Raw genomic sequence first — 72,089 nt, 5'->3', positions numbered from 1 at the left:
GGTGAGCCGAACCTCAATAGCCCGAGACACCGGCAGGCAAGCGGAGAGAGGAGACTAGAGGGAACGACCCCCGGGGGGGGGGGGGGAGTTCACAAGGCTAACTGGAAGAGAGAGAGAGAGAGAAAAAAGGGTGACTAGTACGGACACGGGTTTCTCTCTCTCCGCTCACCTCTCAAGGGCGAGCAAAACAAAGAGCAGGCGCCATCTTGGACATACGTCATAAGCAGAGCGACCTCAGGTCTGCACCGGCCCTGAGCCTAGCAGAAAAACCTGACTCTGGACGGGGCGAATTAACAGGAGATTAGGATCTAGTAAATTTGTGGTGCTACTGAACTGAGACTGTGAAAAAAGAGACGGTGGGGGAGAGAACTCACGGAATTCACGTGAGCACTCTCCAGAGACGCTACAATTCCGTAACTTTGGCAACCCAGTGGGAGGCTGAAGGAGAATTTGAGCCCACTCTGAGGGCCGAACAGCTTCCCTGTGGGGATCTTGGGAAAGAGCTTCCGATCTCTGGCTCCTGTGGGTATATCATTTGCCTGCTAACTACCTCCAACTTCGTTCAGCTGTGCGGAATTACTTCCCTTTTGAATCAAAAAAAAAAAGAGAGAGAGAGAGAGATTTACCACGCCTAACCTGGGAGTGTCACCTTTGGCACACCAAACAGAGCTCTCAGGCCACACCCATCTCAAGCCCTAAGGCTCCATCAAAAACAGATAGTCCACTTAATCTAGAGTCATAGTATAACAAGAAAAAGCACCACAGTGAAGAAACCAAATATCTCCAATATGCCAAATAACAAACGCAAAAATCCGACCTTTTGATGATAGGAAAGGGGGCAACGATGAGTCTCTCTGGCTACTTCCTGCTGACTGGGGACGTCGTCTACAGGGGCCCGTTGGGGGTATCTTGGGGCTCCGCAGGGACAGGCATGTATGGATGGAGAAGCATCTGATTGACTGCCTGGTTGCTGAAGGCCGTGGTTCATTCCATTATCACCTGCTGTAAACACTTAAACAGACACTATAGTGTACAAGTCAGGGTGAGAATAGCAACCAATGATGCTAAGAGTGGCATTAACCAGGTAATGAGAGGATTTCATAGAGGAGAGGAAATGAGGGGGGGGTCTCTGGACTCTTGTGAGGATGGTTTGATGGACGTGGTTTAAATCTGATCCCATCCAAGACCGGGAGAAAGGCCACTCAACTTTTGCAGGTAGTGGGGTTTGCCTGTAGAGAAATTCTGAATAATCATACAAATTAGGTGGAGGAGAGGACCATCAATACACACAGGTTGGGAATAGAGTCCACTAAGTTTTCTGATTGAGAGGCAAATAGAACCTGATAGAAGGGGCTTGATAATAATCTGGTGGGCTTTAGGCCTTGTAATTTAAGAGGCCCAGATCTAACTGTCTCTCCACATGGGGTACATTTCAAGGGAGGTGTGAAACCTCCTTGGAGAAGGCACTCTGTTGACTTCCATTACCCAGCTGGCCGGCCTGGGAGGAGAGCTGGCCAGGTGAAGGCAGGTGGCATCTCTAACAGGAAATTTACAGTTCTGCCTGCAGTGTTGCTGACCCTACTTGGCCGTCTCCTCTCCGCAGCAGTGGTCACCTTGGAAGCTGGGCTGAGTGAAGGGCTTTTCAGCTTAGAACCAATAAGATCTGCGGCTCTGACCTGGGCGTCCTTCGACCCCAGGGCAGGTCCATTTCCAGTGATCCAACTCTTGGCTGGCAGAGCTGCCAGGGCTCATCACAAGCTGATTTCTGCTGAAGCTCAGGCTTGCCACACTGAAAGCCACTGTCGTGGACGGGCCTGTTGGGTCTCCTTGAGGGCATATCACTGTACAGAACAGCCATTAATAGGCCTGCCACCTATCATCACATTTCTGATGCCTGGCATTCTCTTCCTCCTGGTTTTTGTTAAAGCAGATCAATTAGCAGTTGAAAATTCTTCTCTAACTCTGTAGGAAATGGAACAGTTTAATCTGGACTTCTTGGCTTTACAAAAGGCAGAGGGAAATTTCATTAGCCTGGCAGCTTCCTCTCTGTATTGTGATGACTGTCACTGGTGTCTGCAAACGCATTCAGCAGGGAGACTGGGGATGAGTTTATTTGATGAGGTGGTTGATGGTCAACTTTCAAGAGGAAAGGAAGGTCAGAGCGGGGGAGCAGAGGGGAGAGCCAGGCAGACCTGCTCGCACTTGATGGGTTGGCTGCACACGTAGCAGCCATGGTAGATGGCAACCTTGATCTTAGCTTGTTGGTCCCTGGAACAGAACAGGTGCTTCTTCCAAATATCACTCAGCTCAGCTCCTTTTCCTAACCTGCTCCAATGCTAGAAGTAAAACACAGAGATTAATGTGTCATTAAAGAATGAATACTAGCTAAGAACTTAACCAGACACAACCAAAACAGAGAGTACGGAAGAACCAAAAGGTTAGAATATCATGTAGGATGGGGGGGATTAAGGCAATGAGCAGTACTGTAGCCAGTGGCCTAAGCATCTTTCGGTGACTTAAGTCCTCAAAATATGTACTTCCTTATGATTGTGTGTGTTTAACATGACATGTCCTAGATAAATTCCTTGAATTCCATATCCTAAATTCTGTTTTCTCTTGTGTTCTTTTTTTTCTGATTAACTAAGTTTAAAAAAAAGTTTAAGGTATACAAGCTACATGAATTTCATATGTATAAATTTAGTAACCTAGTGATTCTTCCCACCCAACCCTCCTTCCTGCCCTCACTCTATCCTTCATCCTCCTCCCTCTCCTAATCCCATTCTTATTTTTTTTAACCAAGATCTATTTTCAGTTAACTTTATACTCGTAAGATTAACCCTACACTAAGTAAAGAGTTCAACAAATAGTATGAAGAAAACAAAACTGCTCCTTAACAGTAGAGACAAGGGCTATAAACAATCATCACATCTCAGAGTGTCAATTTCACTCCTACAGATTACTTTTTAGGTACTCTATTAGTTCTCGGAGATCAGTGAGAACATATGGTATTTGTCTTTTTTGTACTACCTTATTTCACTAAGTATAATGGAAGTATAACTTGCTCCATTTTGTTGCAAACGACAGGATTTCATTTATTTTTTTACCATTGTGTAGTATTTCATATATGTGGTATATATACCATAATTTCTTTATCCAGTCATCAGTTGATGGACATCTGGATTGATTCCATATCTTAGCTGTTGTGAATTGAGTTGCAGTAAACATGGGGTTACAGATCACTCTTTCATACGCTGATTTCTTTTCCTTTGGATAAATTCCCTGGAGTGGAATGGCTGGATTCCTTTGTATTCTTGATCTGATTGTCATAATAAATCACCTTAGACTGGGCAACTTGAACAATAGGAATTTATTTCAGAACCTCTGGAGGCTAGCAGAAGTTTTAAGATGAAGTCATCAGGAGGTGCAGTTTCTGATGAAGTCTTTCTCCTTGCTTTCCAGATGGTTGCCTTCTTGCTGTGTCTACCTGTGAGGATTCTGCTGCACACGTTTATCCCCAGTGTCTGTGTGTTCAAATGACCTTTACCTATAATGAACCATGTAGTTTGCTTCATGTTCTCCTTAAGAGCCTCATTTTAAATCAATCTCCTCGATACAGGCCCTGTTTCCTAAGGAAGTCATATTTTGAGTTGCTGCATGTCTAGGGTTGAACGTAAGAGTTTGAGGAAGTTGTGGTTTAACCCATCAAAACTTTTCATCTTTTCTCAGTTAATGAGAATTCTTCTACGCACTTGTTCAGAGATTGAAGTCACTTTTCACTGCTCCCTCCCCGAAACCACTGCTCGTTGGCAAATCCAATTGACTTCAACTTGAAGTGTATCCCGGATATGACCACTAGCATAATCTCTACTGCAAGGATGAGATTCAGAGTATGACTGTCTCTCCTAGAGCACTTGAACAGCTTCCCAGCTGGTTCATAGACCTGAGCACTCTTCAAGAAAGGAGGACACAAGTGGCTCTTGAGGGAGCTGTGGCATGCAATTTGGGTCTGCCACAAATGCAGTGGGGACACCCTATGGGATGTTAAGCGAGAAAATGTGTGATTTAATTTCTACTTTTTAAAGATCATTCTGGCTGTTGTGAAGAGAACTGCTAAGGGATGTGATAGAGGCAGGAAAGTTATCCAGTGTAGCAGGGAAACTGCTTTGAGGGAGAGAACAGTGAAAAGTAACTCTCTGTTTCTGAGGTGTGAGAAGCAGCTTTGAATATCTCCAAACTGTGTTAGTTGTGCAGGCCTGCTGCACCAATCGAACAGAACCTGAAGGAGGGAGTGGGAATGAAAAGAGGGACAAGGGTGCAGAGAATGGAGCCGAGACAAAGGGCTGATCAAGGCTCATTTATTCCTGTGTCTCAGCGATATTTATACATAAGCAGCTCAGCTCAAAGAAGCACAAAAGATAACAACATATGCAAGCAGCTTATTGGGCCTCCTGTAACACAGATAATTTTAACAGAATGTTCTTGATCCACATGCTCCTTCAACATGGGAGTGTGTGACTTTCTTATCCCAGGAATTCCACAAGCTGAGATTGGCCTTGACTTGTCCATAGGCTGCCTACATTAGTGGTTATCCTGCCATTGTGATGGATAGCATCTGGCTTTCTTCTATAGAGACTGATCTCCTAATCAAACATTCCCGTGGCCCTGTGGTAGGTACTTTCTCCTAAACAGCTTTTTCATTCCTTATACCTGACAGGGTTGAGAATTTCCCACATCTTTAATTTCTGCTTCTCTTTTAATTATAAATTCTGCGATTTGTCTCTCCTTCCATTTTACTATAAGAAGTCAAGATAAGCCATGCTGCTTTTCCACTGCTTTGCTGAGATGTTTCAACCACTAGACAGCCTAGTCAATCACTCTTAACTTCTACTCTCCGTGAAAACTTAGCACAGGAGCACAATTCAACCAAATTTAGCTAAGAAGCAGCTTTGTAACAAAGAAGGCCTTTACTCAAGCTTCCAATAACATGTCCCTCATTCTTTCCCCCTGAGACTGCATCAGAATGGCCTTTCCTGTTCCTCTGCTTACGGACACACTTCTCCAGGCCCTGAAGTGATCTTCAAGTCCGCTGAAGCCTCAACTGCAGATTTGTTCTTTTTCTGAGTCCTCATGGGAATCCCTGCTTGTGCTCTTGAATGACAGTTTGACTTTTTCTAGCCTTCACTTCCAAACTCTTCCAACCTCCATCCTTGTCCAAGTTCCAAGCTGCTTCTACACTTCTAGCTTTTTATTTCAAGAACATCACGTTTCATGGTATCAATTTTTTTTATCAGTTAAGGCTGAAAAAATCACACACTTTAGCTCTAGTAATTTTTGAAAAATTTAGTTATTTGAAATGCAGAGTAACAGTGACAGAGATAGAGATAGAGATAGAGAGAGAGAGAGAGAAAGAGAGAGAGAAATATATCTGCTGATTCACTCCCTCAAACATCTTCCGCAGTTAGGCTTGAGTCAGACTGAAGCCAGGAACCTGGAATTCCATCAATGTCTGTGGATGTCAGTGGCCCAGGTATTTGAGCCATCATGTGTTGCCTTTATAGGCTCATTAGTAGGGAGCTAGATTGGAAGCAGAGAAGCTGTGGTGGAACTCGAACTGGCATTGCAGTATGGAATTCTCACAGTTGCAAATGGCAGCTTAACCTGCTATACCAAAATGCTGGCCACTCCAGTAATTTTTTTAGTGTTAGAAATTTTTTTCTCACTTTTCTAGGGCCTAAAGAATCAGAGATCAAGCTACTGGCTGACTCAGAGTCTGGTGAGAGAATGTTTCTCAACTTTTCTGGCATCATCATTTAGGGAATTGTAGGGCTGAGTAGGGGAAATGCTGAACTCACTCACATTGAGGAAGAGATGGAAGGGCCAGGCATCTTACCAAAACCTTTTATAAACTCAAGAACTCCATTCACAATGGTGGAGCCATTGGCTCCCTGAAGGTGGGACTGTGGTTTTGTATTCATCCCTGAAATTTTAATTTGCAGTAAGATTCCTGGCATAGACAAGGCACTTACTAAATTTCTTATTTAACAGATGGGATGGATATTGTGGTACAGTGGTTAGGGTGCCACTTAGGATCCCTACGTGCCATATTGGAGTGCTGGGGTTCAAGTTCCAGCTCTACTTCTGGTCCAGCTTCCTGCTAGTGCTTGGCCTAGGAGGGGGTGGGTGATGGCTCAAGGTTTTGCAGCCTTGCTACCTACTTGGCAAATCCAGATGAAGTTACTGACTCTTGACCCAACCATGGCTGCCTTTCAATAAATTAATAAATCAAACTTTTACTAATTTAACAAATGAAAGAAATAATGAGTGTAGCGAGAATATAATTACAATGTAAACAAATAATGTACAGTATCGTGTAACAAGAGGAATAGAATATCGCACTTGGGGCAGATTGGAAACACTGTCATCACTGCTGAGAAGCAAGGTAAGAGAAGACTGGGCAATGTCCAGTGATTGAAGTCTTTGGTGACCCCAGGGTCTAGTGAGCTGTTTAAATGGAATGACAGTGTCAGTATTCTTGACTTATAAGCTTTGACAAGACTTGGTTTTATTCCTTAGCATATTGGATAGACTGCTTGTGGCCTAGTGGTATGCCAATCATGAATCACTGGATGCCCACATAATTTCTTTAAAATTTTAATCTCTCTTAGTTTATTCTTGAACAACAACAGGAACAACAACAACAACAGCAAAAACATCAGAAAGAACAGGATCTATAGGAGAAATTATGAACACCAGGAACACCCAGCAAATGGGCGTGGGCAGTTCCCATGCAAAGCTCTCTCTGCTCACTACTTCATGCTCTTCTTTGGGGATCATCCCTGATAAGTCTGTGTCAGACATGATTCCCCCAACTTGTGCTGGGGTCCCCAAGTTTGTTTGAGCACTTTCAGTTCTTCCTAGGTCCAGAAGTCAGGCTGTTTTTTGAATCAAGTGTTATAACAGAAAATGAACTAAGTCCAGTAAAGCGACTTGTCAGAAAAGTTCCAGGAAGAAAGGTTAACAATGAGTTCATAAAAATCCAAGGAGTCTGGAATTCTTTGATTGCAGAAACTCTTACTTCTCCCCGCCCCCCTTTATCCTTCCTTCCCTCCCTCCCTTTCTTTGTTCCTTCTTTCCTTGCATTTTAAGATTTATTTATTTATTTTAAAGATTTATTTTTTATTAATGTGAAAGGGAGAGGAGGGTGGGGAGAGGAGGACCGGGCCAGGCTGAAGCTGTGGACTATCTTCTGCTGCTTTCCCAGGCACATTAGCACATTGGGAGCTGGATGGAAAGTGGAGCTGGAAGGGAAGTGGTGCAATTAGGTCTCTAAGCAGCACCCACATTGGCTGTGTTGTCGCACAACACCGTCCCCCAACACTGGCCCCTATTTATTTATTTTTAAAGGCAGAGTTACAAAGGGGGGGGGGAGAGGGACAGAGGGAGGGAGGGAGGGAGAGAAAGAGAGAGAGAGAGAGAGAAACAGACTTCCATTTCTTCTATCTGCTGGTTTACTTCCCAAATGGCTGCAATGGCCAGGGCTAGGCCAGGCTGAAATGAGGAACCAGGAGCTTTCTCTGGGTTTCCTAAATTGGTTGCAGGAGCTGAAGTACCTGGGCCATCTTCTTGCTGCTTTCCCCAGGCACGTTAGCAAGGAGCTGGGTCGGAAGTGGAGCACCTGGTACATGAGCTGTTGCCATATGGGATGCTGGCATTGCAGATGGTGACTTAACCTGCAATGTTGCAATACCAGTCAGTCCTGGAAACTTTCCTTTTCTAAAGAAAGGGATAAATTTAGCAAAGGGAAGTTAGAATTTTGTGGCCCTGGTGAGGAAGATGCCACCTAACCATAATTGGCACCTATAGATTTTATTAGTAAATAAAAGGGGAAGTATAAACATTTCAGAAAAATGGAATGTATTATTAATTGCTAACACATATTTCTTAAGGTTATTTTTATTTACAAGTTTTGAACAATGTACATTTTTTACATGGGTTACTTGTGCAAAGTTAGATTTAGAAAAGCAATAAATGCATAAAAGATAACAATGGAACATCAGACAAAAGATTTACAAGCCTTGTCCCACACTGCTACTTAAAGGTACTATATCTAAAAGTGTAAATATTGAAACAAAGATTGCAGACATTGGCTTTAAGTTTGTCATCACATTGAAAAGGAGGAAGAAACTAAATCATGCAACAGTAACTCAGAATTTGAGTGGAAAATACTTTGCCACAGATATGCTTCCTTCTTTGATTTATGTCAAACTAAACAACAAAAAGATGGAGGATTGTAAGTTTATCTAGGGCAACTGCACTCCTTTAGAAAGACTAAAGGATCTCCAACTTTTCCCTAGCTCCAAAATTGATGGGTTTCCATTCCTCTGCTCCCACACCTCTTTAAAAGCAAAACCCTAGAAAACCGGTGTTCTGAAACTTAGCATGGATGTAGCTAACCACTGTCTTGCAAGGAGAGGATGTGTCAGGTACTACAATGGCTGTACTACTTTGGCTGCATCCTTCAACATTCTCCCTACCAGGAAACATCATCTTATAATTCATAAGATTGTATCGGAATTTTTGGCCTCCATTCCCCTTTCAAAACTAATGTTTTTTTTTTTTTCAAAACTAATGTTTGGATGGCTTATTTCCTTGCTCTCTAGGCCACAGTCTAAACACTTTTAAACCCAATACAAGTGAAGGACCAGCCAGGATGAAACAGCTCAGCCATCACTTTGTTTAGAGTAGTATCTTCATCATAAAGCTATGCATAAGAAACCACTTGTTAACAATTCATCTAAAAACCTTACTGCAAAGTACAGTAACAAATAATTGCCAAAGACTGGAAATGAGATACAACAGAAAAGGAATTAAGCATTAGTAATTGTTTTAAGTAACCCAAGTACAGTACATTTGATGTCACAGAGGGTGTTGCCTGGTGTTCAAGGAGAGGGGAGGAGGGCTAGGAACAGTTCAGCAAGGGAAGATGGAAACAGCACAGCAGCTTTTTGCTTTAATAAAGTAAATTAATGACAACAAGGAATAAGAAGGTGACAAATACATCAATATTTTTTTTTGTTGTGGTTACTTTCTTTTGCTCCCTCTGGGGTCAACAATCACACCAGCTCTGTTCTACTATGGCAGAAACACGCTTTTCATATTCCCGCTTGTTCTCCTGGTACAGCTGAGCAGCCTGGCTGTTTGCTGGACTATTGGGATTTGGTTCATCCAATAGAGACTGTATGGATGTTAAAATGGAAGATACATCGTAGGTCGGACTCCAGCGGTTCTGAAGTATGTCTAGACATATACTACCATCTGCATAGACATTTGGATGAAACATCTTAGAGACAAATCTAACTGTGGGTGGCTTGTTTGGGTATTCTTCAGTGAATTCTATTGTAAGTTTGAATGTTCCATCCTCAAATGGGGTCCCCTCAGGCCCCAAAATGACCGCATTCCAAACCATTATGTTGTTCTCAGACGGAGCCCCGCTGACTGCAGCTGGAGGATCCTCCTGCAACCTTCAGAGAGACAGACAGGAGCCCCCAGCATCAGCCACTGGCGCTGGCTGCCGGCTGTGGGCCCCCTTCCCTGATATACACAGATTTCTAACCTACTAAATGAAAACTCTAAGATTTACTTCTTTCTATAGATATTCAAATGTATGCTATTTAGGTGAGATATCATTCAACTATGGGTGGTATTGATAAAATTAATTTATAAGAGTCATATTCGGTGGGATTGAAGATTACTTATGTGAATTAAATAGTCTCTCCAGGATGTTTAAAATTGATCCAAAGCCTTTTCAGGTTCATATGACTTGGGTAAATTTTGGGTAAATTTAAGTCACTCAATGTTTTTGGTTTAATGAAAGAAGATTTAACTACCGAGTTTTTGATTTTAAGTATGATATTAGCAGACTATTTTTATTCTTCCTGGCATTTCACAGCCCTAATGAATTCTAACTTTTAGAATGATGAGTTCCACATAAGAACAAATGTGTGAATGGAAAAAAAGAGATAGAAATTCCACATGAAATATGTCTTTCCAGAATTATAAAATATTACGTTCTTGTTCTCACAGAGGTGATAGTGAGGGAGATCTCTTCAAACAGAATTTGATTCTCAAACAAAACAAGGGTTGTATTTTGAATAACTTTACTTCAGAATAGTTTTAAATGTATAAAGCAAAATATGCGAGATGGTAATACAGAGTTTCTATGTACACCTCACCTCATATCCCCTATTATGACCATCTCATAGTATTATATTTTACACAATTAATGAATCACACCTAATTTCCCCAATTTTTTAAATTCAAACTCTTTTTGTCTCCCCTGTCTTTAGCATTTTCAAAAGTCTTACTATGATGATGACTGCCTAACATGTACTTGCTGGAGAAATATTTAACAAGGAAATAACTTCAGAGGGCTGTTCACTGTAATATCATGAAGTGTTCATGAGTAATTCAAGCAAAATGAAGTATAAATAGTTGAATAATGCTGAAGAAGGAAGAAAGTTTAAAATGAACTTTCCAATCATCATTATCTTGCATATATCATCTGCTAAAATGTTTGCAGTCTCTCTTAGATCTGTACCTTTTGAGTTTTGCTAATTTGTTAAATAACCCATATTTAACCAATATCTAGGTAATATAATATATAATAATAGCAATATATAAATTCATACAAAAATGGCTACTAAACTCACATTTGTCCACTTTTGACTTCTTTTTTTAACTTTTATATATAAATATAAATTTCCAAAGTACAACTTTTGGATTATAGTGGCTTTTTCCCCCCATAACCTCCCTCCCACCTGCAACCATCCCATCTCCCATCCCATCCACTTCAAGATTCATTTTCAATTATCTTTATATACAGAACATCAACTTAGTGTATATTAAGTAAAGATTTCAACACTTTGCACCCACACAGAAACACAAAGTATAAAGTTCTGTTTGAGTACTAGTTATATCTATAATTCACATAGTACAACACATTAAGGACCGAGATCCTACATGGTGAGTAAGTGCACAGTGACTCATGTTGTTGATTTAACAATTGACACTCTTGTTTATGGCATCAGTAATCATCCGAGGCTCTTGTCATGAGCTGCCAAGGCTATGGAAACCTCTTGAGTTCGCCAACTCCGATCTTACTTAGACAGGGCCATAGTCAAAGTGGAAGTTCTCTCCTCCCTTCAGAGAAAGGTACCTCCTTCTTTGATGGCCCGTTCTTTCCGCTGGGATCTCACTCACAGAGATCTTTCACTAGGCCATTTTTTTTTTCCAGAGTATCTTGGCTTTCTATGCCTGAAATACTCTCATGGGCTTTTTAGCCAGATCCGAATGCCTTAAGAGCTGATTCTGAGGCCAGAGCGCTGTTTAGGACATCTGCACTTTTGGCTTCTTAATTACAGAAGAATGCAAGACTTTTCTATAGCAACAACATGTCCTGTATCAAATTAACGAAATTGTACAAAACATCCCATGCTTCTAATAGTTAAATTTCCTAAGAATTAATTATTCTAATTAATATCTAGTTCTGAAAAGTAGAAGTAGCCATGGAACCAGTTCTGTAAATGAAAAACTTAAGGTATGTTTTTGCTAAGTAAAGTCATGATGTGTATGTTTCATTAAGAAAAAATTAATTTTCGTTCAAACAGAAGTATTGGTCGTTTCACAAAGAGAAAGAGGAAAAATATATAACAAAATCTAAATAGATTCAAGAAAATTATAGAAGAATTTTCTTTTTTTAAAGCTTAAATGCATTGTTTTAAAAAATTGTGACTGCCATTACCACACATAGAAAACTGATGACGCTGGCCATACTAGAAAGTAACCATGAAAACAAAGCAATGCTAGTAAATTCTAGCTAGATTTTGTTGCTTGCCACAGTGTTAAGCCTAATGTATCCTTCCCTTTTATTGAAAAGAAAGATGGGAAACTGCTAGGGAGATACAAATAGGACTTTTTTCACTTATTTTAAAAGACTGAGAGTTAATTGAAAAGGTTAACTATTCCTAAGTAGTACACTATTTTTTTTTTTAAGATTTTATTTATTTATTTGACAGGTAGAGTTACAGACGATGAGAGAGAAAGACAGAGATAAAGGTCTTCCCTCGGTTGGTTCTCTCCTCAAATGGCCACAACGGCGGAATTGCGCCATTCTGAAACCAGGAGCCGAGAGCTTCCTCCAGGTCTCCCAAGTGGGTGCAGAGGCCCAAGCACTTGGCCATCCTCCACTGCTACCCCAGGCCATAGCAGAGAGCTGGACTGGAGGAGGAGCAACCGGGACTAGAACCGGCACCCATATGGGATGCTGGCAATTCAGGCCAGGGTGTTAACCAGCTGTGCCACAGCGCCGGCCCCAACAAATAACACTCTTCAGTATGACATTAATGATCACCCAAGGCTTTTGACAAGAGCTTACTTCAGCTGTGGAAGCCTTTTGGAGCTACTGGCTCGACAAGGCCATAATAAAGTTCTCTTCTCCCTTCAGAGGAAAGTGCATCCTTCTTTAGTAGCCATTTCTTTCCACTGAGGTCACCCACAGGGGTCCTTTATGTAAGACATTTTTTTTTTTCCAGAGAAGGCCTGCTGTGTAATTCTCTTTTTAAATTTTTAAAAGTTATTTGTCTTAATTTATTTGAAAGGCAGAAAGAGACATGCAGAGACAGGTATATACATCGAGAGATCTCCCATCTGCTGGTTCATTTTCCAAATGCCTGTGAGAATGAGGGCTAGGCCCTGATGTCAGGTACTCAGTCTTTGTCTCCAACATGGGTAGCAGGGAACCAAGTATTTCAGCCATCACCTGCTGCCTCCTAGAGTGCACATTAACAGGAGCTGAAATATGAAGCAGAGCCAGAACTCAACCCAGGCACTCTAGTATGGGATGCAGACATCTCAGGTGAAGTCTTGACCAATGTATCAACACCCACCCCTATGCTTTCTTGAGTTCTATAGTTACATGTTATTTACATGTGTCCACAAAATTGTACAGTTCTTGGATATTTAAAAGGTATTGTTAAAATACCATCAGCCTAAATTTTATTTATTTTTATTTAATAAATGTAAATTTGCACAGTGCAACTTTTGCATTGTTGTGGCTTTTCCCCTCATAACCTCCCTCCCACCCACAGCCATCCCATCTCCCACTCCTTCTCCCATCCACTCTTCATCAAGATTCCTTTTCTTTCTTTCTTTTTTTTTTTTTTTTTTTTTTTTTTTTGACAGGCAGAGTGGACAGTGAGAGAGAGAGAGAGACAGAGAGAAAGGTCTTCCTTTGCTGTTGGTTCACCCTCCAATGGCCGCCGTGGCTGACATGCTGCGGCCGGCGCACAGCACCTATCCAAAGGCAGGAGCCAGGTGCTTCTCCTGGTCTCCCCTGTGGTGCAGGGCGCAAGCACTTGGGCCATCCTCCACTGCACTCCCGGGCCACAGCAGAGAGCTGGCCTGGAAGAGGGGCAACCGGGACAGAATCCGGCACCCCGACCGGGATTAGAACCTGGTGTGCTGGTGCCACTAGGCGGAGGATTAGCCTATTGAGCCGCGGTGCCGGTCCTTTTGTTTTTTTTTTTTTGTTTTTGTTTTTGTTTTTTGTTTTGAAGATTCCTTTTCAATCATCTTTATATACAGAAGATCAACTTAGTATATACTAAGCAAAGATTTCAACGGACTGCATCCACAAAACTGCACAAGATATAGAGTACTGTTCAAAGACTAGTAGTTTTACTGGTAATTCTCATAATAAAATACATTAAGGACAGAGATCCTACATGGGGAGTAGGTGCACAGTGACTTCCGTTGTTGATATTACAGTTGACACTCTTATTTATGATGTCAGTAATCACACGAGGCTCTTGCCATGAGCTGTCAAGGCTATGGAAGCCTCTTGAGTTCACCAACTCTGAACTTGTTTAGTGAAGGCCATATCACAGTGGAGGTTCCTTCCTCCCTTCAGAGAAAGGGGCCTCCTTCTTTGATGGCTCGTTCTTTCTGCTGGGATCTTGTTCACCCAGATCTTTCATTCAGGTCATTTTTGCCACAGTGTCTTGGCTTTCCATGCCTGCGAGACCTTCATGGCCTTTTAGCCAGATCCGAATGCCCCAAGGGGTTGATTCTGAGGGTGGAGTGCTGTTTAGGGCATTTGCCATTCTATGAGTCTTCTCTGTATCCTGCTTTCTCTGCAGGATCATTCTGTCCCTTTTAATTCTATCCTTCATTATTTGCAGACATTGCTCTTATTTGTGAAATCGCTTTGACACTTAACCTATCTTTTTGATCAATTATGTACTTAAACTTACCACTTTAACAAGTGAGATGGAATTGGTACATGCCTCCTTGATAAGATTGAATTGGAATCCCCTGGCACATTTCTAGGTCTACCTTGGAGGTAAGTCCAAGAGAGCATGTGCCGACCTGTATGTCTCCTTCCTCTCTTATTCCCACTCTTATATTTAATAGAGAGCACTTTTCTGTTAATTTTAAATGCCTAAGAATAATTGTGTATTAATTACAGAGTCCAACTGATGGTATTAAGTAGAACAAATAAACAACAGCAACAAAAAATAGTAAAAGGAATAAAATAGTAAGTTGTTCCTCAATAGTCAAGACGAGGGCTGATCAAGTAATTGTTTCACTTCAGTGGGTTTCCTTTTAGGTGCTCAGTTAGTTGTGATTGATTAGGGAGAGCATATGATATTTGTCCCTTTTAGTCTGGCTTATTTCACTCAGCATTATATTTTCCAGATTCCTCCATTTTGTGCAAATGCCCGGATTACATTGTTTTTTTAACTGCTGTATAGTATTGTATAGAGTACATGTCCCATAATTTCTTTATCCAGTCTTCAACAGATGGGCATTTAGGTTGATTCCATGTCATAGCTATTGTGATTTAAAGTGCAATAAACATTAAGATGCAAATAGCTTTTTTTTTTTTTTTTTTTTTTTTTTTTTGCAATTTAATTCCCTTTGGGTAAATTCCAAGGAGTGGGATGGCTGGGTCCTGTGGTAGGACTATATTCAGGTTTCTGAGGACTCTCCAAACCGTCTTCCATAGGGGCTTTACCAGTTTGCATTCCCACCAACAGTGGATTAGTGTCCCTTTTTCCCCACATCCTCGCCAGCATCTGTTGTTAGTTGATTTCTGTATGCTAGTCATTCTACCGGGGTGAGGTGAAACGTCATTGTGAGCATTTTTTCATGTGTCTGTTGGCCATTTGGAGTTCTGTTTTGAAAAATGTCTGTTAAGGTCCTTGGCCCATCTTTTTATTGGGTTGTTTGTTTTGTTGCTGTGGAGTTTCTTGATCATTTTATGTATTCTAGTTTTAATCCTTTATCAGTTGTGTAGTTTGCAAATAATATCTCCCATTCTGTCCATTGCCTCTTCACTTTCCTGACTTTCTTTTGCAGTACAGAAACTTCTCAGTTTGAGGTAATCCCATTTGTTTATTTTATCTTTGATTACCCATGCCTCTGGGGTCTTTTCCAGGAATTCTTTGCCTGTTCCAATGTCTTGAAGGGTTTCCCCTATGCTCTCAATTGATGGTGTCACAGTGTAGATTTAGATCTTTAATCCATGTTGAATGAATTTTTGTATATGGTGTAAGATAGGGGTCTTGTTTCATAATTCGACATGTGGACATCCAGTTTTCCCAGCACCATTTGTTGAAGAGGCTGTCCCTGTTCCAGAGGTTGGTCTTAGCTCCTTTGATGAATATGAGTTGGTTATAGATGTGTGGATTACTTTCCGGTGTTTCTATTCTGTTCCATTGGTCTATCCATCTGTTTTTGTACCAGTACCAGGCTGTTTTGATTATAACTGCCTTGTAGTATGTCTTGAAGTCTGGAATTGTGATGCTTCTGGCTTTGTTTTTATTATATAGGATTGCTTAGCTATTCACGGTCTCCTGGTCCTCCATATTGTGGGGAGCAACCGAGACTAGACTAAATTACTGGAACTGCTAGGACTAATTCTACGCATCTGATCTCCCTCAATATGGCGCTGAGCGACAGCAAACAACTTCTACACAGCTGCCTCACCAATTTGACTGATAAGCTGCAGGAGCTGATCCTGCTCCTGATTGGAGGAGAGCAGCGTGCTCGTCGTGTGGGCAGCAGAGCATGGATTGGTGGAAGAGGACGATAAAGGAAGAGAGAGACAATATGCACCGGGCAACATCTGAGGAACATCTGAGCAGCCCCTGAGAGAGCCGGCCGGTGGTGTGCCGCTCCTCCGCGGAAGCGGGGAAAGTGGCGGGGGTGCCGCCCCTCCACGGAGGCGGGGGGGCTGGCAGCTAATCCGGGACGGCGTCATTCCTCCGCGAGTGGGGAGCTGGCAGCTAACCTGGGAAGAGCCGGGGAAAGAGAACAGCGCAGGGCCCAGTGTCGTCCCTCCGCGAATGGGGGAGTGACACATATGAATTTCAGTATCATTTTTTCTAGGTCTGTGAAGAATGTCTTTGGTATTTTGATTGGTATGGTGTTTAACATGTGTATTCTTGGGTTGTTGATTTGGAGTTTCACTGCACTATGGTCTGAGAAGGTGCATGATATAGCTTCAATTTTCTTCAATTTGTTGAGGCTCCCTTTATGGCCTAGCATATGGTCAGTCCTAGAGTATGTTGCATGTACTGGGGAGAAATATGTGAACTCTGTGGCTGTGGGCTGGAAGGCTCTGTGGATATCTACTAGGTCTATTTGGTCTATAGCATCAATTAGCTCTGTTCTTTCCTTGTTGATTTTCTGTCTGATTGATTTATCCATTAGAGAGTGGGGTGTTGAAGTCCCCTGTTACTATTGTATTTGAATCTATATCTCCCTTTAAGTCCTTTAGTAATTATTTCAAGTAGTCAGGTGCCCTGTAATTAAGTGCATATGTGTTTATAATAGTAATGTCTTAATGTTGGATTGATCCTTTGATAATTATAGAATGCCCTTCTTTGTCTCTTTTAATAGTTTTTATGTTAAAATCTATTTTATCTGTTACTAGGATGGCCACACCAGCCCTTTTTTGATTTCTGTTAGCTTGGAATATCTTTTCCCATCCTTTCACTCTCAGTGTGTGTGCAACTTTGCTGGTAAGGTGTGTTTCCTGAAGGCAGCATATAGATGGATTCTCTTTTTTGATCCAGTCAGGTAGTCTGTGTCTCTTGGTAGTAGAGTTAAGGCCATTCACATTCAGTGTGACTACTGTTAAGTACTATCTTTTTTCAGTCATGTTTCCTAAAATGAGCTGTTTATGTATTTTGAGATCTGTTTGTAGCTTAGTTGGGTCATTTTCTACATTCGCTTTTTTTTTTTTTTTTTTTGTAATGAAGTTCTTGTTTTTGTATTTCTGTGTGCAGCACGTCTTTGAGCCAGTGTTGTAGGGTTGGATGTGAGGATACAAATTCTTTCAGTTTCTGTTTGTCATGGAAGATCTTTATTTTACCTTCATTCATAAATGATAGTTTTGCAGGGTATAGTATTCTAGGTTGGCATTGTTTGTCTTTTAAAACTGGAATATATCATGCCATTGTCTCCTTGCCTGTAGTGTTTGCGATGAGAAGTCTGGGGTGAGTCTGATTAACTTACCCCTGAATGTGATTTGTCATTTCTCTCTGGCACATTTTAGGATTTGTTCTTTGTGTTTTACTGAACTGAATGTTGCCACATGTGTCATGGTGAATTTCTCTTGTTGTCTAACTTGTTGGGGCTCCTGAGTATTTGTTGCATTTGGTTGTTATTGTCAATTTGCCTCTGTTGGAAATTTTCTGATATTATTTCATTGAAAACACCTTCCAATCCATTCTCCCTTTCCACACCCTCAGGGACTCCTATTATCTGAACATCACTATACTTGATTGAATCTGTAGGTCTCCAACCATATTTTTTAATTTTCTAATTTCTTCTTCCTGTGTTTGATCTGACTGTATTATTTTTGGACGTTTGTCTTCGAGTTCCGATATTTGCTCTTCTATTTCATCTGTGCGATTTCTGAGGGATTCCACGGTGTTTTTTATATGGTCATTTGAGTTTTTCATTTCTAGTATTTCATTCTGGCTTCTCTTTAGGATCTCTAATATGTGGGCGTTCCTTTCGTTCAGATCTTGAATATGTTTCTAATTCTTTTTTTTTTTTTTTGACAGGCAGATTGGACAGTGAGAGAGAGAGAGAGACAGAGAGAAAGGTCTTCCTTTGCCATTGGATCACCCTCCAATGGCCGCTGTGGCCAGCATACTAAGCCAGCACACTGTGCTGATCCGAAAGCAGGAGCCAGGTGTTTATCCTGGTCTCCCATGGGGTGCAGGGCCCAAGCACTTGGGCCATCCTCCACTGTACTCCCTGGCCATAGCAGAGAGCTGGCCTGGAAGAGGGGCAACTGGGACAGAATCTGGTGCCTCCACCGGGAGTAGAATCCAGTGTGCTGGCGCCGCTAGGCAGAGGATTAGCCTGTTGAGCCGCGGCACTGGCCTTGTTTCTCATTATTTCTAAGTAATCAGATTATTAATTTTCTGAATTCTTTTTCTGGCATGATTTCAAATTCTACTTCTTCAGCCTCTATTATGGATGGTTTAGCCTGCTCCATTGGTAAGTTAATAGGTTTTTCTATATTCTTATTCTGGATTTTTCCTTTGTTCTTAGACATTTCTGTTTGGCTTAATTTTCAGGTTGATTTCCCTCTTTTATGGGCTGCTGTGAGTCTGTACCAATAGCCAGTATAAGCAGGCAGCTCTACCTTCTGGAGTTTGATTCTTTCTTTCTTTCTTTCTTTCTTTCTTTCTTTCTTTCTTTCTTTCTTTTTTGGTAACTTGAGTAGGCTGGTGTCAGGTCTTTGAGGTGCCAAGCTTCGCCTCTTGGGGCCGGTTTCCCTGTATCTTTGTTTGCACCAAAGTGCCTGGGCCTCATTGATCAGCATCCGCCCACTCACTGCGGCCCCTGCGCGAGGTGTGGGGAGTAGCTCCAAACCAACCTGGTCCCGCTACTAAAAGTTCCTCCTTCAGAGGGTGAAAGCAGAGGCCGCCCTCCTTTATGCCTGAATGTAAACTAACAAGATGGCTGCTCTCTGCCCGCTGCAGCTCTGATTGTGGGGGCGGGAGTGGAGACACCAAGGGATCCTGGCATGTTCAATCCCTCAGCTCATCCCCCTGGATTGAGCCCTCTTCCCGCAGGTGCTATTCACTTTGTTTTGATTTTGATTTCCTTCCTCACTGAATCATGCGTGTCTCACCTGTCCATCCCCGGGTGGGTCGGGGGTGGCGGCAGTGGCCACTGCGGTGGCGGCCCAGCCTTAATTTTAATGATTAGGTTAGTTTTCTGGAAATCCAGTCCTCGTATGAACAAAAATGGTAGACCAGAGTCTGCTTATCTCTGAAGTGCTCTAAATTCCTTATACCTTAATAGATGATGCTGCCTCTTTTATGAAATTCACTCAGGTTATCATAAAGAACAGTAGAAGAATAGAAAGACATAAAATTGAGCAATGGTAAGGTATGGGGGAAAGTGTGAATTCTTGTGAAAAGAGACTTGAGGATACATTTATTTCCTTAGAAACCTGAATAAATTATTTAGGATATTTTAGGGATTATTCTGTAACTTCCCACATTTATTATATTTTTTTTTTCTTTTTTGACAGGCAGAGTGGACAGTGAGAGAGAGAGAGACAGGGAGAAAGGTCTTCCTTTACCATTGGTTCACCCTCCAATGGCCACTGTGGTCAGCGCGCTGCAGCCAGTGCACCGCGCTGATCCGAAGTCAGGAGCCAGGTGCTTCTCCTGACTCCCATGGGGTGCAGGGCCCAAGGACTTGGGCCATCCTCCACTGCCTTTCCAGGCCACAGCAGAGAGCTGGACTGGAAGAGGGGCAACCAGGACAGAACCTGCGGCGCCCAGAATGGGACTAGAACCCTGGGTGCCAGCGCCACAGGCGGAGGATTAGCCAACTGAGAAGCCACGCCGGTCTATTCTATATTCTTTATCCCACCAGAATTACAAGAATATCAAGAAGAAATCTGAAACTAATTTTAAACATTTCATTTTGGTGGGCCAGTTTTTGGGGTGCCTGTGTTTCATATGGGAGTGCTTCGGTTTGAGTTTTATCTCCTGTCCCAATTCCAGCTTCCTGCTAATTCACACAGTAGGAGGTAAAAAGTGATGGCTTAAGAGGTTGAGGCCCTGACACTCATGTGGGAGACCTGCATTCTGGGCTCCTGGATACAGCCCTCGCTTCTCTATCCATATGGCATTTGGGGAATAAACAGGATGATGAGATTCCTCTCTCTCTCTCTCTCTCTCTCTCTCTCTCTGTGTGTGTGTGTGTGTGTGAAGTAAATAAATATATAACTTAGAATTGTGTTTGAGTTGTAGAATTCAGGCAAGGTGGGGAAAAATGGGACTCTTTTCACCTAGATGTTGCCTTGTGGATGAATGAGGAACAAAATGTGCTGGAATAATCAATGCAAAGGTTATGTGGATGTTCTTGCCTTGTATTTATTACCCTCACATTTCAGATTCACTAACAAAACCAAATGCCAATCAGAAGTTGTATGCTATTGTATTAGATGTTGAAGACAATGTTACTGTTTCAACGTTATGTTTCCTGAAGGACATTATGTACTTATTCAGAAACAAATAGAGAAGTTTATAGGGAAGACTTGCCAGAGTAGGAAACTTCTAATCCCTTGCAGTACTACTGAAGTGATATAGGTGAGAGCCCACCTTCTCTCCCTCTCCCACTTCTTCTCCTATTTCCTTCATAATTTCACTCTATTTGCTCTTTATATACACCTAGAAGATCACGTGACCTTAACTGTGCTTACAACATGAAAACATGGAGAACTAAAGAGTTTTCTTAGGTTGTTTGTCTTTGGTTGCACTGAAAATGTCCAAAGATATATTTACAAAGATGCTCACTGTAGTGTGCACCAGTAACAGCAAAAACTGAAACCAGCCGAAATGTCCATTGCTTGGGTATTGGTTAAAGAAGTCATGGTACAATCATAGAATGGTATAACATACCTTTTTACAAAGTAAAACAAAGTTCAAACCAAAGAAAAAATAACTATAAAAACAGCCAGCAACAAAATCCCTACAAAATTGATATATCTCTTTGAGTTGATGTGTAAGTTTCCTAAGAAATATGTTGTTTGAAATGAGAATACTGATATGTTGATAAAATATTGTTCTGTTTGTATTAGGGATTATATGTATTTATGTGCACATAAATATTTGCAAGAGCATGTTCAAAACAGTGAATGGTTTTGGCTTCTGTGAAGGTCATTGGGAGGTATTCTGAGATATGCTTTTAACATTTGGATTCATACTTTTTTGTCCATATAGATTTTTTAGCTATCCTCAGATATTAATGTAAAAGCAAATATTTGCCAGGCTAGATAACATTTGGTAGCCTTTATATTAGGTATCATATACAATCAGCACAAGTATGTACCCTTGCATTAGACTAAAGGAGAGCTTTTAGATACCTTTGAATTCACAGAGGATGTGTCCAAGGAAAGAAAGAAAGCAAATTTGAGTTATGTTGCCAGTTACATTTTGAGGCACAACTAAATCTTGCTACATCCGAGTTTCTGAAACCTAAGTTAAAAGTAGAGCTGCCTCTCCAGTCTCAATATGCAAGTAGAGAAATACAGAGATGAGACTGACAAAATGATAGGCCACAAGGATCCACTGAATAGTTATAGAAATGTTTATCATTCTCAGGGACAGAGCTGTGCATAGAATCATAGAGAAAAGGGGCCCAAACTCAAATGTCTTTGAGTATCTCCCCAAATTACATAAGTCCAGAGAGGAATTCTGGGGAAAAAATTAAGCAGTTGAGGGGCTCTTAGTACGGTGGAGGAGTGAGAATCCAGACAGAATCTGCCAGAGCTTACAATTATTCTTTGGGGAAAGGAGTACCTCTAGTCATAGCCTGAAACTCTTTTTTTAAAGAAAGCTTTTATTTAATAAATATAAATTTCATAGGTACAGCTTTTGGATTATAGTGGTTCTTCCCCCCATACCTGCCCTCCCACCCCAACTCCCATCTCATCTCCTACTCCCTCTCTGATCCCATTCTTCATTAAGATTCATTATTAATTATCATTATATACAGAAGATCAACTCTATACTAAGTAGATTTCAATAGTTTGCATCCACACACACAAAGAATTAAGTACTGTTTGAAGACTAGTTTTGCCATTAGTTCCCATGGTACAACTCATTAAGGACAGAGGTCCTACATGGGGAGCATGTGCACAGTGACTCCTGTTGTTGATTTAACAATTGACACTCTTATTTATGGCGGTAGTGATCACCTGAGGCTCTTGTGAAGAGCTGCCAAGGATATGGAAGCCTCTGGAGTTCACACTCAGTCAGTATTTAGACAAGGCCATAGTCAAAGTGCAAGTTCTCTCCTCCCTTCAGAGAAAGGTACCTCCTTCTTTGATGGCCCCTTTTCCACTGGGATCTCACTCACAAAGATCTTTCGTGTTGGTCATTTTTTGAGCCTGGATTTCTTTAAGGTACCTCATTGGCCGCTCTGCGAACTCCTTCAGAAAGGGAAGTGGGAGTGTCAGGGATGCAGCAACCATGAACTCAATGTACACAAGCCTGTTTTTGTCCTCTTTAGGATCCCTCAAATTTCCTGGTAAAATTAAGTGCTCTGGGTATTTCAAGGTCCTATTTTGCTATTCTTCTGCTGTTTGTCTTCTTTTTTTTGAACTGTTTGTCTTAAGTGCTTTGCTTCTGCTAATATGCTTTCTCAACAGGGGAAATCAGAGGTGAGTTTTGGGAGCAATCCTGAACATACTGCTCAGAGCACATTGAAATAGTCAACATTAGCAGGTGAAATATGAGAAATTGGATCCCTGGTATTTCTTTATCTCTATGAGAGAGAGACAATTTGATGCCATGAGTCTTTAAGTCTGAAATATGCCTGATGTGTGTTTGCCTCCTTTATCTGAACTGCACTCAGCCTGTCAGCATGACAGCAGTCATGCCCTATTTGGTTATGTAATATCTTCACAAATACACTTCTTTTTATTAGTCCTGCCATCTTCTGGTGCATTCTTCACAGCACAGTCAGGAAGATCTTTCCAGAATCACAAAACTTTGTCTTCTGTGGTTGAAATTCTTTAATGTGTTCCAATTATACTTGAAGTAAAGAATAAGTACATGGCTTGCAATGAGTACGCAACAGCCCTTATCCAGTCATGAGAACTGCGCAGTCCCATCTTTCTTTGTATCACCCTTCCTCCTCCTCCCAATCTGCAATTTTCTCCAATCCCTAATGAAAATCATAGCTCCCAGTTCCTGCCCATTTTTACACACTTTCATTCATCCTCTCAACTGGGTTCAGGACCAGCAGGGCCACTGAGAACAGGATCAGCAGCATCTTGCAAGACTCTGGAGTTGCTTCTGAGTGCGTGCTGGAAGACTCAGGGCAGCTCCCTCTAGAAAGAGGAGCAGAACAAGGGCACCTTTGAGCTCCATGCTGGGTGTACCTCCCCTTCCACATACACTAGGCTGATTTTGCTCACATCATGTCCACTGCATCCCTTACTTCTCTTTGGGACCAGAGGCCAGGAGGATGGGGTTGGGTGGAGGAGGTTAGTGTCTCATTTCTAAAAGGTTCAGTGTGTGACTTGGGCAAAGCTTTTGAAGTAACATTGTCCAGACTGGCAGCACAGCTATGAGTTTTGGTCATCATTTGATTTGCAGTCTGTTTTGTAAGTCCATTAATAGATCAGCCCTTCCTTTGCATAGCTTTTTGCATAAGGGTACACATTTGCAGTGATCCTATAGCCTGAAATGAAGATGGTCAATATTTTTTGCAGTTATAGTAGTCAACCACCATCACTCATGGTATGTGTACCTATGTGTATTGTCTTTAGATTAATTTTTGTTAATCTAAGGGTCATTTAGTTTAACTTTGAAATGGGTGATGATAACACACTTGTGCACACTTGATAGTGATGGATGTTGATCTCCAGCCAACTGACGTCCAGGATGCATTGTCTAAGAGTCCCTGGATCTTGTTCTAGTTAGGGAAATCTGGTGTTGTGGAACACCATGACCTAAAGTAATCTGTCCTAATTAATATATTTGGCGTTTTTGAAGCAAAAGTGCCCGCAACATCATCCTGTGATTCTTAAGTACCTGAAATGAAGGCACCCTTCCTGGAGTGAACCAAGGAATTTCATGTATCTAAGCCTTATTCTGAGATCCTCTTCTTGTTTAATTTGTTCAGCAAGATTCAGTTTGGGCCTTATTTATTCTAGAAAATATTTTATGCTTACCTATCCACAACTGATTATTTAATGGCTAGTGTATGTGCTTCAATAGGGAGTTTGGTATCCTCTTCAAAACACTGGCTTCCTAGTATGTAGTGGATTTCTATGCTGTCTACTTTCTCAATTGTTGTACAGTACAGAGTTTTTTTTCTGCAATATTTTTATGTTCATCATTTATCTGTTGCTTATTTTGTTGCTATTTTATCTTATGAATATATTCTCATTGTGGTCTTTTCCCCTCTTTTTGGCAATGCATTTTAAGAGGATTTCTTTATTTAATCCTGTCAATCAATGTCTATGGTCTTTTTTCGTGTGTGTGTGTGTGTGTGTGTGCATGTTTTAATCATCTGAAAACAAGGTATGCTGTTTCCAAAAGTCTTTTTAGGTAACTGCCTTGGCCAATAACTTCTCCGCTGCTGATTATGCTGTTCTGCCCTGTAGTTGCCTGTTCATCTTGTCCATGGATGATGTGCATCCGTCAGCATCACCCTCTGCTCCTTTTTATTTTGGGCGTTGTGTGAGTTTTCTGTTATTGTTTGGTTTTGTACAGAGTTAGTGATGTGTAGAGGATAGTTGGAGCAGGTACGGCAGGGAGGACCATGTGCTGATCTTCTGGGTGACTGGATCTTCTGCTATACACATAGATAAGCATGTCTGTACTGCTTGTTCTGAAGGGATGTATTGATATTATAGGGAGGATTGTTAGCAAGGTGTGGTTTTCTACCTGTAGTCAATTATATATCTTTGTTGAAGGTTTTTATTTAATGATTACAGATTTCATCTGTACAGCTTTTAGGGATATAGGTCAATTATATCTCTATTGCTTTCAAAGTACTCAGTCTCAGGAATTTTGTTATTATAGCAGAAAATGCCCCAAGATATTTTAGAAGGAACTAGATGAGTAGTTGGAAACTGTGGGAAGCAGATCAGTGCTGCAAGGGCATATGGCCTCTATGGGAGGAGGCAGACTGTAGCCACATTGGTCTAGAATGTCTCATGAAATTATTAGGATGACTGTATCGGGTTTCTCAGACATAATTTGAGAAAGCAAACTGGAGATGGTATGACCTGAGAAGTGGCTTGCAATAGACTTTCAGGTAGAATAGGGAGGTCAGAGAGAAGGAGCAGAGGAGAGCTAGACAGACTTGCTCACATTGTGTTGTAGCCTGCAGACAGGGTTGTCATGGTGTAAGGCATGCTTGACCGAGGTTGATGGACACTGGAGGAAAATAGGTGATTTCTCCAAATATAACTGAGCTCATGCCCTTTCTCTAACCTTTTCCAGTGTAAGCAATTAATGAACGAGATTAGTGTATCATGGAAGAATAAATTCAGCTTTGAAGCCACCAAACACGAACAAAACAGTGGTTATGGAAGACCTGAAAGGAAAGACTCTCAAGTAAGAAGGGTGGGGCTAAAGCAATGACCATGCTGTTGTCAAAAGCTTAGGAACCTTTAGCTGACTCGAAATCCAGAGCAATTCACTTGCCTTTTACTATGTGCATTAAATCTGAAACATCCCAAATAAATTATTGATTTCTATATATGAATATCTGCTCTTCTCACCACTATATTTCTTTTTTATTTTCTTTTTTCTTTTTTGCAGGCAGAGTTAGACAGTGAGAGAGAGAGAGAGAGACAGAGAGAAAGGTCTTCCTTTTCTGTTGGTTCACCCCCTAAGTGGCCGCAACAGCTGGAGATCTCCGGCCGGTGGGCTGTGCCGATCCTAGGCCAGGAGCCAGGTGCTCCCTCCTGGTCTCCCATGCGGGTGCAGGGCCCAAGCAGTTGGGCCATCCTCCACTACCCTCCCAGGCCACAGCAGAGAGCTAGATTGGAAGAGGAGCAACCAGGATAGAACCTGGCGCCCTAACCGGGACTAGAACCCGGGGTGCCGGTGTCGCAGGCAGAGGATTAGCCAAGTGAGCCATGGTGCCGGCCCTCACCACTATATTTCTTTGGTTGCTATTATAAAACAATGGCTGGGTGGCTAGCACAGGAGAAGTTTATTTTCATATAGTTCTGCAGGCTAGAAGCCCACATGCCTGGAAATCTTAAAGATACTTTCCTTGACCTATGTCATTAGGTAGTTACCAGAGTCAATTTCATCTGAGGCATCCCACCGTGGCTTCTAGGCAGTGGCCTTTGTATTGTGTCTGCACATACATGGGTTTCCTCTGGGTACGTGACTCTCAGAGATATCCTTGCAGGTCCACAGGTTTTCTTGTTAGGACAGCAGTCTGACTGGTTTAAGACCTGCTGTTACTGCATCATTTTTAACCTACTAGTGTCTTTAAAGATGTCTTCTACAAAGAGTAATTTTTCAAGCTACTAGGTCTGAAGGTTTCAGCTGTGAATCTTTTGGGGTAGGAACAATTCAGGTCATAACACTTCCCTCTCTTTACTCAGCTAATGACAGTTATTTCACCAGGTTGTTACACATATATAGTGGTCACTTTTGACTTCCTACTCCTACCCCTGTGGATTGCTCATTACCAAATCCAGATGTCTGTACCTCCAAATATATCCCATATTTGACCACTTGCATCATCTCTAATGCAAGGCTCTGGCTCTGGCTATGACTCTGTCCTGCAGGATTGAGCAGCCTGAGCCTGGTCTTGGTAACATTCCTGCCTCTGACACATCTCTTGTGAGTTCTGCTTACAACTCTTCAAAAGGCAATCTTTTAAAAAGATAAATCAGGGGCCGGCGCCAAGGCTCATTTGGTTAATCCTCTGCCTGTGGTGCCGTCATCCCATATGGGTGGCATGTTCTATTCCCGATTGCTCCTCTTCCAGTCCAGCTCTCTGCTGTGGCCTGGGAGGGCAGTGGAGGATGGCCCAAGTGCTTGGGCCCTGCACCTGCATGGGAGACCAGGAAGAATCACCTGGCTCCTGGCTTTGGATCGGCGCAGTGCAGGCCGTAGTGGCCGTAGCGGCCGTTTTGCGGGTGAACCAAGGGAAGGAATACCTTTCTCTCTGTCTCTCTCTCTCACTGTCTAACTCTATCTGTCAAATAAATAAACAAATAAGTAAAAGATAAATATGCTGCTTTCCTTGTTAAAAAACTCCCTAGGGATTGATTGCCCATTGCAATTGTATTTCCCTCTCTTTCTTGAAGTGTGATCAGTTCTCTGAGTGCTATATAGAACACAGAGCCTAGCACTAGGTTGTCTGGAGCAACAATGTAACTCTGTCTTCAGCAGGATAGATGAACATTGGCAGCATGAATAGCTTGTGCTGAGAGTGAATGTGCATTCATAAAGTATCTGGCAGTCTTCAAGGTTTTCATCACTCTACACTCACTCACTGACTTACCCAGAGCATCCTTCAGTCATGTGAGTGCCAATCATGGTAATTTCCCTATACATGTGTAATATTTTAAAGTCATTTATATACATTTTTACTGTGCCATTGTATGTTCAGATAGGTTTAATACACACATGCTCACTGTTGTGTTACAGTTACTTCAGTATTATATATAGTACTTGGATGCATATATATGTAGTCTCAGTGTGATTAGCTGTACCATATTGCCTATACATTTAAATGCATTCTATTAAAAAAAAAAAAGAAAGGCTGGTGCCATGGTTCACTTGGCTAATCCTCCTCCTGCAGCACTGGCACCCTGGGTTCTAGTCCCGGTTGGGACGCCGGATTCTGTCCCGGTTGCTCCTCTTACAGTGCTTGGACCCTGCACCTTCATGGGAGACCAGGAGGAAGCACCTGGCTCCTGGCTTTGGATAGGAGCAGTGCGCCGGCTGTAGGAGCCATTCTGGGGGTAAACCAATGGAAAGGAAGACCTTTTTCTCTGTCTCTCACTGTCTATATCTGTCAAAAAATGCATTCTATTGTGTTTAATAATAAAATTGCCTATTGACACAATTCTTATGATCCATCTCTGTCATTTTGTGATACATGACTGTATATGTAGGTACTTCAATAAGTTCATGGAAAATTGAAAAGATTTTTTTTGGTAAAATTTTTGAAATTCATGTATGTAAGAAGACATCAAAAATTTCATGAAAATTCATGTTATGAGAAAAGTATGATTGGCAAAACATTTTTGTGCTGAAATAAACACATTTAAAATTTAATTTTACCATGTTTTTGTTGAAGTACCCTGAAATCTATGTGTTTTATGTCTTGTTTCACAATACATATCCTATCTTCCTAATGTTAAAACCCCTACTTTCCTTTCCCATCTCACTGTTTTAGAACTCCCTACTCTGCCTGCCCATCTGAACATAATAAACACAGATGCATTTTAAAAAATAAAAAGAATCACATTACCTCTATAATCAATTTGATAATTATTTTTATGACTTTAATGTGGTGGAACTTAGTTGCAACTTAAAAAACAATTGGCTAGTTAGTTCTCCCCAAAGAACATTGGATAATCAAATTTTGTTCAGTGATCAATGCTATAGTTATTATATATTTACTTTTCAAAATGTATGGTTATGTATCCAATGATATCCTGATCAGTCATATTTATTATCTCATTTAGTTTTTACATTAGTCTTTTGATGATTTTTTTTTTTTTTTATGACAGGCAGAGTGGACAGTGAGAGAGAGAGACAGAGAGAGAAAGGTCTTCCTTTGCCGTTGGTTCACCCTCCAATGGCCGCCGCGGCTGGCGCGCTGCGGCCGGCGCACCGCGCTGATCCGATGGCAGGAGCCAGGAGCCAGGTGCTTTTCCTGGTCTCCCATGGGGTGCAGGGCCCAAGCACCTGGGCCATCCTCCACTGCACTCCCTGGCCACAGCAGAGGGCTGGCCTGGAAGAGGGGCAACTGGGACAGAATCCGGCGCCCCGACCGGGACTAGAACCCGGTGTGCCGGCGCCGCTAGGCAGAGGATTAGCCTAGTGAGCCGCGGCGCCGGCCTATTTGATGATTTCTTATATAGAGTTTATTTTCAGATTGAAGGAATGAAAGCCTAATATGATTGAGCAATTTTTCCAGAGACATACACTTTATAAATCCTAGCACTGTTAAGAAATATTAGAGAAGAAGGTAGGGCAGAAGGATACAGAGAGAGACGCAGACACAGAGGGAGAGATAGGATAGAATGTTCTTATTTATTAGAAGAATTCATACTTCCTTGGATCAAATCACAGGAAATGCACAGGATTCAGTTGAAGAAAATGACCAAACTTTGATGCAGGTTACATGCTGATTTTAATGTCCATCTCTGGTTGTTAGTTCACCCTGGCATCCACCATTATGTCAATCTTTCAAAAGGGTTACCAGGCTTTCTCAGCTTCAGCCACTTTCCAGGCCATGTTAATTCTTATTTGGGTCACCTGGGGAAAAATTTTGCCCTGAATTGGCCACGGGAATGGAGGCAAGAACATCTTGTCTAGGCAACTATGTACTGTTATTCCATTTACTCATTTTAAACTGTTGCTGATGTGTAACTGATATACAAAAATGTATGCGTTTAATGAGTCCGTCTTCATGAGTTAGACATATGCATTTATCTTTGCAACCAAAGTACTAAGCATAACATAGCAATCAATTTCTTTTTACAAAAGTTTTAATTTCTACTTCTTTTGTAAGATTTTGTTTTTATAGTTTAATAAGTTTGAACATTTTGCCACATTCATTTCATGTCTTCATTATATATATATGCATATATAATATTTTTCTAAAAATATATTAATATCACAAATGGAAGTATTTATGATAATGTTTATAACTTGGGGGAAAGAAAGGTGTATTATCATACACATGATATGAGTCAGTGAAGCAATATATACCTATCTACCAAATGATATGACCTGCACCTTTTTTTTTTTTTTTTGACAGGCAGAGTGGACAGTGAGAGAGAGAGACAGAGAGAAAGGACTTCCTTTTGCTGTTGGTTCACCCTCCAATGGCCGCCGCGGCTGGCGCGCTGGGGCCGGCACACCGTGCTGTGCTGATCCGATTTGCAGGAGCCAGGTACTTATCCTGGTCTCCCATGGGGTGCAGGGCCCAAGCACTTGGGCCGTCCTCCACTGCACTCCCTGGCCACAGCAGAGAGCTGGCCTGGAAGAGGGGCAACCGGGACAGAATCTGGCGACCCTACCGGGACTAGAACCCGGAGTGCCGGCACCGCAAAGCGGAGGATTAGCCTATTGAGCCGTGGCGCCGGCACCGTTTTTACATTCTCTAAATGTTAACTATCACCAATAAGAGTCAACATGTGATATTTGAGTCTGGCTTATCACTTAAATTAATGATTTCCAGTTACTCCAATTTTGCATATATTGGGATTTCTTTTTTTTTTTTTTGAATCTTCAAATCTTAATTTTTCCACAAATATTTCTTATTAAATATTTTCACAACTATATATATGTATATATATATACACATATATATGCATAGTTACTTGCTTTTTAACACAATCCCCAGGGACTTAGTACGTACTTTAAAGTTTGAAGCATACATGTCCTGTAGCACTGTTGTACTCAAACTAAATAATCTTCTTCCAAGAAGAGAAGAGTAAATATCTTCCAGTGATTACAAGCAGTATAATTCAAACTTTAATTTATGGACAAAGCTCCTGCAGATTGTGTCAAAATACATAATCCTGGTCAGTGGGTCTGAGCTGGGGTCTGAGATTCTACATTTCTTTTATTTATTTATTTATTTATTTATATTTAGTAAATATAAATTTCCAAAGTACAGTTTATGGCTTACATTGGCTCCCCCCCGCCATAATTTCCCTCCCACTCGCAACCCTCCCATCTCCCGCTCCTCTCCCATTCCATTCATATCAAGATTCATTTTCAATTATCTTTATATACAGAAGATCGAATATATCAGGATTTCATTCTTTTTCACGGTTTAGTAATACTCCACAGTGAATGTCTACATTTTCTTTTTTTTATCTTTTATTTAATGAATATAAATTTCCAAAGTACGATTTATGGATTACAATGGCTTCCCCCCCATACCGTCCCTCCCACCCACAACCCTCCCCTTTCCCACTCCCTCTCCCCTTCCATTCACATCAAGATTCATTTTAGATTATCTTAATATACAGAAGATCAGCTTAGTATACATTAAGTAAGGATTTCAACAGTTTGCTCCCACACAGAAACATAAAGTGAAAGATAATAGATGATTTTTTTTTAAATGATGATGAAATCAGATCAGAACTATTGTCATGTTTAATCCCAGTGAGAGTCAAGTTGGGAATTGATAATTTCTTCTTCCTTTTTTTTTTTTTTACAGAAGATCAGTTTAGTATACATTAAGTAAAGATTTCAACAGTTTGCACCCCCATAGAAACACAAAGTGAAATATACTGTTTGAGTACTCGTTATAGCATTAAGCCTCAATGTACAGCACATTAAGGACAGAGATCCTACATGAGGAGTAAGTGCACAGTGACTCCTGTTGTTGACTTTACCAATTGACACTCCTGTCTATGGCATCAGTAATCTCCCTATGCTCCAGTCATGAGTTTCCAAGGCTATGGAAGCCCCTTGAGTTCTCCAACTCTTATCTTGTTTAGACAAGGTCATAGTCAAAGTGGAGGTTCTCTCCTCCCTTCAGAGAAAGGTACCTCCTTCTTTGAAGACCTGTTCTTTCCACTGGGATCTCACTCACAGAGATCTTTTTGCCAGAGTGTCTTGGCTTTCCATGCCTGAAATACTCTCATGGGCTTTTCAGCCAGATCCGAGTGCCTTTAGGGCTGATTCTGAGGCCAGAGTGCTATTTAGGACATCCGCCATTCTATGAGTCTGCTGAGTATCTCACTTCCCATGTTGGATCACTCTCCCCTTTATTTATTCTATCGGTTAGTGTTAGCAGGTACTAGACTTGTTTATGTGCTCCCTTTGACTCTTAGTCCTTTCATTATGATCAATTGTGAACTGCAATTGATCATTTGGAATAGTGAGATGGCATTGGTACATGCCACCTTGATGGGATTGAATTGGAATCCCCTGGTATGTTTCTAACTCTACCAATTGGGGCAAGTCAGCTTGAGCATGTCCCAAATTGAACATGTCTTCCCTCTCTTATTCCCACTCTTATGTTTAACAGGGATCACATTTCAGTTAATTTTCAACACTTAAGAATAACTGTGTGATAATTACAGAATTAAACCAGTCATATTAAGTAGAACAGACAAAAAAAACTACTAAGAGGGATAATGTATTAAGTTGTTCATTAACAGTCAGGGCTATGCTGATCAAGTCACCATTTCTCATAGTGTCCATTTCACTTCAGGAGGTTTCCTTTTTGGTGCTCAGTCAGTTGTCACCGATCAGGGAGAACATATGGTATTTGTCCCTTTGGGACTGGCTTACTTCACTCAGCATGATGTGTTCCAGATTCCTCCATTTTGTTGCAAATGACTGGATTTCGTTGTTTCTTACTGCGGTATAGTATTCTAAAGAATACATATCCCATAATTTCTTTATCCAGTCTACTGTTGATGGGCATTAATTTTTTTATTAAAATTTTTTATTTATATAAATGGGACAAATCTAGTGTATCTCATACATACAGTTTTAATAACATAATGATACTTCTCACTCCATCCTCCTTCACCTTATCTTGCCCACCGTTCCTCCTATTTCATTTCTTATTTTTTTATTTTTGTGATAATATACTTTTTTCTTTGAGAACAAATTTCATCATTAATTGAGGAAGCACCTGAGGAGACAAGCAATGGGGTTGGGCACTTAGGCTTATCTAAAACTTATGAGCTGTAAGAATATCCTCCACTGAATACACTAAAATGAAATACATCTTTCAGAAGAAGTTTTACTATTAACTCTCACAATACAACTCTTTGAGGACAGAGATCCTCCATGGGAAGTTAGTGCACAGTGACTCCTGTTGCTAATTTAACATTTAACACTCTTTTGTATGACATCAGTGATCACCCAAGGCTTTTGACATGAGGCACCTAGGCTATGGAAGCTTTTTGAATCCACAAACTCCTTCAGTGTTTAGACTAGACCATATACAAAGTAGAAATTCTCTCCTCCTTTCAGAGAAAAGTACATCCTTCTTTTAAGACTACTTCTTTCCACTGGGGTCTCACCACAGAGGTCCTTCATGTAGGAAACTTTTTGTAACAGAGTCTTGGATTTCCATGCCTGAAATGCTCTTTTGGGCTTTTCAGCTGGACCAGAATGCCTTAACGGCTGATTCTGAGGTCAGAGTGCTACTTTAAGTGATTGTCTTTCTATGAGTCTGCTGTGTGGACTGCTGCCCATGATTCTATCTATTATTATTACCAAACACTTAATCCTGTCTGTATGATTGCTTTAACACTTAATCCTATCTATATGATTACTTTGACACTTAATCCTATCCCTATGATCACTTTAACACTTGAAATGCTTTTTTACCCCCCACTTCTGGGGATTTGACATCCCATGGCAAGTTTTTAAACTGTACCTTTAGAAGTAAGTCCCTAGGAATGTATGCAGAACTATACAGTTGTACAGTTACAAGCTTCATACATTTCATAATTACAACTTTAGGAACATGATGATTTTTCCACCATGGCCATCCTCCCACCACACTCAGACCCCCTTTCCTCTTCCCTCTCTTATTCCCACTCTTATTTTGTTCAAAGATATATTTTCAATAAACTTTATATACATATGAATAATTCTGTGTTAAGTAACGCATTCAACAAATAGTATGAGGAAAAAAAAAAAACAAAACTTGTTCCTCAACAGGTAAGACAAGTGCTTCCGATATTCCCCCATTCATTATGATACTGACAATGTGTTTGTCATAAGTTGCCTTGATTATGTTGTAGAATGTTCCTTCTATACCCAATTTGCTTAGAGTTTTCATCATGAAAGGGTGCTATATTTTATAAAATGCTTTCTCTGCCTCTGTTGAGATAATCATATGATTTTTGTTCTTCAGTTTGTTAATGTGATGTATCACATTGATTGATTTGCGAATGTTGAACCATCCCTGTATACCAGGGATAAATCCCCCTTGGTCCTGGTAAATGATCTTTCTGTTGTGTTGTTGGATTTGATTAGCTAGTATTTGTTGGGGATTTTTGTGTTGATGTTCATCAGGGAAATTAGTCTATGGTTTTCTTTCTCTGTTGCATCTTTTTCAGTTTTAGGAATTAAGGTGATGCTGGCTCGATAGAATGAAGTTGTGAGGATTCCTTCCCTTTCAATTGTTTTGAATAGCTTAAGAAGAATTGGAGTTAGTTCTTTAAATGTCTGGCCAAATTCAGCAGTGAAATCATCTGGTCCTGGCCTTTTTTTTTTTTTTTTTTTTTTTTTTTTTTTTTTGTGGGTCTTTATTACTGGCTGAACTTAGGTAGGTTGTCTGTGTTCAGGAATTTATCCATTCTTCTAGGTTTCCTGGTTTGTTGTTATACATTTCTTTGTCGTAATGTAGTAATTTCTGATGATTCTTTTTATTTCTGTGGTGTCTGTTATATTTCCTTTTTCATCTCTGATTTTATTGATTTGGGTCTTCTCCCTCTTTTTTTTTGGATAGTTTTGCCAATGGTATATTGATTTTGTTTATGTTTTCAAAAAAACCCACCTTTTTATTTCACTGAATTTTTTGGTTTCACTTTTTAAAATTTCTCCTCTATTTCTTTCCTCCTCCTAGTTTTGAATTTGGTTTGTTGTTGATATTCTCAGTCCTTGAGATGCATTGACAGCTCATTTATTTGGTACCTTTCCAGTTTCTTCATGTAGGCACTGATTGGTATGAACTTCCCTTTTAATACTGCTTTTGCTTTTCAGAAACTTGTTGGCTTTATGCAATCCCATTTGTCTATTTTGTTTTAGGGTTCTCCTCAAGCGTGCCTAGGCCAATGTCTTACAGTGGTTCCCTATATTTTCTCCTGGCTGTTAGATGGTTTCAGGTTTTATGTTCAGATCCTTGACCTGTTTTGAAATTATTTTATTGTAGGGTGTAGAATAGAGGTCTTTTTATAAACTTATGCATGAAGAAATCCAACTTCCCAAAAGGTTTGTTGAAGAGACTGCTGTTTATCCAGGAAATGATTTTTAGCTCATTTTTAATTTTTTAACGATTTATTTTGGCAGATGCCATGGCTCACTATGCTAATCCTCTGCCTGCGGCACTGGCACCCCAGGTTCTAGTCCCGGTTGGGGTGCCAGATTCTGTCCCGGTTGCTCATCTTCCAATCCAGCTCTCTGCTGTGGCCTGGGAGTGCAGTGGAGGATGGCCCAGGTCCTTGGGCCCTGCACCCACATGGGAGACCGGGAGGAGGCATTTGGCTCCTGGCTTCGGATCAGTGCAGCACGTCGGCCGCAACGCGCCAGCTGTAGTGGCCACTTTGGGGGTGAACCAACGGAAAAAGGAAGACCTTTCTCTCTGTCTCTCTCTCACTGTCTAACTCTGCCTGTACAAAAAAAGATTTATTTTATTTATTCGAGAAGCAGAGTTACAGACAGAGAGAGGGAAAGACAGAGAAGTCTTCCTTCCATTGGTTCACTCCAAAATGACTGCAACAACCACAGCTGAGCCTATCCAAAACCAGGAGTCAGGAGCTTCTTCTAGGTCTCCCATGTTTGTGCAGGAGCCCTAGCACTTGGGCCATTTTCTACTGATCTCCCAGGAATATTAACAGGGAGTTGGATCAGAAGTGGAGCAGCTGGGACTCAATCTATATGGGGTGTCGGCACCACAGGTGGAGGCTTAACCCACTATGCCACAGTGCCCACCCCTTAGGTCATTTTTCATATAGTAGTTGATTCTAGATGTATGAGTAAATTTATGTAGTTTCTGTTGTGTTGTGTTGGCCTACATGTCTTACATTTATGACAGTATTAAGTTGTTTTGATTATAGTAGTCCTTCACTATTTCTTGAAATTGGATATTGTAATATTCTAGCTGTTTTGTTTCTATGTAAGAAAGCTTTGGCTCTTCAGATTCTTTTGTGTTCCCATATTAATTTGACAATTCTTTTTCCTAGTTTGTGAAGAATATCTTTGCAATTTTGATTGGGATTGCATTGAGTTTGCAAGTTGCTTTGGGTAGTATGGACTGGTTTTTTTTTGTTGTTGTTTTTTACTTACTTGAAAGAGTTACAGAGAGGCAGATGAGAGAGAGAGAGAGAGAGAGAGAGAGAGAGAGAGAGAGAGAGAAAGTCTTTCATCTGCTTATTCACTTCCCAAATGGCCACAACATCCAGAGCTGAACTGATCCAAAGCCAGGGGCCACAAGCTTCTTCCAGATCTTCCTTGTGAGTGCAGGGGCCCAAGGACTTTGGCTGTATTCTACTGCTTTCCCAGACTATAGCAGAGAGCTGGATTTGAAGTGGAACAGCTGCAATTTGAGGCAGTGGCTATGTGGGTTGCCAGCACTGTAGGTGGCAACTTTACCCACTAGTGCTGGCCCCTAGTATGGACATTTTGCACTTGATCTTAGCCAAAAGGCTGAGAAGCGATAGTATGAACATTTTGATGACATAATTCTTTCATTCTGTGAACATGGAAGATTTTCTCATGTCTTCAAGGTCTTCTATTTCTTTTCTTAATGTTTTATAATTTTCATTGTAGAGATCTTTGATGTCCTTGGTGAAGTTTATTCCAAATAGCTGCAACAGCTGGAGAGCTTGGTTGATCTGAAGCCAGGAGCCAGGAGCTTCTTCTGGATCTCCCACACATGTTCAGGGGCCCAAGGACTTGGGCCATCTTCCCCTGCCTTCCCAGGCTGTAGCAAAGAGCTGGATCAGAAGTGGTGCAGCTGGGACTTGAACTGATAGACTTATGAAATGCTGGCCCTGCAGGCGGCAGTTCTACCTGCTACACCACAGCACTGGACCCTACTTCTCTTTTTTTATTGTATTTTTTGTGGTTTTAGAATAGGTAATGCTGGCATCATCAAATGAATTTGGAAGGGTTCCCTCTCTATTGGTTCTTTTAAGTAGTTTGAGAAGAACTAGTATTCTTTAAGTTTGGTAGATTCAGCAGTGAAGCCATCCATTCCTAGACTTTTCTTTCTTGGGAGGCTCTTTATTACTGATCTAGTCCCAGCCCTTGCTATTGGTCTATTGAGGTTTTCTATGTCTTCGTGCCTCATCTTTGGCCAATTATATGTGTCCAGACATCTGCATTTCATCTAAATCTTTCAAGTTTTGGCATGTATATGTTCATAATAATTTCTAATGATCCTTTGTATTTCTTTGGTTGTTTGTTTTAACAGCATCTTTTTCAGCTTGGATTTTATTAATTTGACTGTTCTCCCTTTTTTCTTGCTTAGTTGGGCCACTGGTTTTCAAAAACCTAATTGTATTCTCTAAGTTTTATTATTTCCACTTACTAATTTTGGGTGTGGTTCTTTTTTTGTAAGGTCTTAGAGATGCATTGATAAATTAGGCATTTGATACCTCTCCAACTGTTTTTTTTTTTTTTTAAAGAGCCAGAGTTATAGACAAAGAGAGAGAGAAACAGAGAAAAAGGTCATCCATCCCTTGGTTCACTCTCAAAGGGGCCAGAAAATTCTCTCAATCAGTATCTGGAATATGTGGTCCTTCCTTTGTTTTTCTGTTATCGTTCTGTGGCTGAAGTCAGTATGGCTTCTTTCTGTTCTGCCATTTTGGATTTCTCTGACCACTGTTTCTCTCTATTTGCCTTTAAGTAATTTTGTCCCTTTTTTATGGTTTTACATAGTGATCCCATTCAATTATTTATAACCTTTTTAACATTTTGGTTTAAACTTTAAAAAAATAATTAATTTTTTTATTAGATAGCAAGAACAAGAAAGCTCCCACCTGCTACATTTGCTGTTTCTCTTCCCAAATGCACTCAAAAACCAAAGATGTGCTATGGTGAAGCCAAGAGCAGGGAATTCTATCTAGGTCCCCTACATGGATGGCAGAGACCTAACTATTTGAGCTGTCACCATGATTTACAGGGTATGCATTGATAGGCAGCTGGAATTGGGAACTGGGGCTGAGTATTGAATCTCCAGGCACTCTGATATGAGTTGTAGGCCCCTTAACTAGCATCTTAACCCCAAGGTCAAGTGTTTACTCTGCCCCCCCCACCTGCTTTATGTGTTAGTCTCTCAAAGAAAAATTCTGTTTTTGATAAGGTTTATTTATTTATTTAAAGGTAGAGTTAGAGATATCTTCCATTAGCTGCTTAACTCCACAAATGGCTGCAATGCAGGGTCTGGAACAAGCCAAAGCTAGGGGCCTAGAACTCCATCTGGCTCTCCCATGTGGGTATCAGGACCCAAGTATTTGTGCCATCCTTTGCTACTTTTCTAGGCACATTAGCAAGGAACTGGATAGGAAGCAGAGCAGACAGGATGCTGGCATTGCAGTGGCATTGCAGGCATTGGCTTCCTCCTCAGTGCCACAATGCCGTATCCTCAACATGAAATTCTAAATGGAGTATTCTTGACCTTAAAATGTTTGTGATAACTTTCAGTAGGCTCTTAGAATATCTCCAAGACACTTCTCTCCTCATGAAAAGAAAGATGTTGCACAAATTAGACTTACTTGGTATGTTAGCTTATGTGAAGAAGAAGAAATGATGCTTAAACTTCTTTAAACAAAATTTCCAATTTATTTGTTTGTACATATTTGAAAGGCAGAGAGGCAAAGATACACATAGAGAGATCTTCTATTTATTGGTTCACTTCCCAAATGATTGTGACAGCTGGAGCTAGGCCATGAAGCCACATTTCAATCCAGATCTTTCTGTGAGTGGTAGAGACCCAAGAACTTGAGCCATCACCTTCTGCCTCCTAGAATGCACATTAACAGGGCTGGGAGCAGAGGTGGACTCAAGCCTAGTCATTCCACTATGGGATGCTGACAGCTCAAGTGGAATCCTGACTGCTACATCAACCACCCAGCTGTAAACTTCTTTGGATTCCTCAGGTACATGTTATTTAGATGTGTCTAAGAAATTGTCTGGAATAGGTAAAAATCTAATGTGTTTTGTTACAATATTATCTCATAATTTTGGTGATTATGTTATCTTACTGAGAGCCCAGATCTAGTAAGAAAAAAAAAAGGTAGACCTTATTTTATCTCTGAAGGGCTCTAAATTCCTTACCCACGTGATGCTGCCTGTATTATGAAATTTACTCAGGTTTTCATAAAAAACTGTGGAGGAAATAGGGAGAGGTGAAGTTGAGCACTGATAAAATAGGGAGAAGCATGAATGAGCTCTAGCCAGAAGAGACGTAAAACATTAATTTCCTTAGAAATAAGGATTAATTATTTAGGATCTATTAGGGATTGCCTAGTCTCTATAGCTTCCTCACATTTTAAAACCATTTTCTTCTTTCTTCGATAATCACAAGAATATCAAGAAAAAATCTGAAACTAATTTTAACTCTTTCATTTCTTGGGGCAGTTTTTTGGTCTCGCAGTTAAATCACTATCTGTGATGCCTATGTCCCATTTGGGGTGCTTGGGTTTGAGTATCATCTCCACTGCCATTTCTAGCTTCCTTCTAAGGCACACTCTGAGTGGTAGCAAGTAATAGCTTAAGTTAAGTAGTTGAGTCCCTGCCCCTTGTGGGGGAGACCTGTGTCTGACCCTTCCCTGAGCTGGCCAAGTGTCACTCAGGGAGTGAACCAGAAGTTGGGAGCTCTCCCTCTGTGTGTGTGTCTGCCTGTCTCTCACATAAATAAATAAACACATACCTTTAAGAATTGTATTTGTATTGTGGATTACATGGAAGATGGGGAATAAGGGAACTCTTTTGCCTAGAAGTTGCCTCTGGTGATAATGAGGAGGAAAATGTGCTGGTCTAATCAATGTGAATGGGGTCCTAGGTGCGCTTACAGTTTGTTCACAGCCTTCAAGCTTAAAGTTCACAACCACTCAAAGCAGAGACATAGAAAACCACAAACTGCATGCTAGTTATTTTATTGGTACTTGGAAGACAGAATTATGCCAACATTGTTCCAATGTTCTGAAGGAAGTCTTCTTGTTATCATCTTATTCACTTTCTGAAAGAGACAAACAAACAAGATGTTCATAGGGAAGATTCAACTTGGCAGAAAATTGTGGATCCCTGTTGGTTTTAATGAAATAAATACAGAAACCACCATCGCTGCAAATTCTACTTCACCGTCCCCCTTTTCTGTCTTCATACCTCCTTGTTTTGTTCACTCTAACATGCACCTAGCAGATCACATCTTGCAAATTGTGTTTTACAAATGAAAAAAAGTAGACTCATCTTAGATTGCTTATCTTTTAGTTGATATTGAAAATGTCCAAGGATATATTTACAGTGATGCTTACTGCAACATATCCCGTAAAATGAAAAACTTAAGCTAGCCTAAGTGTCCATTGACAAGGTGTTTGTTAAAGAAAACATAACACAGTCCTATGATGCAATAGTATACAACTGTAAACACAAACAAACAAACAAAAAGAACAAATGAGCAACAGCGGGGTCGGTGTTGTGGTACAGTGGGTATTTAAGCCTTAGTCTGAGATGCTGGCATCCCATCTGAGCACTGGTATGAGTCCTAGCTGCTGCACTTCTGATCCAGCTCTGTGCTAATGTACCTGGAAAGCAGTGGAAGATGGCTAAAGTGCTAAAACCCATGTGGGAGGGCCCAGATGGAGTTCCAGGCTCCTGGCTGCAGTCTCACCCCCAACTGTTGCAGCCATTTGGGGAGCACATCAGATTTCTCTCTCTTTCTCTTTCTCACCTGCCTCTATCCCCTTGTACCTCTGTCTTTCTAATAAATAAGTCAAACTTTTAAAAAATGAACATCAGCAAGAAATCATGGAAAGATCTATTAATTGATATGGAAGTTCTCTTGGAAATATTAATTAAAACAAGCAATACATAGTTTTCCATATTATGAGATTGTTTCTGAAGAAAGGATTCAAAGTGCTTATATATACACACAAATATTTCAAGGGGTTAGTGGTGATGGCTTTCTCAGGCAGACATGAGGATGTAGGATGAGATTTGCCTTTGCTATTTCTGCCATTCAGCTCAGATTTTTTTAAACATTGAGAAGAAATTTATTTGAAAATTATTAGTTTATTTGACATAAATAGAGATAAATACAGAGACTTGCCATCCACTGGTTCAGTCCCCAAATGCCCATAGCATCTGGGGCTGAAGGGCCCAAAGGCAATAGACAGGAACTCAGTCTGGGTGTTCTACTCATGTAGGTGGGAGGGACCCAGCCCACTATTTACCGCCTGCCATGGTGTACATGAGAAGAAAGCTGGAATTGGGATTGGAGAGGGGCTTGAACCCAGGCACTTTGATATGGGATGTGAACATCCCAAGGGGCAGCTTTCGTGCTACACTAGATGGTCAACCCTTCCAGGGTTTCATTTCTGAGTAGCTTAAAACAAAATCCTTGGGTAACAATCAGCAGCTTGGCATTAAAGTGTAATCTATCAGGGATCTTGGACCTGATAGACTTGATGTGAAACAGGAATTAGCGAATACTGTTCAGATGGAAATTCAGTATAGAATATCATTTAATCTGAGAACGCAGAGAATGGAAGGGAGATCACTGCTCTACTTCATATTCCTACACAATCTAACACAGACAATCACTGGGAAAAAGGAAATTGTGAGGCAGTCTTTTTCAATGCCAGAGTTATTTTGGAGGGCTTGTTGAAACTAAACATCTAGCCACCTTTTTGCATATCTGAAAGGAAATCTTTAGGAACTGGGTCTAGGACTATGGAATTTCAACACTACCAACTGTTGCATGGCACATTATGGTTTGAGAAAAATGGGAATCAGAGCATCATGCAGAATGAATTTAAATCATACCTGTTGACTGCTAGATTACTGGCGTGATTGGCCTGAGGGAGCTTCTTTTTGGCTGCCTTCTTGGGATGCTCCTTTTGGGCCTCCCTGTTGTTGTGCTCCTTGTGAGCCTCCTTGTTGGGGTGCTCCTTGTGAGCCTTCTTGTTGGGGTGCTCCTTGGGGGCCTCTTTGTTGGGGTCCTCCTTGTTGGGGTGCCCCTTGGCCTTCCTGTTGTGCTCCTCTTGGTCCTCCCTGTTGGGGTCCTCTGTGTGGACCTCTTTGTTGGGGTCTCCCTTGTTGGCCTCCCTGTTGAGGTCCTCCTTGTGGTCCTTCCTGTTGGGGTCCTCCTTGTGTGCCTCTTTGTTGGGGTCCTCCTTGTTGGGGTGCCCCTTGGCCTCCCTGTTGTGCTCCTTGTGGGCCTCCCTGTTGGGGTCCTCCTTGTGGGCCTCCCTTTTGCGGTCTTCCTTGTGGGCCTCATTGTTGGGGTCCTCCTTGTTGGGGTGCCCCTTGGCCTCCCTGTTGTGCTCCTCTTGGTCCTCCCTGTTGGGTTCCTCCTTGTGGTCCTCCCTGTTGGGGTCCTCCTTTTGGTCCTCCGTGTTGGGGTGCTCCTTGTGGGCCTCCCTGTTGCGGTCCTCCTTGTGGGTCTCTTTGTTGGGGTCCTCCCTGTGGGCCTCCTTGTTGGGGTCCACCTTGTGGGCCTCCCTGTTGGGTTCCTCCTTTTGGTCCTCCCTGTTGGGGTCCTCCTTGTTGGGGTACCCCATGGCCTCCCTGTTGTGCTTCTCATGGTCCTCCCTGTTGGGGTCTCCAGTGGTCCTCCCTTTGCGGTACTCCTTGTGGGCCTCGCTGTGGGGGTCCTCCCTGTGGGCTTTTTTGTTGGGGTCCTCCTTGTGGGCCTCCCTGTTGGGGTCCTCCTTGTGGGCCTCCCTGTTGGGGTCCTCCTTGTGGGCCTCCCTGTTGGGGTCCTCTTTGTGGTCCTCCCTGTTGGGGTCCTCCTTGTGGGCCTCCCTGTTGCGGTCCTCTTTGTGGGCCTCTTTGTTGGGGTCCTCCTTGTTGGGGTGGCCCTTGGCCTCCCTGTTGTGCTCTTCTTGGTCCTCCCTGTTGGGGTCCTCCTTGTGGTCCTCCGTGTTGGGGTGCTCCTTGTGGGCCTCCCTGTTGGGGTCTTCCTTGTGGTCCTCCCTGTTGTGGTCTTCCTTGGGGGGCTCTTTGTTGGGGTGCTCCTTGTTGGGGTGCCCCTTGGCCTCCCTGTTATGCTCCACTTGGTCCTCCTTGTTGGGGTGCTCCTTGTGCGCCTCGCTGTTGGGGTCCTCCTTGTGGGCCTCCCTGTTTGGGTGCTCCTTGGGGGCCTCCTTGTTGAGGTGCTCTTTGTGGGCCTTCCTCTTGGAGTGCTACTTATAAGGATAAGAAAGTTTAATGAAAAAAATCTCTTATTGTTAGTCTAACTTTACCACTCCATCTTTTTCTCCCCTGCCCTGCTCCTCTACTACTAAACTCCCTTATGCACACAGCTTCCTTATGCATTACTCTAAATTCCTTCAGTGATGGCATGGAGACTTTCATTTTTTTAACCCTGGGACCTGTATGTACTCTTGCATTAGGCAAAAGCAGAGCTCTTGATAACCTGAGGATTCACAGAGAATATGTCCAAGGACAGAACGAAAGCTACTGTCACTTTTGTTGCCTGTTATATTTTGGGGCTACAATTAAATCTTGCTTCATGTACTCCAAATCTGGATTTCTGAGAGCTAAGTTGAAAGTGGAGCAGCTCCCTAAGTCCACAATGCCCCAGGAGAGAAGTACTGAGAGAGATAGAAGAGAAACAAAAAAGTATGTATCACCCAGGATTCACTGAATAGACGTGGAGATGTTAAGCATCTTCAGGAACACAGCTGAGTGTAGAATCATAGAGAAAGTGATCTCAAACACGAATGTCTTTTTCCTTCCTCCTCCAAACCATGTTACTGCAGAGGGAAATGCTTGCAAAATAATTAGCACTAGTGTGATTCTCAGTATGATGGAGGAATAAGAATCCAGACACTTCCTGTCTGTCTGTCACTTCTCAGAAGTCATTTCTAACAGAAAACTGTTGTCATCCAGGTCAAATGTCCCTGTTGTTCAAATTTTGGCCTTGCTTATCGTCCTCAAAGTCATGTTCAGGGGAGATTTGCCTAGGTCTTTAGGGGTTCTTACATTTGTTAATTCCCATTGTAAAGTGATGATTGTAAGTCAAGGGAGAACTGAAAGTTTGCTGAGGAATAAAACTGATAAAATTTTTAATGATAAAATTGAGAACTGATGAACTTTACCTGATATCAGTGAGGGCTGCGCCACAGCGCCGGCCCCTAGAGAAGAATCTTTTAGGTTGCTTGTGCTGTATAACACCAGACTTCCCAGACTAGACCAGTTCCAGAGACTTTCACAAGTCTTTATGTGCCTGACCAGACTGAGGATCAACATCTGTTAACACCACATGTGTCCTAGTGTGTTGTATTTACCCAGTGCAAAAGTGAACAGAAATGACCTTTCCATTATCAAAAATTTACATACCATGAGTATTCAAAGTTACATACCATGAGTAATGGTGGTTGACTACTGAACAGCAAAAAATATTAACTATATTCACTGTTGGCTGTAGGATCACTGTCAAAGCATAAACACATGTAAAAACCTGTCCGAAGGAAGGACAGAAGGACTAACAGACTCACAAAACAGACCGATGATCAAATATGAAAGAACTTCATCTTTGTAGTAAAATACTGGGCAGTGTTCCTTCAAAAACTTTGACCAAGTCACACATTGAACATTTTAGAAATGAGACACTAAACATCCTCCACCACACCTCATCCTGCTGGGCCCCAGTCCCAAACAGAAGTAAGGGATGTGGTTAACGTGATGTGAGCAAAGTCAGCCTAGTGTGTCAAAGCTCAAAGATGCCCTTGTTCTGCTCTCTTTATAAAGGAAGCTGCCCTGAGTCTCCCAGCACACACTCAGGAGCAACTCCAGAGTCTCTGGAAAGATGCTGCTGATCCTGCTCTCAGTGGCCCTGCTGGCCCTGAACTCAGTTCAGAGCACAAAGGCAAAAACTTGTGGGAAGTGGGAATTAGGATGCTCCTCCAGTATTAGGTGAACATTTCAGATTGGGAGGAGGAGGATGGGGCAATGAAAAGAAGGATGGGGCTAAACAGTTCTCATGATGGGATAAAACCTCTTACATCTCTGTTGCATGCCAAGCCCTTATATTTTACTTAAAGTATGCTTGGAACACACTAAAAGTTTTCAAACAAAGAAATGACAAAGATGTGCAATTGTTGAAAGATCTTCCTGACTGCACTGTGAAGGATATACAGGAAGATGGCAGGACTGAACAAGGATGTGCACTAGTGAAGATATTACAGGAATCAGAAAAGGCATGGGGGCTGCACTGCTGTACAGGAAATGCAGTTCAGATGAAGGAGACAAACATATGTCAGACATATTTCAGACATAAACATCCATGTTATCAATTTGTATCTCTCTCCACAGAGAAAAAGAAATACCAGGACTCAAATTGCTCATATTTCTCCCACCCACGTAGAATATTTCAAAGTACTCTGAGCAGTATGTGTACGATTCCTTCCAAAATTTATCTCTGGTTACCACTGTTGAGAAGGCTCATTAATGGAAGCAAAGCACTTAAATAAAGAAGAGGGTGGAGAAAGCAAAATATGACATGGAAATACCCAGAGCACTTAATGGTAGCAGGAAAATCTGAGGGATCCTAGGGAGAACAAAAATGGGTTTCTATACATCGGGTTCATGGTTGCTGCAGCACAGGAAAACAGCCCTGACAATACCTCTTCCCTTTTAGAAAAGTCACCGAGGAGGGGACAAGGTAATTTAAATGGCTTCAGGCTGTAGGGGAGGTCCCCGTTTCCCCCATAGAACACTTGTGAGCCCTTGAGAGATCCTGAATTAACTTCTCACTTCATCCTGTGCTTCTTGTCCTAGATGTCAACTACAAAGGATATCGGTTAACACCCTGGCCTGATGCACCGGCATCCCATATGGGCGCCAGTTTGAGACCCGGCTGCTCCACTTCCGATCCAGCTCTCTGTTATGGCCTGGGAAAGCAGTAGGAAATGGCCCAAGTCCTTGGGCCCCTGCACCCATGTGGGAGACCCGGAAGAAGCTCCTGGCTCCTAGCTCCTGGCTTCGGAGTCGCGCAGCTCGGGCTGTGGCAGCCATCTGGGGAGTGAACCATCGGATGGAAGACCTCTCTCTCTGTCTGCCTCTCCTCGCTCTGTGTAACTCTGACTTTCAAATAAATATATATAAATCTTTAATAAAAAGAATCTGTCCTTATTCATATATTTGGGAGTATTAAAGCTAAGTGGCCACAGACATCGCTGTTTTATTTCCTCAGCAGCCAGAATGAATGCACGGTTCCTATAATACATCAAAATGTTTCATACATCCAAGACTTCTGAGATCTTCCCAATGTCTAAAGTGTTCATTAAGATTCAAGTTGGGCCTTATTTCCTCCAGAAAATGTTTTTAGTTCTCACCCCCACTGATGATTTAATGACCACTATGTGCACTCTCAAGGAGTTTGCTATCCCTTTCAAAACATTGGTCTTCTAGCATGTAGTACATTTCTATCCTATGTTCCTAAATTGCTCTCAACACAGGTTTGTTCCTGTAATATTCTCATGTTCTTCCCTCCCATTCCCCTTCTGATTATTATTTGTTGCCATTTCATCTTTTGAATATATCCTCATTGTGTTCGTTTTTCATACTACTTGGCTTTTTGCCATTCATTTAAAGATAATTCCTTTGTTTAATTTTCTAAATCAGGTTGTATTGTCTTCTTCAGCAATTTAAAAAAAATTGGCAAAAATCATTGTTAATCCAAAAATCTGCTTTTCTCTAGTTGTCCTTGCTACTAGCTTTTCAAGTACTGAATATTTTGTTATGTCCTGTAGTTTCCTGCTGATCCTGTTCATGGATGATGTAGGTGAGTCAGCATCACCAGCTGCCATTTGTTATTTTGGACTTTGTGTGGTTGTTCCGTTGTTCACTTTTGGGCAGAGCTAGTGATGAGCAGAGGAGAATTTTTTGTTGCAGGTATGGCAGGGAGCACCATGTGCCTGGAAATCCCAATGATACAGCTGTTGACCTTAAGGGTAATGGATCCCCTGCTGTACACATGGACATGTGTGTCTTTACTGCCCAATCTTAAGGGATGTAGGCAATATTATAGGAAACATTGCTAACTCCATTTGGTTTGCTGTATATAACTTGTTCTTGGTAGGTGACCAGGCCTATTGGTTGTTTCCTCTTACATAATTATGGATATATTCTTTACTATGGATTGAATATTTTCCTCTCCCAAACCCTTGCTGAAATTATTCCCAATGCAGCAGTGTTGGGAAGGGAGGCTGATTTGGAGGGGATTCAGTCATGAAGGCTCTGCCCCATTGCATGGACTAATAATGTCATCATGGGAGAGACTTAGTTATGGTAGAGGGTTCCTAACAAACTGACTCGATCTGGCCCCAGTCACTCTCTTGCTCTCATCCTCTGGTCTCATGCATGCTTGCTTTCCATTTGCTATGTTCTAGTGGTGAATGAAGACCTTGCAAGATACCAACTCCATGTTCTTATTCTTTCCTTCATCTAGCACTGTGAACCAACTGAATCTCAATTGATTGCAAATTATCTAGTCTCAGGTATTTTGTAATAATAGCAGAAAATTCCTTAAGGTTTTCAGATAGGAGGTAGTTTAGCAGTTGCCATTGTGAGAAGCAGAACAGCTTTATGTTCTTTTTGGGAGATAGAGAGTAGTTCGTTTGGTCTAGAGAATCCTCTGAAATTGTTAGAATGACTGATATGATTTCTCAGACAGAGTTGGAAAGGAAAAGTGAATATGAGGTGTACTGAAGGGATGGCTTATGGTCGACTGTAACGTAGGAAAAATCAGAGAAGGTGCAGAGGGAAGATCTGTGCAAACCTCCTCACATTGTGTGAGCTCCTGCAGATGGGACTGTCGTGGTATAAGGCAACCTGACCTTAGCTCAGTGGACACTGGAACAGAACAGGTGATTCTCCCATATATCACTGAGCTCAGGCCCTTTCCCCAACCTCCAGTGTCAGCAGTAAGTGAAAGAGATTAAGGTATCATGGAAGAATAAATATCGGCATTGAACTCATCAGACATGAGCAAACAATGATTATGGAGGAGCTGAAAGGAGTTTGTCAGGAAGGATGGGGTTATAGCATTCAGCAAACCTATAGTAAACATCTTAGGAAGCTTATATGACCTGAAACCTGAGCAATTCACTTGCCTTCTATCAGGTAGGTTAAACCTGATGTGTCCCAAATAGATTCTTGATTTGCACATATCAATATTTGCTCGTCTTTTCATTTTTCTCTGGCTTCCATAATAAAATGTCACAGCCTTGGTTGGTAACATTGCAGAAGTTTATTTTCACATACTGTGGAGGCCAGAAGTCCATGTGCTTTCAAATCCTAGATACATCCCTTGACTGGTGTCCACAGGAGTCACTGGGGTCAGTTTCACCTGAGGCCTCCCACTTTGGCTTACAGATGGTGGCCTCTTTGTTGTGTCTGATCTTGGGTTTCCTCTGGGTACATGCTTCTCAGGGCTATCTGCATGTCCACATTGCCTCTTCTTGTAAGCACAGCAAGGAGACTGGATTAGGATTTGCTATAACAGCCTCCTTTTAACTTACCTCTTTAAATACTTCTTCTAAAGGAGAGTCTTTTTCTACATTACTAGGGATTAAGGTTTCAACCTGTGAATTTTTGAGGGCAGGGGAAATTCAGGCCAAAACACTTTCTACTCTTTACGCAGCTGTTGACAGTTGTTTCTCAACATTGTCATAAATATATGGGAATCACTTTTGGCTTCTCACTCCTATCCCCCACTTACTGCCCAATAGCAAATACAGTTTTTGATACCTCCAAAATATGTCCAGTTATAATATCTCTTTTTTAATTTTTTAAACTTTTATTTAATAAATATAAATTTCAAAAGTAAAACTTTTGGATTATAGCAGTTTACTCCCACAACCACCCTCCGACTCGCAAACCATCCCATCTCCTGCTCCGTCTCACCCCATTCTTCATTAAGATTCATTTTTAATTATCTTTATATACAGATCAACTTAATATACACTAAGTAGAGATTTCAACAGTTTGCACCCACACAGACACACAAAGTATAAAGTATTGTTTGAAGATTGGTTTTACCGTTAATTATCCTACATGGCGAGTAAGTGCAGTGACTCCCGTTGCTGATTTAACAATTGACACTTTTATTTATGACATCAGTAATCACCTGAGGTTCGCTCCTGTCATGACCTGCCAAGGCTATGGAAGCCTCTTGAGTTCACAAACTCTGACCTTATTTAGACAAGGCCATAAGCAAAGTGGAAGTTCTCTCCTCCCTTCAGAGAAAGGTACCTTCTTCTTTGGTGGTCCGTTCTTTCCGTTGGGATCTCCCTCGCAGAGATCTTTCATTTAGGTCATAGTTTTGGCCACAATGTCTTGCCTTTCCATGCCTGAGATACTCTCATGGGCTTTTTAGCCAGATCCGAATGCCTTAAGGGCTGATTCTGAGGCCAGAATGATGTTTAGGACATCTACCATTCTATGAGTCTGCTGTGTATCCTGCTTCCCATGTTGGATCGTTCTCTCCCTTTTCAATTCTATCAGTTAATATTAGCGGACACTAGTCTTGTTTATGTGATCCTTTTGACTCTTAGACCTATCATTATGTTTAATTGTGAACTGAAATTGATCACTTGAACTAGTGAGATGCATTGGTACATGCCACCTCAATGATATTTGGAATCCCATGGCATGTTTCTAGCTCTACCATTAGAGGTAAGTACAAGTGAGAGTGTGCCGAACTGTACATCTCCTCCCTCTCTTATTCCCACTCTTATTTTTAACAGGGATGAATTTTCAGTTGGGTTTAAACTCCTAAGAATAATTGTGTGTTAATTAAAGAGTTCATCCAATGGTATTAAGTAGAACAAGAAAATACTAAAAAGGAATAAAATAGAAAGCTGTTCCTCAACATTCAGGACAAGGGCTAATCAAGTCATCGTTTCTTATAGTGTCTGTTTCACTTCACCAGGTTTCCTTTTAGGTGCTCAGTTGTCACAGATCAGGGGAGACATATGATATTTTTCCCTTTGGGACTGGCTTATTTCACTCAGCATGATATTATCCAGATTCCTCCATTTTGTTGCAAATGACCAGATTCCATTTTTCTTTACGACTGTATAATATTCAGTAGAGAACATATCTCATAATTTCTTTATCCAGTCTTCTGTTTATGACCATTTTGGTTGATTCCATGTCTTACCTATTGTGAGTTGAGCTGCAATAAAAATTGAGGTGCTGATAGCTCTTTTATTTGCCAATTTATTTCCTTTAGTTAAATTCCAAGGAGTGGGATGGCTGGGTCATGTGGTGGGGCTATATTCAGGTTTCTGAGCAGTCTGTGTGTCTTCATCATTCCATTTAGGTTATATGTGTCCAGAAATCTATCCATGTCTTCTGGGTTTCCCAGTTTGTTGGCATACAGCTTTTTGTAGTAAGTTCTGATGACTCTTTTTATTTCTGTGGTGTCTGTTGTTACATTCCCTTTTTCACCTATAATTTTATTGACTTGGATCTTCTCTCTCCTATTTTTTTTTTTTTTTTTGGTTATTTGGGCCAATGCTGTGTTATGGAATTTGGTCTCTATTTCTCTGTTGTGTCTTTTTCTGCTTTAGAAATTAAGGTAATACAGTCCTCATAGTAGGAATTTGGGAGAATTCCCTCCCTTTGAATTGTTTTTAATAGCTTGAGAAGAATTGGAATTAGTTGTTCTTTAAATGTCTGGTTGAATTCTGCAGTGAAGCCAACCAGTTCTGGGCTTTTCTTTGTTGGGATGGTCTTTTTTTTTTATTTGACAGATAGATTTAGACAGTGAGAGACAGAGAGAGAGAGAAAGGTCTTTCTTCTGTTGGCTCAACCCCCAAATGGCTGCTATGGCCAGAACTATACCGATCCGAAGCCAGGAGCAAGGTGCGTCCTCCTGGTCTTCCATGCGGGTGCAGGGACCCAAGCACTTGGGCCATCCTCCACTGCCTTCCTGGGCCACAGCAGAGAGCTTGACTGGAAGAGGAGCAACCAAGACTAGAACCCAGTGCCCATATGGGATGCCAGCACCACAGGCAGAGGATTAACCAAGTGAGCCATGGCACTGGCCCCAGGAATGGTCTTTTTTACTCATTCAATTTTCATCTTGATTATTGGTCTGTTTAGGTTTTCTATATTTTATGACTCTTTTGCTAGATTGTATGTGTCTTTGAATCTATCTACTTCTTCTAAGCTTCCCAATTTGTTGGCATATAGCTCTTTGTAGTAATTCCTGATAATTCTTTTTATTTCTGAGGTATCTCTTGTTACATTCCTTTTTCATCTCTGATTTTGTTGTTTTTGGTCCTCTCCTTTTATTTTTGTTTATTTGATCCAGTGGTGTATCAATTTTGTTTATTTTTTCAAAAAAACCAGCTCTTCATTTCACTTATGTGCATTTTTTGATTTCAATTTTGTTTATTTTTTCTCTAATTATTTCTTTCCTTCTGCTAATTTGGGTTTTGTTTTGTTGCTATTTTTCTTGGTCCTTGAGATGCACTGATGGCTGCTTTATTTGGTGACTTTCCGATGTTTGAAGTAGGCACCAACTGCTATAAACTGCCCTGTTAGCACTGCTTTTGCTGTATCCCTTAAGTTTTGATATATTGTATTTTCATTTGCATTTGTTTCCAGAAATCTGTTGATTTCTTTTTGATTTCTTCTGTGACCCATCGTTTATTTCGTAGCATGTTCAGTCTCCACAAGTTTGCATATATTCTAGAGATTCTTGAGTTGTTGGTTTCCAGCTCCATTCCATTGTGGTCAGAGAAGATGCATGGTATGATTTCTATTTTTTATTTGAATTTGCTGAGACTTGCTTTATGGCCTTGTATGTGGTCTCTCCTGGAGAACATTTGATGCACTGATGAAAATAATGTGTAATCTCCACTGTGGAGATTACAGAAAAGTTCTGTAGGTATTGGTTAGGTCCTTTTGATTCATAGTGTTGATCAGCTCTCTTGTTTCTTTGTTGATTTTATGTCTAGTTGATCTGTATATTGCTGTAAGTAGAGTGTTGAAGTGCCCCATTACTGTTGGAGTAGAGTCTATGTCTCCCTTTAGATCAATTAACATTTCTTTTAAATATAGCCAGGCACCCTGTGATTGGATGTTAATACATTTTTATAGTCACACCTTCCTGTTGAATTGATCCCTTAATCATTATGTAGTGCCCTTAATCATTACATAGTGCCCTACTTTGTCTCTTTTAACAGTTTTTTGTGTTAAAGTCTATATTTTATCTCTTTTGTCTATTAGGATGTCAACACTTTCCCGTTTTTGCTTTCCAATAGCATGGAATATCTTTTTCATCCTTCCACTTACATTCTTTATCTTTGTTAGTGATAATTTATTTTGGCAGTATTTTTTTTAAAGATTTATTTATTTATTTGAAAGGCAGAGTTACAGAGAGGCAGAGGCAGAGAGAGAGAGAGGTCTTCCATCCACTGGTTCACTCCCCAGATGGCTGCACTTATCTGAAGCCAGGAGCAAGAAGCTTCTTCTGGGTCTCCCATGAAGGTGCAGGGGCCCAAGGACTTGGGCCATCTTCCACTGCTTTCCCAGGCCATAGCAGAGAGCTGGATCTGAAGTGGAGCAACCAGGACTCAAACCGGTGGGATGCCAGCACTGCAGGTGGCGGCTTTACTCGCTATGCTAGAGTGCCGGCCCCTCAGTCTGTGTCTTTTAACTGGAGTGTTGAGGCCCTTTGCATTCAAGGTGACTATTGATAAGTAAAGAGTTGACCCTGCCATTATCAATAAATATTCATATTTTTTTACTTTAGATTTCTTTTGTAGTTTTTCTGCCTTCACGTTCTTTCATAATGTTGGCTGTCTTTCTGTGTTTCTGTGTGTAGTACATATTTAAGCATCTTTTGTAAGGCTGGATGACTGTTGACAAATTCTTTGAATTTTTATTTGTTATGGAAGGTCTTTAAATCACCTTTATTCATAAATGAGAACTTTGCAGGGTATAGTATTCTTGGTTGATAGTATTTTTCTCTTTTTTTAACTTTATTTAATGAATATAAATTTCCAAAGTACAGCTTATGGATTACAATGGCTCCCCCCCCCCATAACTTCCCTCCCAACCTCAACCCTCCCCTCTCCCCTCCATTCACATCAAGATTCATTTTCAATTATCTTTATATAAAGAAGATCAATTTAGCATATATTAAGTAAAGCATTCAACAGTTTGCACCCACACAGAAACATAAAGTGAAAAATACTGTTTGAGTACTAGTTATAGCATTAAATCAAAATGCACAGCACATATAGGACAGAGATCCTACATGAGGAGTAAGTGCACAGTGACTCCTGTTGTTGACTTTGGTATTTTGATTGGTATTGCATTGAATCTATAAATTGTCTTTGGGAGAATAGACATTTTGATGATATTGATTCTTCCAACCCATGAGCATTGAAGATTTTTCCATTATTTTGGTATCCTCTTCTATTTCTTTCTTTAAGATTTTGTAATTCTCATCGTAGAGATTAGACACTTCCCCTCTGTCTGTCACCTCTGAAAAGTCATTTCTATCTGGGGGAACAGGAGAACTACTGTTGTCATGCAGGTCAGGCATCCCTGTTGTTCAAGTTGTGACCTTGCTTATCATCCTCAGAGTCAAGTTCTGGGGAGGTCGGTCTGTATTTTAGGGGTTCTTACATTCATTAATGCCTACCAAGAAGTGATGGTGAGAAGACACCAGACACTGACAAGTTGCTGATGAAATCAAGGGTTATAAAAATGATAGAGAATTGATTGAGCATTACCTGATATCAATGAGGGAGAGCCTCTGTAGTGGACATCTAGGACAAGAAGCAGAGGATGAAGTGAGAAGTTAATTCAGGATCTCCCAGGGCTCACAATTTTTCAGTGGGGAAAGGGGTCCTCCAGCCGCAGCCACAGCCTGAAACCCTTTAATGTCCCTCTTTAGCCCCTCTCTGGGATGTTTTTGAAAGGGAAGAGGGATTATCAGGGCTGTTTCCCTGCTGAGCACCCACCCTGAGCTCAATGTATAGAAACCCTCTTTTGTCTTCCTTTGGATACTTCAAACCTTCCTGCTGCAATTAAGTGCTCTGGGTATTTCCAGATCTTATCTTGCTATTGCTGTAACCTCTGTTTTAGTGCTTTGGTTTTATTAATATGCTTTCTCATCAGGGTAAACAGGGATAAGTTTTGGGAGCAATCCTATGGCTACTGCTCAGAGGACATTGACATATTCAGTGTGGATGGGAGAAATATGAGTAATTTGAGACCTGGTGATTCTTTTTCTGTATGGGAAGTGAGAAAAATGGATTACATGGGTCTTTATGTCTGAAATATTTCCAATGTGTGTCTCCTTCACCTGAACTGCATTCTCTCTGCAGATGCAGCCCTCATGTCCCATTTGATTACAGGAATATCTTTACTACAGTACATCTCTGTGTCTCTCTTTACCGTTGTCCTGTATATCCTTCACAGTGCAATCAGGAAGATATTTAAACACTGCAAAACTTACTTTGTCATTTCTGTGATTTAATTTTTAGTTTGTCCCAATGAGAATTTCAGTGAATACAAGGCCTTGGCATGAAAGAAAGATACAGCAGTTCTTATCACATCGTGAGAATTGTGGAGCCCCATCTTTCTTTCCATCACCCCTTCCTCCTCCTCCAATCGGCAATGTTCACCAAAGCCCAGAGGAGCATCAGAGCTCCCACTTCCTGTAAATGTTTTCTTACCTTGATTTGTGCTCTGAACAGAGTTCAGGGCCAGCAGGGTCACTGAGAGCAGGATCAGCAGCATCTTGCCAGAGACTCTGGAGTTGTTCTCGAGTGTGTGCTGGGAGACTCAGGGAAGCTCCCTTTATAAGAAGGAGTAGTGAAAGGCTCCTTTGAGTTCCTCACTGTGTGCACTTCCCCTCTTGACACACTAGGCTGAGTTTGCTCACATCATGTCAACCTCATCTATTATCTTTCTTTGGGACCAGAACCCAGCAGCAAGGGGTATGTTGGAGGATGTCAGTGTCTCATTTCTAAAATGTTTAATGTATGACTTGGTCAAAGCTTTTTAAGCAACACAGTCTACATTTCAGCACAAAGATGTGATTTCATTATATTTGGTTTTCAATCTGTTTTATGAGCCTCTTTGTCACTTTCTACTTCTTTGCACAGTTTTTTCCATGTGTATATGCATTGGCAGTTATCCTACAGCCAAAAGTGAAGATGGTCTATATTTTTGGCTATCACAGTAGTCAACCACCATCACTCATGGTATAAACCTATTGTATTTAGATAATTTGTATTGAGGTAATTTTTTGATAATAGGAAACTCATTTTTGTTCACTTTTGCAATGGGCAATGACTATCCTCTTGGGCACAGCTGATGTGATAGATGTTTGCTCTGGTCCATATAACTCATGTAAGATTCACTGGATCTTCCTCTAGTCTGGGAAGTTTAGTGTTAGAAAACACAAGTGACCTGAAGGATTCTGTCCTTATTAGTCTATTTAGGAGTATTAAAGTGAAAGAGGCCACAGACATCATTGTGTGATTTCCTCAATAGACCAAGTGAATGCACCCTTTCTTGAATAAATCAAGATGCTTCATACATCTCAGTTTTTCAAGATCTTCTTCGGATCTAAAGTGTTCAGTAGGATTCAGGTTGGCGTTGTTTCCTTTTGAAAATGTGTTTAACCTGACTGAACACCAAAAAGGAAACCTGTTGAAGTGAAATGGACACTATGAGAAACGGTGACTTGATCAGCATAGCCCTGACTGTTAATGAACAACTTAATACATTATCCCTCTTAGTAGTTTTTTTTGTCTGTTCTACTTAATATGACTGGTTTAATTCTGTAATTAATACACAGTTATTCTTAAGTGTTGAAAATTAACTGAAATGTGATCCCTGTTAAACATAAGAGTGGGAATAAGAGAGGGAAGAGATGTACAATTTGGGACATGCTCAAGCTGACTTGCCCCAAATGGTAGAGTTAGAAACATACCAGGGGATTCCAATTCAATCCCATCAAGGTGGCATGTACCAATGCCATCTCACTATTCCAAGTGATCAATTTCAGTTCACAATTGATCATAATGAAAGGACTAAGAGTCAAAGGGAGCACATAAACGAGTCTAGTACCTGCTAATACTAACCGATAGAATAAATAAAGGGGAGAGTGTTCCAACATGGAAAGCGAGATACTCAGCAGACTCATAGAATGGCGGATGTCCTAAACAGCATTCTGGCCTCAGATTCAGCCCTAAAGGCATTCCTATCTGGCTGAAAAGCCCATGAGAGTATTTCAGGCATGGAAAGCCAAGACACTCTGGCAAAAAACAAACAAACAAACAAACACCTAAATGAAAGATCTCTGTGAGTGAGATCCCAGTGGAAAGAACAGGTCTTCAAAGAAGGAGGTACCTTTCTCTGAAGGGAGGAGAGAACCTCCACTTTGACTATGACCTTGTCTAAACAAGATAAGAGTCGGAGAACTCAAAAGGCTTCCATAGCCTTGGAAACTCATGACTGGAGCATAGGGAGATTACTGATGCCATAAACAGGAGTGTCAATTGGTAAAGTTAACAACAGGAGTCACTGTGCACTTACTCCTCATGTAGGATCTCTGTCCTTAATATGCTGTACATTGAGATTTAATGCTATAATTAGTACTCAAACAGTATATTTCACTTTGTGTTTCTATGTGGGTGCAAACTGTTGAAATTTTTACTTAATGTATACTAAACTGATCTTCTGTAAAAAAAAAAAAGAAGAAGAAATTATCAATTCCCAACTTGACTCTCACTGGGATTAAACATGACAATAGGTCTGATCTGATTTCACCATCATTTAAAAAATCATCTATTATTTTTCACTTTCTGTGTGGGAGCAAACTGTTGAAATCTTTACTTAATGTATACTAAACTGATCTTCTGTATATTAAGAGAATCTAAAATGAATCTTGATGTGAATGGAAGGGGAGAGGGAGTGGGAGAGGGGAGGGTTGCAGGTGGGAGGGACGGTATGGGGGGGAAGCCATTGTAATCCATAAATCGTACTTTGGAAATTTATATTCATTAAATAAAAGTTTAAAAAAAAAAGAAAATGTGTTTAACCTATGATGGCCTCTCTATACATTCTAGTAAGGAGTTTGATATCCCCTTGAAACATTGGCCTTCGAATATGTAGTGTATTTCTAACTTATATGCACTCCAGAATTGTTCTTCAACACATTTGTCTCTATAATATTCTTATAGTTTTTTTCTGAACCTTATTTTTTGATGTTTTTTTCTTTTGAATATTTGATCATGGTGTTTTTCATATTATTTGAAACTTTTTACCATTAATTTTACAACCTCTTTACTTAATTTTCTAAATCAGGGTCTGTTTTTTTTTTCTTTAGTGTGTTTTTTTTTAGATGTTGGCATGAGCATGTTTTGCATCCACCAAAGTCCTTTTTGGTGACTATCTTGGCCTTCAGCTTCTCTTAGTATTTTGTCATGCCTTGTAGTTTTCTCCTTATCACGTTCACAGATGACGTTAGTGAGTTTGCATCACCAGCTCTCACTTGTCATTTTGGAACTGTGTAGGTGTTATATTGTTTGCTTTTGTGTAGAGGTGATGTTGAGGAGAGAATATTTTTGTTTCATGTATGGCAGGGAGGGCCATGTGCCTGGAAATCCCAGTGATACCCCCGTTGACCTTTTGGGAATGGATTCTGTGTTATACACGTGGATATGTGTGTTTGTACTGCCTATTCAGAAAGCATGCAGGTGATAATATAGGATTACTAACTCATTGTTTTTTGCAATGTATAAATTGGTCCTTGATAGTGATGAGGCTTATTGTTTTTTTCCGCTGGTATAAATACAGATAAATTCTTTACTATGACTTGCAGATTGTCATCTCCCAAATTCATGTTGAATTTTAATCTCCAATGCAATAGTGTTGGGAGGTGAGGTTATTTGGAGGTGGTTCCTCTTGAATGTGTTAGTACTGTTATCATGTGGGAGGCTTAGTTTTCATAAGAAAGTGTTGCTGAAAAATTGATGCAATCTGCCCCTTCTGCTCTTCTGTCTCATGCATGCTTGCTTGACTTCTGCTATGTTCCTATGGTGTATGAAGGCCCTGCAAGTTGCCAATATTGTGCTCTTGGAATTTTCTTCCTCTAGAACTGTGAAACAATTTTCTCTCTGTTGTTTACAGACTACCCAGTCTCAGGTATTTTGTTATAAAGCACAAAATGCCTTAAGATCTTCTAGAAGGAAGTAGGTTAGCAGTTGGCATTTCTGGGAAGCAGAACTTATGGTCTTTATGGGAGGTAGAGAGTACTTTGTTTGGTCTAGAGGGTTCCCTAAAGGTGTTAGTTTGACTGCTTCTGGTTTCCCAGACACAATTTGGGAAAGAAAACGAGCTGAGCTAAAGGGATCGCTTGTGGTAGACCTACATGTAGAACAGCAAGGTCAGGAAAGGAGTAGACAGGAGATGCAAGCAGACCTTCTCATACTGTGGTAGCACCTGCAGACATGGCTGTCAAGCTGTAAGGCAACCATGACCTTAGCTTGTTGGACACCATAACAGAACAGATGATTCTTCCAAAAATCACTGAGCTCTGCCCTTTTCCCTAACCTTCTCCAGTGTCAGCAATAAGTGAAAGAGATTAGTATATCATGGAAGAGCAAATTTCAGCTTTGAATTCACCAGACACAAGGAAAACAGTCACTGTGGAAGAGCTGAAAGGGAAGTGTCATGTAAGAAGAGTGGTGTTAAAGTGATGAGCCAGCCACTGTCAATCTTTAGGAAACTTCAGTGACTTGAATTCCTTAGCAATGCCCTTGCCTTCTAGTAGGTATGTTAAATCTGATTCTTGATTTGCATATCCAAATATCTGCCCTTCCCTCCACTATTTTTCACTGAGTGCCATAATAAAACACCACCGACTGTGGTTCACACAACAGAAGTTTGTTTTTACATACTTCTTTGGCTGGAAGTCCATGTACTTGGAGATCGTGAGACATATCCCTTGACCTGTGTCCTCAGGAGTCAGTAGACTCAATTTCACCTGACGTCTTCTATGGTGGCTTCCATATGGTGGCCTGTGAGTTGTGTCTGTACATGAGTTTCCTCTTGGTATGTGCTTCCAAGTAATATCTCTGCCTGTCCACATGTCTTTTTATTGTGAGCATAGCAACAGACTGGTTAGTACCTGTTGTAACAGCCTAATTCACCTCTTTCAGATTTTCTTCTTCTTCTTCTTCTTTTTTGGACAGGCAGAGTTAGACAGTGAGAGAGAGAAAGGTCTTCCTTTTCCATTGATTCACTCCCCCAAATAGCTGCCATGGCCAGTGCACTGCGCCCATCCGAAGCCAGGAGCCAGGTGCTTCCCCCCAGTCTCCCATGCAGGTGCAGGGCCCAAGCACTTGGGCCATCCTCCACTGCACTCCCGGGCCACAGCAGAGAGCTGGACTGGAAGAGGAGCAACCGGGACAGAATCCAGCACCCCGACCGGGACTAGAACCAGGGGTGCCGGCACTGCAGGCAGAGGATTAGCCAAGTGAGCCACAGTGCCAGCCTTAGATTTTCTTCTAGGAGAGAGTTGTTTTCTATGTTCCTAGATCTAGGTCTGAAGTTTTCAGCCTGTGAATTTAGAATGTTACGGATAATTCAGGCCATAATACTTTCCACGCATTTCTCTCAGCTAATAACATCTATTTTACTGCATTGTTATTAATACATTGCAGTCACTTTTGACTTCCGATTTCCACCCCATAAACATTTCCTGTTAGCAAATTCATTTGTCTATACCTCCAGTATATCCCATATTTGCCCACTTGCATTGTCTTTAGTGAAAGGCTCTTGCTCAGTCTATGACTTTCTCTCCAGCCTGATTGAGCAGCCTGATCTTGGTAATGTTCCTGCCTCTGTAACATCCTTGTCAGTTCTCTTTTTATCTTTTCATATGGTAATATTTAAAAATAGAAATTAAAACATCGTTTTCTTTATTAAATTCTCTAGGGAACTGCCCTTGCAATTATATTTCCCTGTCTTTTTTTGAAGTGTCTTCAACTCTCACAATGTGATAGTACACAGAACCTAGCACTGGTTTGCCTGGAGCTCTAAAGTATAGTTCACTAGGAAAGATGATAATTGACTCTGTGGATAATCTTGTAGAGGCAACCAGTGCACTTTGGGCCCTGTGGTATAGACGGAGTTTGTAGGAATTGGAAAGAATCTTTTGTCTGCTGAATGAACTAGGCATTTTAATTATATAAATAGCAAGTAAACACAGTTACCTCTAAGAGTTAAGATTTGCTGAATTTTCTTAGCTGTGCTGGATATTCTATTATGAAGATGATCCATATATTTTAATTTAATATCTGTGCTCCATAATATTTGTTGTTTCCAATTATTTTACATTTCATATAATCTACCAGCCTTTTCAGGACTAGACTCATTACAGTAGTAAGGATTTATTAAGCATTTTCTACATTCATTTAATCTTCAGAACCATCTTATTAGATAGGTTTGATCATTATTTTTGAAAATTTATTTGCGACATGACTAAGGCGTATGCCTGTGTTATTAAAAAGTGGCAATTAGTGTAGTAGGTATTCAGTCTCTTGAAACTATGTTCTCCACTGCAAGCTAGCTAGCATGTATCTATTTTCTATGTATCTCTCATCTATCTATCACTTGACATCATACATCATCTATCTATTCTATCAATCATCTATCTACATGTGTCATCTTCTTAGATGATGAGAGAGAATGGGGTCAAGAGAACAAACACATGTATGTAGATTAGGAGATGGTTAAGGTTAAAATTTCCCTGAGAACTTATTATGTTAGGTAGAAAATTTTTTTTGAGTAAATACATTTGTTTTAAAATTTCAAACACATGCTCACAAGTTTCTGAAGTCTGCTTTGCCTTTTCCTTCATATAAACACTATCACACAAATCATACATGTATTGGAAAGGAAGAAATCAAGCTATCCCTATTTGCAGATGACATGATTCTGTATGTAGAGAAACCAAAGACTCCACTAAGAGACTATTGGAACTCATAAAAGAGTTTGGTACTGTTAGGGAACCATTCTCGAAAAAAGTAACTGTAGCGCAGTTTGAAAGAAAGTAACTGTGCAGTAGAAAAGTAACTGCTCTAGAGCATAAGTTTGAAAAGGGACAGCCTAATTGGACAGCCTAACCGCAAACCACAAACCAACTGTCATAACCATCGTGGCCATGACTACGGGACCCTGGGAGGTCAGCGGGTGAGTGGGGCTAGCCTCTAGAACCTGTATATAAGGGGACACTCAGACGCTGTAAACCAGAGGTTGCTCAGCCTCTCTCCCCGGTCCGTAGTGCCTTGTGCCCATGGGGAGAAGCTCCTGGTCCATAGCGCCTAGTGCCCGCAGGAGTTGGCTTAAGCAATCTCTCCTCCTAGTCGCCTAAAGTACCAATAAAGTGTGTTTAGCTTGACCTTCCTCAGTCTCCTCGACTCTTCCTTCGCGGCAACCTGGCCAGTTCCTGGAGGGGGTGGATCCTGACAGGTACAGTACAGGATATAAACTTAACACACAAAAATCAATAGCCTTTATTTGCCCAATGACTTGACTGAGAAAGAACTTCTAAGATCAATCTTATTTACAATAGCCACAAAAAGTTAAATAAATTGAAATAAATTTAACCAAGGAGGTCAAAGATCTCCATGATGAAAATTACAAAATCTTAAACAAAGAAATAGAGGAAGACACACAAAAAAAGTGGAAAAGCTTTCCATGCCCATGGATCAGAAGAATCAATATCCTTAAAATGTCCATACCATTGAAAGCAATAAAGAGAGTCAATGCCATCCCAATCAAAATACCAATGATATTCTTCTCAGATCTAGAGAACAAGATGCTCAAATTCATATGGAAACACAAGAAACCCCAAATAGTTAAAGGCATCTTAAACTATAAAAAACAAAGCCAAAGGCATCACAATACCAAATATCAAGACATACTACAGGGCAGTGATAATGAAAACAGCTTGGTAGTGACGAAAAATAGATGTATAGATCAATGGAACATAATAGAATCTCCAGAAATAAATCCATGCATCTACAACCAACTCATTGTTGACAAAGGAGCTAAAATCAATCTGTGGAACAAGGTCAGTCTCTTAAACAATTGGTGCTGAGAAAACTGGATCTCCTCATGCAGAAGTTTGAAGCAAGACTCCCACCTTATGCTTTACATAAAAATCCACTAAAATGGATCAAAGATCTAAATCTATGACCTGCTACCATCATATTACTAGAGAATACTGAGGAAATTCTGCAAGACATTGGCTTAGGAAAAGATGTCTTGCAAAAAGAACCCTGAAGCACAGGCAATCAAAGCTAAAATTGACAAATGGGATTACATCAAGCTGAGAAGCTTCTGCTCCACCAACTCTCAACAAAGTGAAGAGGCAATGACAGACTGAGAGAAAATATTTGTAAACTATGCAACTGATTAATGTCCAGGATCTATAAAGAACTCAAGAAACTCAACAACATCAAAACAAAAACTCCATTTAAGAAATGGGAAAAAGACTTGAACAGCAATTTTTAAAAAAAGAAGAAATTCAAATGGCCAACAGACACATGAAAAAAATGCTCAGGGTAGCTAGCCATCGTGGAAATACATATCAAAACCACAGTGACGTTTCCCTTCACCTCAGTTAGAATGTTTCTCATACAGAAATCAACAAACAACAAAAGTTGGTGAGGATGTTGGTAGAAATGTAAAGTGGTTCAACCACTGTGGAAGACAGAATGGAGACACTTCAGAAATCTGAATGTAGACCTACTATTTGACCCAGCCATGCCACTCCTGAGTATTTTACCCAAATGAAATGAAATCCTCATGTGAAAGAGTGATCTGTACTCTCATGTTTATTGCAGCTCAATTCACAATAGCTATGATATGGAATCAACTAAGATGTCCATCAACTGAAGACTGCATAAATAAATTGTGGTATATATACACTATGGAATACTACACATGGTAAAAAAAAAATGAAATCCTGACTTTTGCAACAAAGTGGATACCACTGGAACCCATTATACTTAATGAAATAATCAATACCCAAAAGACAAACGCCATTTGTTTTCCCTGATCTGTAATCAACAGGAGTGAAGTTGACATTTTGAGATTTGATGATTTTGAAAGCCCTTGTCTTGCCTGTTGAAGCACAGTGTTTTTTTTTTTATTTTTCATACTATTTGTTGAACTCTGTACTTAGAGTAGGGTTTATCTTATGAGTATAAAGTTAACTGAAAATAGATCTTTGTAAAAATGAAGAATGGGAATAGGAGGGGGTGGAGGGAGAAGAGTAGGAGCATGGATGGGAGGGAGGGTGGGGTGGGAAGTATGACTGTCTTTCTAAATCTGCATATAGCAAATACAAGAAATTTGTATAACTTAAATAAAATTTACAAATAATAAAAGTCAATCTGAATTAAAAAAAATTACCTGTCTTTGTTTTTGAAATTACAGAGACCTAAGTGATGAAGATCATGCACGTTCTTTATGCACACTTACATGAGTTTCTCAGGAAACCCCATGAAGATTTACTAAATGTATGAATGCCTTTCTTAGATGGGCTAAAGTTTGATTCTTTTGATCATAATACATTAAAATTTTATGAAGTCTAAAAGAGTCTGGTCAGAGAGTTGGCCCTGCAGGCAAATATTTGTACTGCAATTGCACTGCTTTCAGTGTTTTGCCTGAGTCTATAGCTTCCCAACCCCAGAGCTGGTGTAACTTCTATGTGGTTTGGGCTTTAGAAGGAACATTGATCGCCACCCTCAGGGCAAATCTGTGTACAGCCTCAGGTCACTGATGTTTTAATAATTCTGTAATTAATACACAGTTATTCTTAAGTGTTGAAAATTAACTGAAATGTGATCCCTGTTAAACATAAGAGTGGGAATAAGAGAGGGAAGAGATGTACAATTTGGGACATGCTCAAGCTGACTTGCCCCAAATGGTAGAGTTAGAAACATACCAGGGGACTCCAATTCAATCCCATCAAGGTGGCATGTACCAATGCCATCTCACTATTCCAAGTGATCAATTGCAGTTCACAATTGATCATAATGAAAGGACTAAGAGTCAAAGGGAGCACATAAACAAGTCTAGTACCTGCTAACACTAACCGATAGAATAAATAAAGGGGAGAGTGATCCAACATGGGAAGTGAGATACTCAGCAGACTCATAGAATGGCGGATGTCCTAAATAGCACTCTGGCCTCAGAATCAGCCCTAAAGGCATTCCTATCTGGCTGAAAAGCCCATGAGAGTATTTCAGGCATGGAAAGCCAAGACACTCTGGCAAAAGATCTCTGTGAGTGAGATCCCAGTGGAAAGAACAGGTCTTCAAAGAAGGAGGTACCTTTCTCTGAATGGGAGGAGAGAACCTCCACTTTGACTATGACATTGTCTAAACAAGATAAGAGTCGGAGAACTCAGAGGGCTTCCATAGCCTTGGAAACTCATGACTGGAGCATAGGGAGATTACTGATGCCATAGACAGGAGTGTCAATTGGTAAAGTCAACAACAGGAGTCACTGTGCACTTACTCCTCATGTAGGATCTCTGTCCTTAATGTGCTGTGCATTGAGATTTAATGCTATAACGAGTACTCAAACAATCTATTTCACTTTGTGTTTCTATGGGGGTGCAAACTGTTGAAATCTTTACTTAATGCATACTAAACTGATCCTCTGTAAAAAAAAAAAAAAAGAAATTATCAATTCCCAACTTGACTCTCACTGGGATTAAACATGACAATAGGTCTGATCTGATTTCATCATCATTTTAAAAAAATCATCTATTATTTTTCACTTTATGTTTCTGTGTGGGAGCAAGCTGTTGAAATCCTTACTTAATGTATACTAAGCTGATCTTCTGTATATTAAGATAATCAAAAATGAATCTTGATGTGAATGGAAGGGGAGAGGGAGTGGGAAAGGGGAGGGTTGTGGGTGGGAGGGACGGTATGGGGGGGAAGCCATTGTAATCCATAAGCTGTACTTTGGAAATTTATATGCATTAAATAAAAGTTAAAAAAAAAAATCTCAAGGGCTGTTCTAAAACCTTCAATTCATTTTCTTGAGTGCATAGAGAAATATAATCACAACTTCTTTTATATGGGTTATACAGTGACATGTGTCTCTTATGGATTTTTATGTAGTTATAGAAAATGTAAGTAAGGAGAAGGGATTAGTGAATGACTTGCTCCTCTTCAAAGTGACGTGTATCTTTTTCTTCATAAATTTTGTAGACTTCAGGATGCCCAGCTTTACAGGTTTAGCATTTTGGAAATTGACATGTGTGGCAGATTTTTTTTTCAGAAGTGGCCATAATATTTTCCCCCAGCTGATGTTTTATCTTGCACAGGGACCTTCACATTATCTCTTCAAGGGATGAGGACTGAGACTCTTACAGTAGTTGACAGACTAAAGTCAAATATTCTGTGATGTGGTTGAATTTCTGATAAATAAAATTTCTGTGCATGATAAAGTGTTTTTTTTTTATGTCATGAAGTGTTAGGTGGTTAGATCAAAGGATAGGTCTTGAGAACAGGTTGAGCCTTCTAGTGGATAATATGTGGGAGTTTATCTGGCTGTATTTGTCTTTCCTAGGGACATATAAACTAGTGGGAGTTTAAAAATCCATATAACTTAGATTCAGTGAAACGTGAAAAATCTTTACATGTTGGTGTCAGTAATATCTAAGGACAATAATATATCCTTTGTGTACCTCATTGAGAATTTTCTAAATATCAAGCATATGCTCATAAGTAGAAACATGGGCCAAGTATACGTGGTCTTAAAATGTTATATATACTTCTCAAAAATAATTGCACTGATTTGTTGTGAGCAGAGAAGTAGATGGAGATATTGGTTTATTTACATCACCTCCTTTCCTTGTTTGCTATTACTTTGAAGTTTTCATCTCTAATATATGAAAAAGGCACTTAGTGTATATTTTCCTGATTATTACTGAGATTGAAATTTTCTTTGTATGATTAACAGTAATATGTGTGTCATTTTGTGTGTGTGAACTGACTGTTCATGTCTGTCTCTGGGAGATAGTCTATTCACAGGCACAGTTGGGGTCAATCAATGATACAGACTTGTTCAAAGGTTAGAGAAGGAAGATGGGCAGAATGTCATGCAGGAATCCACATCAGCCAGTTCATGCACAAGGCATTCGTAGCTGTGATGGTGAATCTGAACCAAGTATATTCTAACTCTGGAAGCTGAATTGCCTCCTACAGGTTCTGTGGATATTATATCAGATTGAGACAATGATGTTGTGCTCAAGTAGATGGGGCTAATACCACTTACAAGAACACCTCATGTGAACAGGGAGATGATCATCTCTCTCAGAATTTTACTGTTTACAATATGACGGCAGAGTGCAGTGCCATACGTCCAGCCATGAACACATTTAACATCCACAGTTCTTCTACATAGGGCAGTCTGGTTTTGTACATTCCTGAATGGAACTGTGGAACTGACACGAAGACCAAGAACCCAGATGTGCTTTGGGAAGAATAGCAACAGTCTCTAATACCAGCTATAATGCTTGGTACACAGGGACAAAACTTATTTTATTTAAAGTGGCTTTTAAATATTTTATGTTATTTTTTGTTAGGTTTAGTTTCTTTATATACAGGGTATTTAAAAATGTCTGGAAAAACAGGTGCATAAGTTAAATTAATTTTGCAACAGACACATTTTGAAATCCATGCTACTTTTTTTTTAAGATTTTTCATTTTATTTATTTATTTGAGAGGCAGAGTTACAGACAGTGAGAGGGAGAGACAAAGAGAAAGGTCTTCCTTCTGTTGGTTCACTCCCAATATGGCCGCAATGGCTGGAGCTGCACCCATCTGAAGCCAGGATGAGGTGCTTCTTCCTGGTCTTCCATGTGGGTGCAGGGGCCCAAGCACTTGGGCCAGCTTCTACTGCTTTTCCAAGCCACAGCAGAGAGCTGGATTGGAAGAGGAGCAGCGAGGACTAGAACCCGGCACCCATGTGGGATGCTGGCACCGCAGAAGGAGGATTAACCTACTGTGCCACGGCGACAGCCCCACTAGTTTTTTCATAATACACTCTTGCCATTAGATTTTGAGGCCTCCTTGTGTTGTGGATATCAATTCTGTGTGTGATACATGTTTTCTAAAGATTTTCTCCTAATATCCTTTAAGTTTTTTAATTTGGTAATGTTTCTGAATATAAGGGATTTTGAGTTTTGATGTAATTAAATCTCAATCTTCTCAACTTGTATTCTCTTCTAGTCATGATTGCATGAGGATATAGTGATGCAGTGCCTGGTCCCACAGATTGTAATGGAAATAGAATGGATATAATGGGACACATAGCTGAAGAAGAGATAAGAAAAAAGAAACTGTGAGGGGATGAAAAAGCGCAAATCCCACATAAATTCAGAATGAAGAGTTTGGCAGAAGCTTCTTACGAACTCAATAAGCTCTTAACAAACCTTGGAAACATGGAAATTATTTTAACAGTCAAGGAATACGCATGCTTATTTGAAAATCTATGACTAAAACACAAATCAAGAAAACCACCATACACACGTTTTTGAAAAGTGTGACCTCTCTTTGAGATAAGCCTCATGCATGTCCTTAAGGTGGCATCTGGTGGAATGTGTTATTATCACAGGAGATGACAGCATCATGTATATTATTGTCCTTGAATACCTTCCTGTGGGACAAGATGGGCAGGACACATACAGTGATGCTGATGATCCTGATTTTATGTCAGCTTAGGCTAATGTGTATATTTTTCTCTTAGTGTTTGACACAGAAGTTAAAAACTTCAAAAAAACCTTATATATTAACAGTAAATATATTAGAGTATGGATATTAAGAAATGAAATTTTTTTACAGTTGTAACATATGTTTGTGTTTCAGCTAAGTGTTATATGGAAGAGTGTCAACAATTTAAAATGTAAAGTAAAAATATAGTACACAAATGTTAATTTATTATTGAAGAAATAACTTTTTTTTATAAACTATATTTTTCAAGATTGTGCTAGGCCTTCATAGTCAGTCACCACTCGCTCCCTGATTGAGCCAGAAGAAACTTCCCTCATTGAAGTTCTAATTACAGAAACATGGCTGTTCATATATAAGATTTTTAGTCTTTTATACTGTATTTTTCTGTATGCTTTGATGTTCAAATAGGTTTAAAACACATACTCACCAGTGCAAATTCATCAATCATTACATAATCACCTTATTTGTGTCTTTTTGAGAGTTTTTGTCTTAAAGTCTGTGTTTTCTGATATCAAGATATCTCCTTTGATTCACTTTTGATTTCTGTGTGCATGCTGTTTGTTTTTCTATCTTTTCACTTTCAATGTGTATGTATCTTTATTTTTTATTTTTTGCTTTTTTTAGAAATCTAAAACATATTGTTGGGAATCTCCAGGATGCTATTAAAAAACCCAACATTCGGGTTCTAGGAGTTCCTGAAGGCATGGAGAGGGAGAAAGGATTAGAAGGCCTTTTTAGTGAGATATTAGCAGAAAATTTCCCAGGTTTGGAGAAGGACAGAGAAATCCTAGTACAGGAAGCTCACAGAACCCCTAATAAATACGACCAAAAGAGATCCTCACCACGACACGTTGTAATTAAACTCTCCACAGTGAAACATAAAGAAAAGATCCTAAAATGTGCAAGAGAGAAACGTCAGATTACTCTCAGAGGATCTCCAATCAGACTCACAGCTGACTTCTCATCAGAAACTCTACAAGCTAGGAGGGAATGGCGAGATATAGCCCAGGTACTAAGAGAGAAAAACTGCCAGCCCAGAATATTATATCCTGCAAAGCTATCATTTGTGAATGAAGGTGAAATAAAGAATTTTCATAGCAAACAGAAATTGAAAGAATTTGTAGCCACTCGTCCAGCCCTGCAAAAGATGCTTAAAGATGTGTTACACACAGAACACAGAAACACGGTCATCAATATGAAAGAAGGTAAAGGAAGGAAACCAAGGAAGGAAACCTCACAGCAAAAGATCACAGGGAATTCAAAGCATATATTAGAACTTATCTTTGGCAAATGGCAGGGCAAAGTTACCACTTATCATTAGTCACATTGAACGTGAATGGCCTGAACTGTCCAGTTAAAAGACACCGATTGGCTGATTGGGTTAAGGAACAAAACCCATCTATTTGCTGCTTACAAGAAACACATCTTTCCAACAAAGATCCATACAGACTGAAAGTGAAAGGCTGGAAAAAGATATACCATGCCAACAGAAATGAAAAAAGAGCGGGCGTAGCCATCTTAATATCGGACAACATAAACTTTACCACAAAAACTGTTAAGAGAGACAAAGAGGGACACTACATAATGATTAAGGGATCAATTCAACAGGAAGATATAACAATTATCAATGTATATGCACCTAACTACAGGGCACCAGTTTATCTAAAAGATTTGTTAAGGGACTTAAAGGGAGACTTAGACCCCAATACAATAGTACTGGGGGACTTCAATACTCCACTCTCAGAAATAGACAGATCATCCGGACAGAAGCTCAACAAGGATACAGTAATTTTAAATGACACTATAGCCCAAATGGATCTAACAGATATATACAGAACTTTCAATCCTACAGCTAAAGATTTTACATTCTTCTCAGCAGTACATGGAACCTTCTCTAGGATTGACCACATACTAGGCCATAAAGCAAGTCTCAGCAAATTCTAAAGAATTAGAATCATACCATGCAGCTTCTCAGACCATAAAGGAATGAAGTTGGAAATTAGCAACTCAGGAATCCCTAGAGCATATGCAAACACATGGAGATTGAACAACATGCTCCTGAATGAACAATGGGTCATAGAAGAAATCAAAAGAGAAATCAAAAATTTTCTGGAAGTAAATGAGGATAACAGCACAACATACCAAAACTTATGGGACACAGCAAAAGCAGTGTTAAGAGGAAAGTTTATATCAATAGGTGCCTACATCAAGAAATTGGAAAGGCACCAAATAGATGAGCTTTCAATTCACCTCAAGGATCTAGAAAACCTACAGCAAATCAGACCCAAATCTAGTAGGAGAAGAGAAATAATTAAAATCAGAGAAGAAATCAACAGGATTGAATGAAGAAAAACATTCCAAAAAATCAGCCAAACGAGGAGCTGGTTTTTTGAAAAAATAAACAAAATTGACATCCCATTGGCCCAACTAACTAAAAAAAAGAAGAGAAAAGACCCAAATCAATAAAATCAGAGATGAAAAAGGAAATGTAACAACAGATACCACAGAAATAAAAAGAATCAACAGAAATTACTACAAGGACTTGTATGCCAGCAAACAGGGAAACCTATTAGAAATGGATCGATTCCTGGACACATGCAACCTGCCTAAATTGAACCAGGAAGACATCGAAAACCTAAACAGACCCATAACTGAGACAGAAATTGAAACAGTAATAAAGGCCCTCCCAACAAAGAAAAGCCCAGGACCAGATGGATTCACTGCTGAATTCTACCAGACATTTAAAGAAGAACTAACTCCAATTCTTCTCACACTACTCAGAACAATCGAAGAAGAGGGAGTCCTCCCAAATTCTTTCTATGAAGCCAGCATCACCTTAATTCCTAAGCCGGAAAAAGATGCAGCACTGAAAGAGAATTACAGACCAATATCCCTGATGAACATAGATGCAAAAATCCTCAATAAAATTCTCGCCAATAGAATGCAACAACACATCAGAAAGATCATCCACCCAGACCAAGTGGGATTTATCACTGGTATGCAGGGATGGTTTAATGTGCGCAAGACAATCAATGTGATACACCACATTAACAGACTGCAGAAGAAAAACCATATGATTATCTCAATAGATGCCGAGAAAGCATTTGATAAAATACAACACCCGTTCATGATGAAAACTCTAAGCAAACTGGGTTTGGAAGGAACATTCCTCAATACAATCAAAGCAATCTATGAAAAACCCACAGCCAACATCCTATTGAATGGGGAAAAGTTGGAATCATTTCCACTGAGATCTGGTACCAGACAGGGATGTCCACTCTCACCACTGCTATTCAATATAGTTCTGGAGGTTCTAGCCAGAGCTATTAGGCAAGAAAAAGAAATTAAAGGGATACAAATTGGGAACGAAGAACTCAAACTATCCCTCTTTGCAAATGACATGATTCTTTATTTAGGGGACCCAAAGAACTCTACTAAGAGACTATTGGAACTCATAGAAGAGTTTGGCAAAGTAGCAGGGTATAAAATCAATGCACAAAAATCAACAGCCTTTGTATACACAGACAATGCCATGGCTGAGGAAGAACTTCTAAGATCAATCCCATTCACAATAGCTACAAAAACAATCAAATACCTTGGAATAAACTTAACCAAAGACGTTAAAGATCTCTACGATGAAAATTACAAAACCTTAAAGAAAGAAATAGAAGAGGATACCAAGAAATGGAAAAATCTTCCATGCTCATGGGTTGGAAGAATCAACATCATCAAAATGTCCATTCTCCCAAAAGCAATTTACAGATTCAATGCAATCCCAATCAAGATACCGAAGACATTCTTCTCAGATCTGGAAAAAATGGTGCTGAAATTTATATGGAGGCACAAGAGACCTCGAATAGCTAAAGCAATCTTGTACAACAAAAACAAAGCCGGAGGCATCACAATAAAAGATTTCAGGACATACTACAGGGCAGTTGTAATCAAAACAGCATGGTACTGGTACAGAAACAGATGGATAGACCAATGGAACAGAATTGAAACACCAGAAATCAACCCAAACATCTACAGCCAACTTATATTTGATCAAGGATCTAAAACTAATTCCTGGAGCAAGGACAGT

General features: G+C 40.5%; 1 protein-coding gene and 1 pseudogene across 1 annotated transcript; both read right to left on the bottom strand.

Annotated features, from left to right (window-relative positions):
- Nucleotides 1-8,996: 8,996 nt before the first annotated feature.
- Nucleotides 8,997-9,537, bottom strand: LOC100345720 (ubiquitin-conjugating enzyme E2 A pseudogene; annotated as a pseudogene).
- A 32,449-nt stretch (nucleotides 9,538-41,986) lies between these two features.
- LOC138843654 (high mobility group nucleosome-binding domain-containing protein 5-like) lies at nucleotides 41,987-49,514 on the bottom strand. The gene is made up of 3 exons (XM_070048352.1): nucleotides 49,458-49,514; nucleotides 48,725-48,787; nucleotides 41,987-43,381 (listed from the first exon to the last, which is right to left on the bottom strand). The coding sequence occupies exons 1-3, from the start codon at nucleotides 49,512-49,514 to the stop codon at nucleotides 41,987-41,989; spliced, it is 1,515 nt and encodes a 504-aa protein (XP_069904453.1).
- Nucleotides 49,515-72,089: the final 22,575 nt, after the last annotated feature.

This window comes from Oryctolagus cuniculus, chromosome 9 (genome assembly GCF_964237555.1).
Source record: "Oryctolagus cuniculus chromosome 9, mOryCun1.1, whole genome shotgun sequence".
Taxonomy (NCBI): domain Eukaryota; kingdom Metazoa; phylum Chordata; class Mammalia; order Lagomorpha; family Leporidae; genus Oryctolagus; species Oryctolagus cuniculus.
This window is presented reverse-complemented; position numbering and strand designations above follow the sequence as displayed.

Excerpts from the sequence above, each read along its gene's own strand:
- LOC138843654 (XM_070048352.1), bottom strand. The coding sequence starts at position 49,514 with ATGAAAGATCTCTGCGAGGGAGATCCCAACGGAAAGAACGGACCACCA. Across the intron at positions 48,788-49,457 it reads ACGGACCACCAAAGAAGAAG|GTTGAAACCTTAATCCCTAG; the intron begins GTACCTTTCTCT and ends AAAAATTCACAG. Across the intron at positions 43,382-48,724 it reads TAGAAGAAGTATTTAAAGAG|CACTCCAAGAGGAAGGCCCA; the intron begins GTAAGTTAAAAG and ends CCTTATAAGTAG.